General features: G+C 28.2%; 4 protein-coding genes, 1 long non-coding RNA gene and 2 pseudogenes across 10 annotated transcripts; 3 read left to right on the forward strand and 4 right to left on the reverse strand.

The window, feature by feature from the left end:
* The first annotated feature begins 10,136 nt into the window (after positions 1–10,136).
* Positions 10,137–13,213, forward strand: LOC114196168 (mechanosensitive ion channel protein 10-like). The gene is made up of 5 exons (XM_028086720.2): positions 10,137–11,603; positions 11,698–11,821; positions 12,034–12,327; positions 12,405–12,607; positions 12,728–13,213. The coding sequence occupies exons 1-5, from the start codon at positions 10,294–10,296 to the stop codon at positions 12,993–12,995; spliced, it is 2,199 nt and encodes a 732-aa protein (XP_027942521.2). The 5' UTR covers positions 10,137–10,293; the 3' UTR covers positions 12,996–13,213.
* Positions 13,214–19,469: 6,256 nt separating this feature from the next.
* LOC114196167 (mechanosensitive ion channel protein 10-like) lies at positions 19,470–22,836 on the forward strand. The gene is made up of 5 exons (XM_028086719.2): positions 19,470–20,958; positions 21,057–21,180; positions 21,429–21,722; positions 21,800–22,002; positions 22,251–22,836. Exons 1-5 carry the CDS (start codon positions 19,619–19,621, stop codon positions 22,516–22,518), a joined length of 2,229 nt encoding a protein of 742 aa, XP_027942520.2. The 5' UTR covers positions 19,470–19,618; the 3' UTR covers positions 22,519–22,836.
* Positions 22,837–27,261: 4,425 nt separating this feature from the next.
* PSBX (photosystem II subunit X) lies at positions 27,262–27,847 on the forward strand. Its single transcript, XM_028047518.2, has one exon. The coding sequence runs from the start codon at positions 27,373–27,375 to the stop codon at positions 27,730–27,732; it is 360 nt and encodes a 119-aa protein (XP_027903319.1). The 5' UTR covers positions 27,262–27,372; the 3' UTR covers positions 27,733–27,847.
* On the reverse strand, positions 27,753–30,792 carry RPA1A (replication protein A 1A). 2 transcript variants are annotated; one of them, XM_028047516.2, is made up of 2 exons: positions 30,444–30,792; positions 27,753–29,986 (listed from the first exon to the last, which is right to left on the reverse strand). In XM_028047516.2, the coding sequence occupies exons 1-2, from the start codon at positions 30,713–30,715 to the stop codon at positions 28,354–28,356; spliced, it is 1,905 nt and encodes a 634-aa protein (XP_027903317.2). In that variant the 5' UTR covers positions 30,716–30,792; the 3' UTR covers positions 27,753–28,353. The 2 variants fall into 2 exon arrangements, with proteins under 2 accessions (XP_027903317.2, XP_027903318.2); XM_028047517.2 differs by having other exon boundaries at positions 30,448–30,764.
* Positions 30,793–38,911: 8,119 nt separating this feature from the next.
* LOC114162412 (protein ELF4-LIKE 3 pseudogene) lies at positions 38,912–40,835 on the reverse strand (annotated as a pseudogene). Of its 4 annotated transcripts, none has more exons than XR_014984474.1 (2): positions 40,598–40,835; positions 38,912–39,584 (listed from the first exon to the last, which is right to left on the reverse strand). The product of XR_014984474.1 is annotated as a protein ELF4-LIKE 3 pseudogene, transcript variant X1 (transcript). The 4 variants fall into 4 exon arrangements; XR_014984475.1 differs by lacking the exon at positions 40,598–40,835 and adding an exon at positions 40,401–40,554; XR_014984476.1 differs by lacking the exon at positions 40,598–40,835 and adding an exon at positions 40,291–40,440.
* A 10,103-nt stretch (positions 40,836–50,938) lies between these two features.
* LOC114162413 (uncharacterized) lies at positions 50,939–52,673 on the reverse strand. Its single transcript, XR_003599195.2, has 3 exons — positions 52,568–52,673; positions 52,391–52,458; positions 50,939–51,142 (listed from the first exon to the last, which is right to left on the reverse strand). It is a non-coding gene; the product is annotated as an uncharacterized LOC114162413 (long non-coding RNA).
* A 7,732-nt stretch (positions 52,674–60,405) lies between these two features.
* LOC114162200 (stress-response A/B barrel domain-containing protein UP3 pseudogene) lies at positions 60,406–61,406 on the reverse strand (annotated as a pseudogene).
* Between the last annotated feature and the right edge of the window lie 10,683 nt (positions 61,407–72,089).

The following is a 72,089-nucleotide window of genomic DNA, read 5'->3' on the forward strand; positions in this document are numbered from 1 at the left end:
AGCTCAATTCATATGAATTGCTTGTATAGGTTGATATTGGATTAGAAAATTGTACATATTGGATTTAATAGGTTCATTTTTATTTCAAACTCAACATTCATAGTAAAGTTTTACATTATCTAAAAAAAATGTACATTTTTCCCTTCTTCTTCACAAACTTGTTCTCTTCCCTCAATCTATAAAAAAGATATGTTGTTATTTTTTTGTGTTAACCAAAACATTACGAGAAATTCTTTAATTATCAACAAAATTTTACAGATGAAAATAAATTAGTTAGTAAGAAAGAATTTTTTGAAAAATTTTACCAATGAATTTTATTGATAGAAATAAATATGATGGTAATATCTGTCATTAAATTAGAATTTGATTTACCGGTAGAAAATATCTATAGATAAATATTCATCGGTAAATCCTGTCTATAAATTTCATAAGTAATTTAGAATTGTTATTACAAAAATTTTGATTACCGATGAAAAAATTTATCATTAATTTAGGTGTTAAGGAGGAAGAGGAGGTGGTAAAAAGTGAACTTTAAGCCTAACTCAACTCCACAAAATCGGCTTGTAAGGTGAAGTTTGCATCCACTTATATACTACGAAATTGTCTTATCTCTAGTTGATGTGGAACTTCCAACACACCCCTTTCACACTGAGGTATATACATCTCATGCGTGAGACTAGACATTGATGGGTGGTCCGATAACAGTTCGATGACGGGTGAAACTATATGCCCAACAAACATAAATCTTGCTTGGATAGGTTTTAAACAATGGTTCTGATACCATGTTAAGAAGTAGACTTTAAGCCTAACTCAACTCTACAAAACCAACTTGTAAGATGAGGTTTGCACTCTCTTATATACTATGAAATTGTCTTATTTATAATCAATATGGAACTTCCAACAGAGGAGGAGGAGGAGCATTGGCGGTGCAACAACAACAAAGTGTGATGGTGGTAGTAAAATGATAATATTTATGTATTTTATTGTTTAATATTATAAATTAAAGACCTAAAAAATAGTTTAAGAATACTTGATGATATTGATATTTAATTATTTAATTGATAACAATTTCAACTATAAATAAATTTCACGTTAATCAATTTTCATTTTATAAAAATCAGTATCTCTCTATAATTCTTTTTTAGAACACCGAGCGCTACTCTAGGATTGTTGGGCGCCATATGATTTCCGCTAGGCACCATCTTCCCTTACTGGGTGCCAATTGGAAGTTTATTTTAGGGGTTTTAGGTGCTCCGAGTCAATAAGCTCCAATGGTCTAGAACACCAGACGCTACTTTGGGGTCGTTGAGCGCCATAGGCTTTCCGTTAGGCACCATGTTCCCTCACTGAGCGCTAACTGGAAGTTTATTCCAAGGTTTTAGGGGTCATGACCAGTGAGCTTCCGCTGTGGTCACTTTATGTTTTATGCTTATTTCATGTTTGAAGGGTTGATTTATGGACAATGATGAATGATTTAATATGCAATGTGTGGTATTTGGTTGTTGTATGAGGATACTATGATATATCCAAGGAGAAAAATTACATTGATATTGAATTAGGGTGTATTGAGTGTTGATTCTATAAAGGGATTATCCTAATTCTGTAAAGGTGTACCTCTAAATTATATTTTGCAAGGTCTAATTGTCATCAATATTGTGAGCTTTGATAGACATATACCTTTTCTTTTGATTGTTTGTAGTCAACTATTTGTTGTAATTGTTACTCTTCCTTTGTTTGTATCTATCAACTTCATAACAACTTATTTTTCATGTTCATAGATACCGATGATCTCTTTCTTTATTGTATTTTGTGAGGGAAGTTGAAATAGTAGTTGAATTGTTGTCACAAATATAATAAAACTAATATGGTCCACTATTGCTAATGAATATTCATGCAATATAATCATTATAGCAAGTTCACTCTTGGCATTTTCTTCCTTATAAGCTCCACAAGCCAACATCTTTTTCCCACTTATAATCTTAGAATAGAAAAAAAATGTTGTTTGTCTTCCTCTTCCCTTTGTTAAAGAAACCTTTTGAATACATATGTCTAGATGGTGGTGCAAATGCTTTGTTTCATTCCTTATTTCTCCTTCAAGCAATTTTTTTGTAATAATTACATTTAGCTTTGTATATCCTATCTAGTTTATTTGTCATCCATATTTAAATCCAAAAATATAGTTTGAAAACAAATGAATTAAATCATATAAATAGATTTTTGTATGAACAAAATCAAAAATAAAAAAGATAAAAGAATTGAGTTTTTGAAATCCATTTTTAATTATATAATTATAATTTTCTTCTCAATATTGTATAGTAGAGAAAACAAGACATATATCCTTCTTAATATTAAATACTTGACTGTATTATATTTTCTTCATTACAATTTTATTATTTTTTATTGTACATACATCCAAAATATTATAATATTTTTAAAATATTTACCATTAATATCTTATTATAATCAAATTTGTTATATATCCTTAAGATATTATGAATTATTTTCAAGATATGTATAATTAATATCTTATGATGTAATAACTTATTGCACTGTGTTATATATCTAAGATATTATAATAAAAATTTATTATCTAATATCTTCAAGATATTATGATATCATACTTGGTTATATAATACCTTTAAGATATATAATACTTTATTATCTTTAAGTAATAGAATATGTTCAACATATCTATTTAGTTATAGTCTTGAAATCTATAAATACATGTTTTCATTACAAAAAGTACAGTGATCTCGTGATTACTTTAGTTTCATATACTCTCCTATCTCTCTTACTGACTTGCGTAAATGTAATCCATTACTATGGAAATCATCTTATTATAGTGTTATCATTAAGGGTGACAATGGGTCAGTCATACATAGATAATGTCTACGCACAACTCAACTTGCAACAAAAAAAAATCCAATTGTTACTCATCTGTTTACTCATCGGGTATCCGTTTAAAAAATATCCGTGGGTTTTTTAAAACTTGTGGGTACTCGTGAATGTCAACGAATATATAAAGAAAGATATTTTATAATTTTTTTAAATAAAATTTAAATGAAATTATAAAAAAAAATATAAATTTAATTTAATTTTAAATAAATTTAATCCAATAAAATATAAATTAAATTTTAATTTTAATTAAATTTAACTTAATAAAACATAATTTTAATTTTTTGTAACTAACAAATATTTACGTATACAAATAGTGTGATACTTACACCCGATCCGTTTGTAATTGAGTATTAAAATATCCACTACACAGGGATAATAAATATCTATAGGTACTAACTATTCGTTATAGAATTTATCTGCAGATATTCGCGTACACCAATTTTTTTATCCCTAACTACTATGAACATCTATGATATCAATTTCGCATTACTTTTATGGAGTGCTACTTAGACACTCCATTTATTTACTACAATATACTTTATTATAATATAATATTTTATTGAATATTTATAAAAAGTAATGTTAAAACAATTTTCCACGCTTTGATAACACATGTTTCAATCCGTGCTATAGATTCCAATGGTTATCATGATATGAATTCACTCTCTTAGTGCGTGTTTGGTTATGCATCAAATTGATGTAGAATTGATTATAATTGATTTTCTAATGCAAAATTAGTACGTGTTTGGTTTCAAAAATCAATTAAAGAGTAAAATATTCATGTTGAATGATAAACGACTAATTCTTACTACTGCGTTGGAGAATTGATTCAATCAATTCTCTGACACTAAACCAAACATACTCTTAATCCATCTTATTCCGCTCCACATTTTAAATGTTATTTTATTAATATTTAAAATAAATCAGTTCCTAATGGAATGGAATGGGATAAGAGAAAAATAAATTATATTCCTATTACTTTAAAGATGTAATAAGATAATAAAATTTGCATCGAACCGTCGAAATATCTTCTCTAATTCAATTTATTTGAGTTAAAGATGAATTGGTTAATTATGTCCCCATTAAAAGTATTTACTTATTTATTACAATTATTATTTGAATAATTATAAAAAAAAGCGTAGTCGTACGATTCCTTTTTTGAGTGACGTACAGCGGTGAACCCTCCCCCAATTATACAAAAGTTGAATAATTTGGCTATCCATTTTTGATATTTTGCTCTCTTAATATCATTACAAAATCTAGTGCTACTCAAAACTATGACTATTTTCTTCAAAATTATTTCATATTCTTGTCTCTCCATTATGCTATATCAATAAAATTTTATTCTATTCTCTCTTTTTTTTTTCTACCAAGTTAATCGTAATTTCCTTTTTATCATACAAAAGTTTATGTCTATAAATGCATTATATAAATATATAACTTCATGTGAACATAGTTTGTAGAATTATTATTATTATATATTTGGGTGAAGCATTCCTTAGTTGAGTCTTATTCAAAACAAATCCATCAAATAAACACGGAAAATGACTTTGCATTATGAATTTTTGAAGCACTTTGCATTTTGTAAATGGACCAAGATTTGGTTTTTGGTGGACATGGACCCTTGATTTTGAAAGCGCATGAAAACCCAAACTCCTTCCTAGTACCCTTTAAATTTCTCTTCTTCATCATCATCATCATTACTAATGGCCTTTCACTATTACTTAAAACTATTTTCAAACGCCAACATGGTTACTTTTTCATACATTAATCATTTAAAATCACTATTTTGTATTCTTAGACATCATGTTTATCATTAAATCTTATTTTTAAGAATTTGTTGACTACAAATTTTCTACTGATTTTTTTTTTACCGTTTTCTGTTGAACATTAAAAATATACTGTGTTGACATTTTAAATATCTTTTTAATATATTTTAAAATGTCAAAATTAGTGATAATCAGTGTATTATGAAGATACAGTAGAAAAACAATACCAAAACACCTGATAAAGAATTCAAATTCGACTTTGTTTCTACTTATAATAATTCCATTATCATGATTTAAGTGTCATAAATTAGTTGATGAAGAAATTGTCATAAACAATATCAATGATCTCATAACAAAAAGTGAAATAAATTAAATTACGATCAAATTATGATATTTTACTACTAGTGTTAAGTCAAAAAATGATGAAATACCCTATAGAACTTAATAAAAATACAATATTATTATCCATTATGGATTATTATACAGTTAAAAGTTTTTAGAATAATCACTTTAAAAGTGATAGACTAATCTTTAATAAATTAGTAGTTTATTGTACTTGCAATATATTAAAATTAATCTCTTACAGAATAATATGTAATAAATAAATATTACAATTTTTTTCAATATAATTATTGTGGTGTTTTATGTTTTATAATTTTTAGTGATTTTTTTATATATATTCTTTTTACTTCATTAATAACTTTATATAAAGTATAATTTTAAAGTTTTTGGTTATTTCTCAAACGTTTACCTTATATTATATTTAGATTGTCATAAGAAATCTTTACTGACATTAGAATTGAATGTTTTAATTGAGATCTTTTCATTTGTATCGTCAAGTAACAATTTAAATAGAGGCAAATCAACTACTCTAACAATATAATAGTGGACAAGTGGTGTGATTGTGTTTTGATAATATATGTCTTTTTATTTGTGAAATGGTACAACTTGATGAATTGATATGGACATAAAAGTAGACAAAATAATTACGTTTAATTTATAAATAGAGTTAATTTGTATGTTTTTCGTTAAATTAACATTAATATCCATCAAAATTATCACATGTTAAAATATGAATCATTTTTTATTTTTGAACCTCTCTTATTTTGTTTTTTGTTTGTGTTTTTTTTTCTACCTATGAATCATTCATCTCCCACCACCTTCATCCACTGAGTGCAGTTAAAGAAACAAAAATAAGAATTTAGGTTATCACTTGGTGTAGTTAAAGAAACAAAAATGAAATTTTAAAGTTGTCATATTGTTTTTTTCTATGAGAATTTTACTTTTAGAATTACATAAATAGGAGACGGAGGAAAAAAAAAAAACAGAATTTCAATATAAAAGATGAACTAAATTTTAACATGTCATATTTCAAATCGACCTTAACGCTTAATGAAAGAAACCAAATTAACCGTTTTTAACAAATATAAAAATTTAATTTAGTAAAAACAAAAATATGAAGACCAAAATAAATCATAAATCAAAATATAAAAACTAAATTACTAATAATTAAGTCTAAAAGATTAATTCATACACACAAATATTGTTGGTGGTATGTCTCAATGGTTTAACTCATGTGATATTTAACAGGTTCACTCAAATTTTTTTAAAAATTTTCTGAAAAAATGATTCAGTTATAATTGTCATCAAATTTTAGTTAAATATAGTTATTTATTTTATGTGTGCAACTGTTATTTAATACCTGATTGAAATATGGAAATAAAGATACAAATAAAGTAAGAATAAATATAAAATTTAAGAACGAATATAGGAAAATCCACTCTGGTGTGTAATAAAGTAGTTCCCAGGTTATGAACTAATTTTTTTCTTTTTATCCATGTAAATTGAACAATTAAGTTTAAAATAATTCGTATATTCCGACAACCCCTTGAAAATTACCAATTAATGTTATTATTTGATTGTAGGAAATACAAAGTGTTATTGGAGAAAATTTATACTATTTTTTTTATCTGATAAAATATAACATATTTGATAAATTTACGTAATTATTTATTTATGGTAATAGATATTTATATTAAATAATTTTTTTTAGATTTTCTAAATTCATTATTCCAGAATATATTTTCGAATTGAAAAATATTTTTCAATATATTCAATCCAAAAAATATTAAAAAAGATGGTTATAGAAATTTATATTATAATTTTAATGAGGGGTAATTTGGGAATTCATGTTTATTGTGTGTAGGAAGAAAAAAGTGAAGTGCAGGAAGAACATCCTTGAGAAAATAATCTTAGTGGACCCTATAATTGTTAAAAAACATTTAACAAACAGCCTTTTTTTATATTAAAATTCCTAGAGATAAATGAACAATTTTGACAGAATCTGTTTTAATTAGCTATTTGAAAAAAATTAACCAAACGTGTAGGTATAAATAATTATAAGAAAAAGAGTTATAAGATAGACAGATTAGAAAGAAAACTGCAAGATAAATGCATACATAATATAACATTTTTAAATATTATTATTTAACTATAAACTATTTAATAAAATATTGTTTTATAAAACTATTTCAAATTTCACTTCTAACGTAAATTTATAATTGATTAAAAAGTGTAAGATTCTCTTTTACTAACAAGACGAAAAAAAAAATGTATTCTAGATAAAATCCAATATCCATTCTCATGGCAAATAATCCTTTAGACACTATTAAATTTGCTTATAAATATGAATCAATATTCATACAAAATAGGTTTTATTAGAATAAGTGCAAATATGTTCATTTATAACTTAAACGTTTTATATGAATTTTTATAAAAAAATATATTTCTAAACATTAAAAATGATAATAAGTATCGATAAAAAAATATTTGACTGGAATACAACTTTTTTTTTTCAATTTCTTTTAAAATATTTTATAGAATTTTAGTTTTAGCAATACTCTATTTTTTGAAACATATTAATGCAACTTTAGATTTTCTAAAACAATTTTGTTTTAAGAAGATGAATATATAAATGATAATAGTTTATTAAGTTAAATATGTTTTTAGTTGCTTAACCTTAATATAAAGTTGAAATTTGTCTTGTTTGTTTGAAACTTTGATACATTTTAGTTCTTAAACTTAAAAAATGAATGGATATAATCATTTTAATTTAATTACGTTAATTTTGTTTTTACATGTCAAATGTATTTCTCGGCTGACATTGACACAAGAAAATGTAAAACGGCATAAATAACTTAAATGTTAATATGAAATGCATTTGACATATAGAAGAATATTTAACGTAATTGAGTTAAAATTAGTATATTCATTCATTTTTAAAGTTTAAGGACAAAAATATATCAGTTTCAAACATTGACGAATTCCAATTTTATATCAAAGTTTCCGGACTTAAAACATATTTAACCCTAATTTATTTTAGGCTTGAGCATGACAAATCGATTTTCTCTCCATTAAACTTAGTACTGTTAAAGCACGCAAAATCACTTAGGTGGTGAAATTGGAATGTATTGGGCCATGCAATTATGTATCAATACTTAAGTAATAGGGTGATTGCTTAGACATTCACAAATGACACAAGTACTTTGTTGAAAGCATTAAAATTATGTTTAAGAAATGGTTGCTCAAGTATTGAATAAGCTTTTGAACAAGAGAGAAGCAAATTCATATTCTTCTTTGTGGAGTCATATAGCATGTGAAGAAGTCCTTCTTAATTTAAGAAAACAATTTACTTAGACAAAATATGCATGATAATAATGATGATATTGATGAGATGTATGTGATATTGTATAGTTATATACCTGTTACCAAGTATATTATATACAATATTTGTATGAAATATTATCCTTTATAAATATAATATTTTAGTGTGTTACCCACTATTGCATACAAGACTTATGAAAACAGTTATCAAACCATCGTTAAGAGAGACATTGTTGTATTAAAATTAGTAAAGCATGACTTTTACCTGTTAAAAAAGCAAATTAATGACAAGTATGACTTGAATTGTCATTGTAATTTAACATAGATCATAAAAAAAATCATCGTCATTATAAACTTAAATATCAATTAACAAAAACTAACCTGAAATAGAAAATAGGGAAGGAAGGGGGAAGTGTGACTCAAGAACATACACTACGAGATTAGTCCTATGTTAAATTAACTATAATATTTATATTTAACCTTTTGAACTTTTAAAATGTCAACTTTTTCAGGTATATATTCAAATTTGTGGTTGTAATTAACACTTCCGCATGTAATTTTTATTTTTTCATACAAAAATTAATTTATTTAAAAGATAATAGTCATGTTTTAGTACACTTTTTTTAACTTAAAATTCCGTGAATTAAAGTATGACAGAACAAAATTAAATTAAAAAAATAATAAATATTATATGGACTTTTTAAACACAAATTTATTTTATATAAAAGCATAATAGTAAAACATAATTTAAACTTTTTTTTGTATTTGTGAAATTTCTAATGAAAATTATTCTGAACAGTAATAATTACCCGTTATATTAGCTTTAGCATTATTTCTTTCCACCTCCGCCATGCAAATCACAACCATGTTTCGCACTTTTCTAACTCTTTATTCTTTATTATTTCTGCGTTTCCTTTTCTACAGTCATTTTCAGAAAGTTTTAAACTTTTGATGGAAAATTTCCAACTTTAGGAAAATATTAAAAGAAGGCTTTATAAACTAAACAACAAATCTAAAGAGAAAAAATGAAATCTCGAATAACTTTCTTCAACCATCCTAACACCACATAGTAATAAAATATTAAAATAACAAATAAAACAAAATTCAACATTATTTCCGGACATAAAACACAAATATTATTTTAATGTAATAAACTTTTTAAAATTGTGCACTATTATTCTTTGGATAAAAATCATTCGTGAAAGCATATTGTTCTCATTAAAGAAAGCATTGGTACAAAGATCTGGAAAATAATTTTTATACTTTTTCTAAAATATATTTAGTTCTTGAACTTAAATGATTGATTTTATTCCTTAAAATTGGAATATATATGATTTTAGCTATTTTATGTATAAATTTAGTATTTAAAATTTATTTTACTATTATAAAGCTAATAGATACCCTAAATTAACATAAGTTTTTACAGGTAAATGTAATATTTAGTAACAGTTTTAAAACATAAGAACCAACATGAAGTTTGCCGACAAATACAAGCAACAAACACAAATTTAATCTAAGAATTTGTTATGCAGTTAATGTAATATTATATATATATATATATATATATATATATATATATATATAATTACTTAAATTTGTTTGTATTTGTGAAATTTTGAATATAAATTATTCTCTAACAGTGAAAATTCTTATATAGCTTTAGCATTATTACTTTTCACCTCCGCCATGCAAATCACAACCATGTTTCTAACTTTACATATCACTGTCTGATTCCAATTTGCGTTTTCTAACTCTATTCTTTCGACAAAAAATGTAAGAACAGAATATATTCCCAACAACAGCAACTCAACAGTTCCATTTCCAATTTTCAGAAAGTTTCAAACTTTGGCGGAAATTTTCCAACTTCACTAACCCCAGTTGAACCCGCTACTGGTTGTTGTGTTGATTGAATTCTAACAGCTGCTTTTGAAGAAGGTAGAAAGGAGAAAGTTGTCACCTTGACATGGAAGAAGAAAGAAGCGTGGCAGACAAGAAAGTGACAAAGAACGAGGTTGTTCTACGAATTTCAGACTCTGAAGGAGCCACGAATGCAATGACCGAAATAAAAGATTCTGAAAGTTTTTCAGTAGCTGAAAGCAGTTCCCTTTCTCCTCATCACAACACCCAGATGAGAAACAACGATGAAGTTTCCACAGAGTTGATGACAACTACAAAGAGGTTGATCGGTCAGTCGGAATTTTCGAAGCCAAAGTCCAGAATGATGGATCCACCGTGTCCAAGATATGCAAAAACTGTTGAAGAAAAGGCTCGAATGACAAGTTCATTTACCAGGATTTCTCGTAACAGGAACGTTCCCGAAGCAACTATAGTGACCCCAAGAACCCCCTTGCTTGGGACTCCTCCCCCTGAAGAAGATGATGACGATGAAGAGATGTACAAGATTGCAAATATTGAAGTGACCAAGAGATCTGGTAGGAAGTGGAGAGTTGTTGAGTTGTTTGCTTTTGCTTTCATCATGGGGTTTTTTATTGCAAGTTTAACTGTTGCTGAGCTGCAAAAAAGAGAGATTTGGGGTTTGAAGCTGTGGAAATGGTGTGTATTTATATTGGTTATCCTCTGTGGTAGATTGGTCACTGAGTGGTTTATCAATGTTTTGGTTTTCTTGATTGAGAGGAACTTTTTGTTTAAGAAGAAGGTTTTGTATTTTGTGTATGGTGTGAAGAAGAGTGTTCAGGGCTTTATATGGCTGAGTTTGGTTCTTGTGACATGGGATATGCTTTTCAGCCCTGGAGTGAAGATAACCAGTAAGGTTGGTAGGATTCTTAATTTCATTGCTCTGACCCTTGCTTCTTGTCTTATTGGAGCAGCTTTGTGGTTGGCCAAAACATTGTTGATAAAGCTTTTAGCTTCAAGTTTTCAATCTACTAGATTCTTTGACAGGGTGCAAGAATCAATCTTTCATCAATACATTCTCAAGACTCTTTCAGGCCCTCCCTTGATGGAGATGGCTGAAAAGGTAGGTACAACTTCAAATACTGACCAACTCAGTTATAAGACCATGGTTAACAAGAAGGAAGGGGAGAAAGGACAAGTAATTGATGTGGACAAGCTCAAGAAAATGAAACAAGAAAAGGTTTCTCCTTTGACTATGAAAGGGTTGATTAATGTGATAAGGAGTTCTGGGTTATCTACCATCTCCTATGCACAGGATGAAGATGAGAATGAACAGAAAGATAATGAAATTAATAGCGAGTGGGAAGCAAAAGCAGCTGCTTATAGAATTTTTAGGAACGTAGCCAAGCCAGGACACAAGTATTGTTACCCTCTCAAAACTCTGCATTTTTTTTTTTTTTCTGATTCAGTTTCTCTGGAATGCCTCTTCTCATTTCACCATCAAATATTTTAGGTATATTGAGATAGATGACCTCTTGCGATTCATGAAAATTGAAGAAGTGGAAAACTTGCTTCCACTATTTGAAGGTGCAGTTGAGACTAGAAGAATTAAGAGGAAGTCTCTCAAGAACTGGCTGGTAAATTACTTAGTCCATATTGCATTATATTTTATCATTAGCCCAACACATGTTTATAGGGATTCATTAGAGAAAGATTATATACATGTAACATGAGTTCATTCGAGAAGGAATCGATACCATTCTTGTTGGACTTTGTCAGTTTTTCTTCAATGTGGAAGATTCACACTTGAATTATTCTTGACATGTTTATATATCATTCTTGTTTTCAGGTGAAAGTCTACCTTGGACGGAGATCACTCATACATTCACTAAATGATACCAACACAGCTGTTGATGACTTGAACATACTTGCTTCTGCAGTTGTGGTTATTGTGACCATTGTTGTGTGGCTTCTTTTAACTGGTGTCTTAACAACTAAAGTTCTTGTCTTTATATCATCTCAGCTTTTACTTGTGGGTTTCATGTTTGGCAACACTGCTAAGACTGTGTTTGAAGCTATTATATTTGTTTTTGTGGTGCACCCTTTTGATGTTGGTGATCGTTGCGCCGTTGATGGTGTTCAGGTAGTTTTCAACTCTGAACTCTCTCAACATCCATTCATGAAAACATACCTGACTCACACATTTGTTATGGTTCCCAGATGGTCGTGGAAGAGATGAACATACTAACCACCGTCTTTCTGAGATATGACAATGAAAAGATTTTCTATCCAAATTCAGTTCTCTCAACCAAGCCAATCAGTAACTTCAACAGGAGTCCAGAAATGAGTGATTCTGTTGAATTTGCTGTTGATGTTTCTACTTCTATTGAAAGTATTGGAGCTTTAAAGGCAAAGTTAAAAGTGTACGTGTTTTACTATGCTCCAGCTATAGATTTTAATCTTAGATACTAGTTAAACATGTTCCTTAAACGTGTCATACTTTGTGTTTGAAGTTAGTTGATATTTTTGGACAAAATTTGCAGATATTTGGAGAGTAGGCCTCAGCACTGGCATACCAAACACAACGTATTGGTTAAGGATATTGAGAATGTGAATAAGATGAAAATGGCTGTGTATGTTACTCACACCATCAATTTTCAGAACTATGGGGATAAGAGCTGCAGAAGATCCGAATTAGTGCTGGAGTTAAAGAAAATTCTTGAAGATCTTAATATTAAATATCATCTGCTGCCACAAGAAGTTCATGTCAGTTATGGAAGGTCACAAGACTCAACATCTCAAGCACTGTGAATTTATCTTATCCTTTTCACAGGTGGAAGTGTTTAGCAGAGTTTTTGTGCTGTTATTATTTTGGTTCTATAGACTAATTGTTTCCACATGGTCTTTTTTTCTAATTAGAGATAAAAAAAATGGTGTGATATATGATGTATGATTTAGTTGGTTCTTGGAAACAGGTGAATTTGGTTTCTGCACTTATTTTATACAGTTTTTTTTTTTTTGAGTTAAAAATCTAAGATTTTTTTATTTTCAGTTTAAATGTTTTAAACATTAAAAAAAGTTAAATCCTTGAATTTACAAAGAATATTATTATGGTCATTTTTAAAGATAGTATTTGGTCTTTAAAGCATAAAATAAAATGTATAGCTGATATTCAAAATAAAGATGGAGCAACAAAAGTAATAAGTTGCTTTAGAATTCTAAAAAGAATAAAAATATTAAAGTTCTTTCAAGTTTTTTAAAGAGAAGAAAATCCAACAAAAATAAAAGAAGAATTAAAGTCACTAAATAATGAAGACATAAATAAAATGCCATATTTGAAAATTAAAACTAGGAGTTATTCATGAATTTTAAATGGACAAGTGAAAAAAGTCAAAGAAATTGGTGTATAAGACTATAAATATTAATTTTGGAAGATCTAAATAAAGAAGAGTTTCACCTTCTCGTTTCATGTTTTGAAGTATCTTGTATTTTCAGTCCCTCAAAAAAGTTCTAATCTATGATGCACCGATATTTGTATTATGTATACTTATTCTACACATATCCGTATCTGATATTTTATGATACTTAACCGATACTTCTCAAAGAAGTATCTAATATATCAACTAATAATGTTCTTATGATGATAATAATTTATAAATTTTATGTTAAAAATATTTAATATATTTGATTTTAATTTGAATTTATACAAGAATAATCATATATTTATCATGTTCTTTAAAAAAATTGTATATTTTTCAATATGCATATATCGCGTATCGTGTCCTATTATTTTTAAAAGTAACATATCAATGTATCAGGTATGTGTCGTATCTGATAAACGAATCGTATTTGCACATCATAGGTTCTAATAGTTGAATGTTTGTCCAACTTTTGTCGATACTTGTATGCATGCAAAAATATATAACAATAATAATAATGTATCTTTATGAACATTGAGAAATCTTTGACCTCCCAATTTTCTTTTACAAATATAAAATATATAAATAAAAATGTATTTGATTAATAATAACATATTTAACTTTCTTATATTTGTATACATTTATAAATGAAAGATTTTTTTTAAATTGTCATTGAATAACATGTATAGGTACCTATCATCGCAAGCAATTGTAAGAAAGAGTTGGTGCAGTATAACATAATAATTTATTTAATGTAGCTGTAACTCAAATTTACCACCGATACAACTCAATATAAATCAAACATATAAATGATTAAATTGCTTTGTCGCAATTTTAGGGTCCTCAACTTTTAAATAAATCTGTTAGAGAGACCGAGCTTGCAATTCGAAGATTGTTTAGTCGAGCAAAAACATGTGCACCATGTATAATTTTCTTTGACGAGGTTTTTTAGTGATTCTCTTTTTTAGTAGTGTTGATTAACTTGAATATTTTATCATGACATGTTAAAATTTTGATAACAAACTAAATAAAAAAATTATTTTTGTGCCATGTTTGACGGGGTGTTTTTGTGATTGGTGCTACAAATAGGTACACTTTGTTCACCATATTTGTTCTGGAAGTAGTTATTTCATTACACATCACAGCCATATTCAAAGTTCAGTTTCTCATTTTTGCAGGCCTGAGTTGATGGATCGTGTTCTCTTACGCCTCGATAGATTTGGTAAACTACTCTATGATCCATTTCCCAGCTTTGATGAGCGAGCTTTGATATTGAAAACTCTTGTGAGGACTAAGGCGATCGATGCCACTGTAGATTTGAGTGCAATTGCAAGAATGTAAGTTTGTGAAAACCTAAGTGGCGCTGATCTTGCAAGAATGGTTTATCTATGTTCTTTATTGATGTCACATTCTTATTATGTATACTTCAATCTAGGTTAAAGAATGCTACAATATTTTAAGATACTTTATCGATATTTATTAATGAAAAATGTAATGTATGGAGGAACAATACTTTTATGATGATAATAATTTATAATTTTTATATTAACAACTTTAAGACATTTGATTTTAATTTGGATTCACACAATAACAATCATATATTTATATCACATTGTAAATTTTTAATTATATCTTATCTTATTATTTTCAAAATAAATGTATTGATGTATCAGATACATATCGTATATGATACACAAAGGCGGAGCCTCTTAGGAGCAGGGAGGGGCCTAGGCCCCCCAAATATTTTTTAATTTTTTCAAAATTATATATCCATTTTTTTTAATTTTTAAAAATTTTGAAAATTTTAAAATTATAAATAATATATTTTAGAAATTGATGATAATTAAATTGTGTTTCTTTATTTATTTTATAAAATATAATATTTAATGTTAATAAATAATAAAAAATAAAAAAAATATTTAGGTTTAATTAGTCTTCTAGTATCTGTTTTCGTCTAAAAATATCAAAATGCCACTAAATTGAAACTAAAAGAACTGGAAGATCAACTTACATTTTTGGAAACAATAACCAAAAGAGTAATTAAATCAAACATTTATTAAAATATTTTTTATTTTCTTCTGTCATTGCCTTTTAAAATTTTGACAAAATTGTACTCATCTCTCACTATCATATGTTTTTTTTTTTGAAGAAAAATGAAGTTAGACACATACTCATTATGTTTGCTCTCATTTCTCATCTATTTCCTTCATTTCTCGAAGAAAAAAAAATGTAACTCTTTCTTGTCTTACTTGATGATGAAATATTACTTTAATAGTTATTAAAATTATTTTTTATCTCATGAGCTTTTTGTATATTTAGTTTTTATTATTATAGAAGAAAAAAATAATGTATTATGTGTTTTTTTATAACCGATTTTTAATTGTGACTTGATTATAATATATTTTTCTTCTAATACTTATGTCTCTCAATATTTTATTAGATTATGATAAATTATTTTTTAGTATATTTAAAAAAAACATATCGATGGAGAATAAAATAATGAATTTATGTTGTAGAAGTAGTAAAAGGGAAGCTACACTTAAAGATGAAAACAAGTTAAATTATATTTCTTTACATCTTTTAAAGTTTTTAAAGCATTATACTAATAATTCAATCTAACGATCCAATTGTTTTATAGAAGAGTCCTTTTTTAAAGTGTTATACTAATGGTCCAATCAAATGATCAAAAAATTATATTATTATGGCCCCTCCAAAACTCTTGGTGAAGATCCGCCACTGATGATACATGTGAATTCTCATATCATTGTTGTATATTATGTATGTATATATGCTTATTTGATTATTGTGGGGACAAATTCTGTAGGTAGGATTATAGGAAAAGAGAGATAGTTCGAGAGATACTGATTGGATTGACTATACAAGTGAAGATAGCGCCAATGGCCATCGTGAAAGACAAAGATAAAACTATCAATAGTACTCATTTTGAGGTGGCAGTAAGTAAAGTCTCGTCATCAGTGTCTGATAGGGTATGTCTTATTCCTCTATTTATATGCATGAAATGTGATGTATGATGCCTTGTGTAACATCCCGCCAGGATATTACTGATTTATAAATAAATAAATGAAATAAATAAAACCACGTGCTTTTAATAATACTTCATTTCCCCAAAACGGCGGGAAAATTTAGAAACTTTATTAAACCATCAAATAAGTCTATGAATACCAAAACAACACGTCATAAAATTACCCATCAGGGTTTATAACTGTTTTCAAAGGCAATAAAGAAACTTAAGCATTTTCCCCACATCTAACCCCTCTCTGCGGCTAAGCGTCACCTGAGCCACCTGCATCAACAGAATCTGCTCCCGTGTACCGCGTACACGATCATCGCCACACACATGCAGATAGGGTGAGCTTAACAATTAAATCACATGAATAAAGTTGCAGAAACATAAGCATATCAACATAAGATACCGTATATAACATAAACATATCACATTACCCAGTTCTTTAATTCCTACCATCTGACCTCCAATCAGATTATTCGTGTTCTACAACGTCTAAGGATTACTTCAAGGTGACTTGCTGTCATACCTATCGGCCACAACCGATAGAGCACGTACGGGAAAACATGCTACGAATCATACACCGCAACGCCAGGTAGAGTTCCCATATACGAACATAGTCTGTATCGTCCCAAGACTACCAAACTCGTCAGCTAACAACTGAGGAGGGCAATCTATCCGGACCCATCCGTACTGGCCACAACCAGCACACTCACACGGCAACACTCGCTAACCCGAGCCACAACTCAAGGGTTCCTCGTGTTCATCCGTCATCCCGAGCCACAACTCTAGAGATGCTATTCCGAGCCACAACTCAAGGAATACCACGTGCTTAACCCCTATCCCGAGCCATAACTCAAGGGATACGTTCCGAGCCACAACTCCAGGAACACCAACAATCTCACCTTTAAAGCACCATTAAACGCACTGTAGATCACGAATTCATAATCAAAACTCAAAGCTGCAGCAGTATAAATCGCCTGGCGGGGGACACGTACCGCCAGGCACTGTCAGCTTCCAGACCGCCTGGCGGGGGACACGTGCCGCCAGGCGCCAAGCGCCTCCAAAAGAATTACAAAGTCTGCAACAACCGCCTGGCGGAAACGTTCCCACCGCCAGGCGGACGCAACCCATATCGCCTCTGTTCGTTCTCTATCGCCTGGCGGGACCTCCCTCACCGCCAGGCGCCTCTTGTTATTTAGACCCACTGTACCGCTACTACCGCCTGGCGAGTTGAACCCCGTCGCCAGGCGCCATCTCAGAACCTCGTCACGTGCTGGTTTATCTACACTCCATTCCTCTGTTATTCTCCATACACTAATTAAGGTTATTTAGAAAATCCCCCATCAACTACCAATCATCCATATACACATTATCCCCTAGTCTGACCATAGCATGATTAGTCCTTCCATTAAGCTCACAGGACGTCCCCCTCTATTTTTTTTTTTGGTACCCAATCTGACCAAAAAGCATTCACCTCACTGCAGGTATTTTTCAGCCCTAAGACCTATCTGTCAACATTCTCTTTTCCCTGTCCACCCCATAATTGACCCCATCTTATTAGTCATACTTAAGTCTACACTCCCCTAATTTTCCAATTCATCTCGTAGTCAAATTTGTTCCCACCCAATATTATTACCCCCACTGCACGAATTTCCACTCCTCCAGCCCGAACCAGTCCAACCAGACCTCCAGTTTGCCACTGCTGTAACGTTGCCGCCTGGCGGTAACTGATCTCCCGCCAGGCATACCAGACCTGAGAGCCATCCTGCTCTCTTTCGCCACTGCTAACCTTCCCAACCACCACCTATCATCTATCTTAATGCAATTCCTCCCATTTTGGCATAACAACTCCAATAATTTCAGTCCCCCCACCTCACTACCACCGTACCCCGCAAGGATCACGACAATTTCATCCCAAGAGTACTCCGCTTTCATCTCCGTCACATTAAATCACTGTTTCATTCATTTCTACCTACTAATGCGTAAACTGGACATCATGTAATATCGAATTCATCTATTGTCAATCACCAACAACTTTCCCACCGATCAGATTTAACCCAGAATTCTAAAAAACCCCAAAATAGGAAAATGGCCCCGCATTGCCTGGCGGTTCAACCAGCACCGCCAGACGCTTCATCCGTAACCTAGAAATTTAGTGTAACTCCAAGAGTCGCCTGGCGGCCGGAAATGTGCCGCCAGGCGGTTCCCCTCCCAGAACCCCATATATATGACTAAATCAGGACCATATATTGCACTTTATGATGTTTAGCAAACCAAACTTAAAATTTCCATTTTTACAGCTTTTGTTTCAAATAATGAGAAGTGGCGCCGCAAAGAAAAAATGCGTAAAGATGCGCATCATTATAGTTATTTGTTTTTTCCTGTTACATTTTTATTAATGTTCCGTCTTCTTCGCCTTAAAAGCATGTTTGTTTCGATGTGTGGAAATTTCTTGGATGAATAAATAATAAACACCAAAAACAAGAAAGTTTACATGTATAATAAACTTTCCGTGCTAACATCAAAATTTTATGGAAGTTTAGGAAATTGTTTATGTCTTTAACATTTTATTATTTTATGTTTTAAATTTTATTATATCAATGTTTTTTATTATATAATAAATAAATATATTTTACTTTTCATATATTTTCACTTTATTTCTTCTCGCATAAACAATTTTACTTACTATTAATAATACATAAACTTCTTTCACATCTTGTTTATTTTTGTATTTTTTTTTTATTTTAACTTAAATAATCTCACTTTCAATGGTTTTCATTTTTTTTTAATTCTCTAATCCTCAATCTCCATCTTTATTCCCAAAATAAGAGTTTTCAAACATTACCTGAAAATTTCTAACTTCACTAACCCCAGTTGAACCTTCTACAAGTTTCAGCTTCAATGTAGCAGAAAACGGTTGTTGCACTCCTAGAAATCTAAGACCTGCTTTTGGGAGAATCTAGAAACTAAAAAGTTGTGACCTTGACATGGAAGAAGAAGGAGACGTGGCAGACAAGAAAAAGACAAAGAACGAGGTGGTTCTACGAATTTCAGACACTGAAGAAGCCATTAAAGCAAAGGAGCAAAGGGTTTCCAGAAGCTTCCCAGTAGCTGAAAAATGTTCCCTTTCTCCTCACCATAATATCCAGATAGGTAAAGGGTTTAGAGATTCTCATGGTGAAATCACAGAGCACAATGGTCAAGTATCCTCAGAGTTGGTGACAACTACAAAGAGGTTGATGGGTCGGTCGGAGTTTTCAAAGCCAAAGTCCAGAATGGTGGAACCGGCGTGTCCAAAAGATGCAAACTTTGTCGAAGAAAAGGCTAAAAAGACAAGTTCACCTGCAAGGAATTCTCTTAACAAGAATGTTCCTGACGCAACTGTTGTCACCCCAAGAAGCCCTTTCCTTGGGATACCAGGGGAAGAAGAAGATGATGACGAAGAAGTGTACAAGACTGCAAATGTTGAAGTGAGCAAGAGATCTGGTAAGAAGTGCAGAGTTGTAGAGTTGTTTGCTTTTTCTTGCATCGTGGGGTTTTTAATTGCATGCTTGACTGTGAATAAGTTGCAAAAAAGGTTTATTTGGGGATTGGAACTGTGGAAATGGTGTGTATTGGTTTTGGTTGTCCTCTGTGGTAGACTGGTCACAGAGTGGCTTATCAATGTTTTGGTTTTCTTGATTGAGAGGAACTTTTTGTTTAAGAAGAAGGTTTTGTATTTTGTTTATGGTGTCAAGAAGAGTGTTCAGGGCTTTATATGGCTAAGTTTGGTTCTTCTGACATGGGGACTGCTTTTCAACCATGGAGTGAAGAGAACCAGAAAGGTTACTAAGATTCTTGGTTACATTACTAGGGCCCTTGCTTCTTGTCTTCTTGGAGCAGCTATATGGTTGGTCAAAACATTGTTGATAAAGCTTTTAGCTTCGAAATTTCAATCTACTAGATTTTTTGACAGGGTGCAAGAATCAATCTTTCATCAATACATTCTCAAGACTCTTTCAGGTCCTCCCTTGAGGGAGGTGGCTGAAAATGTAGGTTGGACTTCAAATCTTGGTCAACTCAGTTTTAAGACCATGAATAGTGAGAAAGAAGGGGAGAAAGAACAAGTCATTGATGTAGACAAGCTCAAGAAAATGAAACCAGAGAAAGTTTCTGCTTGGACAATGAAAGGTTTGATTAATGTGATAAAGAGTTCTGGGTTGTCTACCATCTCCTATGCACCGGATGAAGATGAGAATGACCAGAAAGATAATGAAATTAATAGCGAGTGGGAAGCAAAGGCAGCTGCATACAGAATTTTTCGGAACGTAGCCAAGCCAGGACACAAGTAACATTGTTACCCTTTGAAAATTCTGCAACTTTTTTTTTCTGATTCAGTTTCTCTGGAATTGCCTCTTGTTCTCATTTCACCCTCAAATATTTCAGTTATATTGAGAAGGATGACCTCTTGCGATTCATGAAAAATGAAGAAGTGGAAAATGTGCTTCCACTATTTGAAGGGGCAGTTGAGACTAGAAGAATTAAGAGGAAGTCTCTCAAGAACTGGCTGGTGAAGTCTCTTCATATAGTATATAATGTTTACTGAGAGCATTTACATAGTTCCAATTTCCAAAATATTTCCTCGTGTCAGAGAATTTTCTTTAACATTGTTGTCTTATCCTAAGAATTGGTTAAACAATATACGAGGTCCAATATCTTTCAATTTTGCTTCACTGGAATGTATATATGTTAAGTTATCAAGTTAAAATTCATTCCAATGCCACAAGCATGATGCTCAGATATTATTCTTATTTGCAGGTAAAAGTCTACTTTGAACGCCGATCGCTCGTACATTCACTAAATGATACCAACACAGCTGTTGATGACTTGAATATGCTTGTTTCTTTCGTCCTGCTTATTGTGATCCTTATTGCGTGGCTTCTTATAATGGGATTCTTAACTACTGAAGTTCTTGTCTTTATTTCATCCCAGCTTTTACTTGTGGTTTTCATGTTTGGCAACACAGCTAAGACTGTGTTTGAAGCCATTATATTTGTTTTTGTGATGCACCCTTTTGATGTTGGTGATCGCTGTGTTATTGATGGAGTTCAGGTAGTTTTCAACTCTGAACTCTCTCCACATTCATTCATGAAAACATACCTGACTCACACATTTACTATGGTTCCCAGATGGTTGTGGAAGAGATGAACATACTAACCACCGTCTTTCTGAGATATGACAATGAAAAGATTTCCTATCCAAATTCAGTTCTGGCAACCAAGCCAATCAGTAACTTCTACAGGAGTCCAGAAATGAGTGATTCTGTTGAATTTGCTGTTGATTTTTCTACCTCTGTTGAAAGTATTGGAGCTTTGAAGGCAAAGTTAAAAGTGTACGTTTTTACTATGTTTTTCATCTATAACTTTTAATGTTAGATTTTTGTTCAACTGTTCTTTTCCTTCCATTGGTGTGATAAGCAAAGGGTTTAGCTTCGACTTTTACTTCTCTAATATAGTATAGTACTTCTGAAGTTCTCCATAGTGATTGTTTAAGCTAGAGATTACTTATTTCTTTACACATTGTCTCAGTTATCTGTTTGTTTGAATGAAGTCACTTTTTATGTTTGGACAAAATTTGCAGATATTTGGAGAGTAGACCTCGGCATTGGCGTCCCAACCACAATGTAGTGGTTAAGGATATTGAGAATGTGAATAAGATGAAAATGGCTGTGTATGTTACTCACACCATCAATTTTCAGAACTATGGGGAGAAGAACAGCAGAAGATCCGAATTAGTGCTGGAGTTAAAGAAAATTCTTGAAGATCTTAATATTAAATATCATCTGCTCCCACAAGAAGTTCATCTCAGTTATGTAAGGTCACAAGACTCAACAGCACAGACATTTTGAAGATATCTTGTACTTTCATAGGGTGCAAGTGTGTAACACATTTTTTTTCTTTTTGCTGTCATATTGGTTCTAATCTAATGCTTCTCTCCACGGTCTATCTAGTTTGAGATCAAAGATGAGTGGCAAATTTGATGATAAGTAGTGAAATTGGTTTGTACACTGTATTTCCTAATGAATTAGCTTAAGCCTCTTGGCTAAACTTAATGTTAGTAGTTGTTTTTAATAGTGTTGGTAGAAGTGTCTTAGAAAAATGCAAAGGTCAAGATTGTAGCATGTACTAAAGTTATTAATTATGGTTTAGATAGTGATTATATCGAATGCATGTAGCTGAAGGGTCGTGTTTAAAGGCTAATAAATTGATGATCTGAGTTAATATTGTATGATGATCTTTTGGTGTTAATATTGTACTATTTTGTACTATGTGATATCTGAGTTATGTTTTGTGTCTTTTTTGTGATCTGTGTTGTGTTCATAATAGCATCCATTGTTATGACAGATCTTTCAGCCATATATGGTCAAGAAATTTGTGCTTGTACTTTGAACTTTTTCTATGTTTAATTTGGTTAGTAACTTAATGTTACATTCATACTTGAATTTGAGTTTGCTTAATTTGCAGGGCTTTGAACACTACATATGTGAGTGTAGAAATCAATGTTTTGGAAGCAAAAATGTGATTGAAATGGTGAAAAGAAAAATGATTGCTTTGATTGTAATTAAATTTTTAATTTTAATAATATGAATTATTTTAAGTAATAAAATAATATAAAATTATGAGAGGTGGTAAAATTACTTTAAATAGTTAATTTATATGTTTTATAAGATAAATAATAATAATTGATACTTTAAGTTAATTATTTAAAATGTATATTTCTGCAAACTTAATTACACACTTTATCATTTAACATAATTGTTAATATAATTGATAATGGATTTAAATTTTACTATCTAGGTTTTCTTTTCAGCGTATTTTATGATCAACTTTTGTAAATCTTATCAATCTATTATATGTATGGCAAAATATTATTAACATATTTTTAAAAACAATGTTATTTTATCATCACATTTTGCAAAAGAACATTTTATCACTAACACATAATAGTAAAATAAGTAAAAATTTAAAAGAACAGTTAAAAATATATTTTTTTCAGCAGGCATTGAATTTTGAGTGGTTTAGAATTTTGACTTTGAGATATTCGTTCATAATTTTGATTGATCTGGCACATTGATTCTGACATTTAAAATAATCGTTTTAATATTATCAAAATAACAAAATCAGCACGTGCAAGAATAAATTGCTACTTTTACTTCTCTTTTCAAAGGTTTTGAAAAAAGAAAAAGGTTACTCAAAGTCAATATAGAAAGGGACAAATAAATCTTTATTTACGAAAAATGTCTGAATCATCTAAAATAAGTTATGGTTGGATTGGATTCTTAATCATATTCACAACATTTTATTCATACTCCAAATATTTTATATATAAATAATTATATGTTAAAGATATGAAAGATACTTAACATTAAATTAGGTGCAATTAAACAAGATATTTAATTATTTTTAATATACAATCTTTTAGGTAATTCTTTGTAATATGTAAATCTTTATAATGAATAAATATAAATATAAGATAATTTTTTCCTCACAGTCCAACTATCAGGAGACAGAAATATTAGTAGACGTACATATTATTTAAAAGACTAACCCTTTTTGTTCTCTTATCATCGTAAATTAACTATGAAATGATAATTTTTATCAAAAACATAAGTTTTTATCTACATTTTATAGTTTTCATATGAAAATTTATGTAGTTTTATTCTTGAGTTATAGATTCATGTATTGATCAATTTTGATAGTAATTGGTAGAAGTATTAAAAGTTGAATCAATCCAAAAAGAATTCAAAAGATCTAAAATTAAATAAAATCAATTTATTTTTTTAATATTTTAGGTTCACTTTTTATTCATCGAATTACTGAAAATAAAATTAAACTGATTTTATTTAATATAATACTACATTCTTTTACGATTTTTTTATATTGTAATTATAATATATTTAATTTTATTATGACAAAATAATAAGTTTACGATGTATTTTTAACTATATAATTATATTGTTTTGTTTGGTTTAATTTGTCGGATGGTACTCACTTTCGTTCGAATATGTCAGTTTGGTATCCGCTATTCAAAATGTATTAATTGAGTCCTAACTTTTGAAGAAATGTCTCAATTAGGTCCCTTTTAAACAAAAATTATTGATGATATTTATATTAAAATTTAGTGATAAAAGTCATGAATAAAGTTAACGGCGTTAATATTTTTTTTTTTTCTGAAAGAACCTAATTGAGACATTTTTTTTCAAAAGTTTGGACTCGATTGACACCTTTTTAAAAGCGGGTACCAAACTGACACATTTAAACAAAAGTGGGTACCGTCCGACTAATTAAACATTTTTTTTCTATGTGATAAAATTTGAATTATACATACGAGAATAATTATAATAAATAGTGGATTTTTATTTGACAACTTTTATCTACAATGATTAATAGTTTTTTTATAAAAAAAAATTAATAATTTTATGATAATAAAAGCTGTTGAAGTCAATCCAATGCATAATATTATAGTTCAAGTTGGTTAAATTTTTATATTAAATTACAATTGAATCAAATTAATTCTGACTTTTTATATTTAGTTCAAACGATATCTTAAATGAAAAATCAAACAGCGACATTCTAATAATATTTACAAGAGTCCATGAAATATCATCAATTAATAAATGTCCACCACAAACACCGTATAAAATTAGAAGCAGAGAAGAGAGTAACAAGAAGAGAGTTTAACATAAAAAAATAATCTTGGTATTTCTATCTAAATGACCTAATATGAAGTTTAAGTGCAAAAGAATGATTATGATGATAATCTTGCATGCTTTGGTATCGAATGAGATGTAATCAATGATAAAATAGGATGGACGGAGAACTATACGAGAGATATAATAATAATAATAATAATAATAATAATATATAAGTTTAATCTATATAACGAATTAACGTCAAACTTTAAGATAATGAATTTGAATATTCTTTTTAAAAGGTACTTTCATATCACCAATAAATTTCTTTAAAACAATTTATTGAAAAGATATAATATCAGTGAAATTCGAGTTTAACGTACGTAAGAGATTAAAACTATTTTAATCCAATAAATTTATGGATTTCTAATCTTATTATGTTGTTCAATTTTCTAATACTTAAGGTGAGAATTCAGAATGATATTCAAACTTCTGTGAGAATTTCCAATAAAATGTTATTCAAAATTATCTTCAATATGTTTTTTTTAGGAATATAGATATTCTTAACCTTATTATAGATTTGTTTTCTTGAATAGGTTTTAGTATCTTTATCCTTTTGTATTTATTTTCTTTGTTTTTATGCTATTTAAAAGTAGGGTTAAATATATTTTTGGTCTTTTAACTTTGAGTGAAAATTAAAATTAATCTCTCCTGAAAGCCTTGAACCAAATTAGTCCCTCAATCCTGTAAATGCATGGATTTAATACTTTTAACTAAATTTTATTAAGTTTATTTGACGTTTGAAACACATTTCAACATTTCATTATAGTATTTTAATTTGTTTACACCGTTTGACATATTTTCTTTTCGATGTTAACTAAGAAACACTTTTGAAACATCAAATTAACTTAAAAGAAACTTGGTTTAAAAGACTAAATCTACACATTTCTAAATATGAAAGACTAAATTAGTTTAAGATTTTCAAAAGGGACTGATTCCAATTTTTTCTAAAAATTGAAGACAAACATATTTAAAAGAATGATATAAGTAATTTATATGACTAGAGTGTGCACATTGTTGAGATCATATTTTATTTGTTGATGTTTTTTCATACTCTATATGGGATAAATGAAAAATTGTATAACACTATTAGTTAAAAATAATTTATTAATACTAAAAAAAATGTGTTTTCATACTCTATATAATACGTATAATAGTAAAAAAATTTAAATAAAATCACAAAATCGATTCAAACTAATTTGCAAAAAAATAAGTTTGATTTAGTTTAAATTTTAATATTCTAACTAAATAAAAAAACCGCACCAAATTAGTTTGATTTAGTTTAAATTTTTAATATTCAAACTAAATCACGTATAATTACAAAACCGCACCATGAACACAAATATCCATCATAAATTTTAAAGATAGTAGGGTGTAAAGACCACTGAGAGGTTTTCCTAGAAAGGAAATAATATGTTCTGATGCATAAATATTTACAAAATTGTTTTTTAATAAAAATAATTTATGTTCTGATGTTTTTACTGTGAAAAGTTAAAACAAGAGCATATAAAAACAACATAATTTTTTTTTAAAATTCAAAATCCTTTTTTGATTTAGAACCAATTCTTCTGAATCACCCAGTAATCATCTACTTTAAAATCATATTAATTGATATTTCACTATAAATTTGGATAATTCAAAGTAAATCCAGCATATGAATTAAGCTACGCCAATCAAAATGATGGTGTGTTTATTAGGCTGAAATAGTAGGGTATAAATAACTAGAAGCATAAATACAGAATTGAAAACCTCACTAAAATTTGAACCCAAAGGGTAATGATAGGACAGATAAGATAACCTTATCCATCAGTTTCCAATAGGAAAGCTGCCACGTCAGATAGAGGCAAATATGCCCAAAATTTCGACCTCTCATTCCACTTCTGCCTCCACCACCATTTCTCTCAAAGCAAGTTAAAATATAATCAACCCATTTCCTCACTCTTCGCACCAACTTCTACCCAGTAAACAAAGAATAAGCAGGGGAAGAAAGAAAGAAAGTACAGAGAAGAAATGGCTTCCACTTCTGCACTTTCAATGGCTATGCCAGTAACTTGTGCCACCCACAAGAAGGTGCTTCCTACCTCTGATGCCTTCTTCAAGCCACTGCCTCTACGGTCTTCAAAAGCAGTTGCAGCATCAAATCCCAATGGAAGGTTTCAAGTGAGAGCCTCCATGAAGGAGAAAGTTGTCACAGGGCTCACAGCAGCTGCATTGACGGCTTCAATGATGGCTCCTGATGTGGCCGAGGCTGCTGTCTCACCTTCTCTCAAGAACTTTTTGCTCAGCATCGCCGCCGGTGGAGTTGTTGTTGTGGCCATTATTGGTGTTGTAATTGGTGTTGCCAATTTCGATCCCGTCAAACGAAGCTGATGAACTTCTGAGGCACTGTGTTCTATTTTTTTTTTTTTTTTAACTCCTATAATGGTATGCAGCATCTGTAATGTATTTTTCTTCAGCAATGAAGTGAACCCTCTGTTGTGTAATATGTGACCTTTCTTCTCTACTTGGGCAGAAGCCCTTCAATTCTTAAAACGTATTTTTTGTTGATTGCGTCATTTTGCTGCATAAGAATGGAATAACTAGCAGACCGATGATAGATTACATTTTGAAAATATCTAACTCTACGGAACGATTATATAACATTAACTACAGATATAACTGAGATTAAATCAGAATGAATCAGATAGTAGGAAAATTGATGATTGATATTTCGAGAATAGTGGGATTGCTCGGTCATATGAGGTAATACAAGGAGCAACGAATATATCCTGTGTGATATAAAGGCACATCCACACACAAAAAAGAAGAAACAGGAAATTCAAACATGAATTGATACTATCTAAATATATGTGTCTGCAATGGGCATACAAATGACGTACGTAGTAACTCATAGTCAGTAATGACAAATGATTAATTCTATGTAATGCTTGAATTCTAACACTATATGTATGGTTCTCAATAATACTAAAAGAAGCTGAACCCAAGCTACAATCACTTCCTACAAAACTTGGAAATCGAATCAAGCATGTATTGACTCTCTGAAGAATAGTTCACCTTATCTACCTTAACTACAGTAATCTTGACCTTTTGTTCATCGCCATATAATTCCTCTTTGATTTTCAGCCTAAACATAAACTGTTTGAAGAGTCGGCTCTTGATTATTTCTCCAAACCTCTCATCATCCTGTTGTTCATGTTTCAACATGTACAGATCTTTCGCTGAATACTCCATAATCTCTTCACCTGCTTCCTGGAAAGCAGTTACCCAAGTTAATCCTGTGCCATCCAGAATTTGAGCTTGCAGAAGGTATCGATAATCACACTCCTCAAATTCCTGATTGCATCTATCACATTGCCATCTTGTGTTTCCTGACCTAGTCACTTTCTTATTGCATTGTCGATCTCCAATCACCAGAGGGCAAGCTGTGTAACAAAATGTATCAGTCTTGATGAACGATATAGTTGCCCTTATTGTTATCCAGTCTGGCTTGTCTGATCGTCCTAGACCTTCATCCATGATTTGAGATACAGTTTTGCGTACCTCATTCTTCGATCCTCCAGGAATAACGTCCCTAGAAATTGAATGGGAAGCAGAATCTTTTCCAACTAGATCAAACCATTGTCTTAAGCTATTGGCCTCGGGGAACTCAGGATTTATGAAAAGCTGTGTGGTAGAAATAGAGCCTATCGACTTTCCACTAAAATCATTCACCTTCCCCGCTTTGACTGCTAAAATAGGGAAAAACCCAGAATCTACCATCTCTTGCAATTGTTGCCCTTCCCTGTTGCAAAATTCTCCCCACAGTGTAAATTCAACACTCCTGCCAGAACTGTCTTTTAGACTCAAAATTCTTCTCAGGGTTTCCATTCCATTCTTCCTCAAGATGGGAACAGAAGGGTTCACAGATGTCACAACCCCAATAACATCAAGGATGGAGTTATTGTCAACATTCTCAATGTCACTGATAGGTCGAAATGAGAACTGCTGTCTAGGTATAGAATCATCCTCATCCGGGCACAACTCCACTGTTGAAGTTGATTCCAAAAAAATTTCCCATTCATTCTTCAAGTGGTTGAAATTCTTCTGTGCAGGTTTTAAGCTACCTTTCGATATCATGTAAACTTTACCAACCTCAATTACATTATAGAAGCGATCAACAACAGCATTAAAGCATGTTACTCGTATTTCACCTCCATCAGAATCCAGGAGATCAAACGAGAAGACTTTCCCATCACCGCGTGCATTATTATAGCGGCGCAGATCCCCTTTAGCAGTTACCCTTGCCTTGATAGCCCACCGACCTTGATAAGGATTTAAAGCAGCTATAGGAATGATGCGTGCTGGCGCCTCATTTTTCACAACTGCACCACGGCCTTTGTAAACTGGAGGCGGTTGGTATGGAGGTTGAATTGTTGGCCTGAAATTCTGGGCTTTATCATGACTTGCATTTTGAGCAGCAGAGTTACTAATAGTATTACTAGTATTGTTACTCCTGGCCAAATTCTCCACAGTGTTATCTGCTATAGCTCTCACACTTGGTAAATCTGAATCCAAGGATGGCTTCGGATTCCCAATGATCTCAAAATCAGCTATTATAGTTTCCATGTTTAGAACCATAATAATCCTGTGCAAGGAAAAACAAATAAGTATATAAACTAATTTTACAGGATAAACCTAAAGTTGAAGATGCAAGATTCAATCAGCAACATGTTCTTTATTCCTTAGAATCCATCTATACACAGACACATTAAGCATAACAACTAAATGCAAAGGTTTTGCATATCTCTAATTAAGTTGCAATTGCATTTCTTTATACACACTCTAACCAATCAAATATAAAATTCATTCAACCAAAATTCGACCGCCTCTCCTTTTAATTCGAATTATCAGGGTTTGCAAATGCTAACACGACAAATAAGGTTATGTTACATTTTGCTTTAAGAAGTGAAATTCGAACCATATAACATAAAAAAGTGAAATCACATGGACTTTATTATATTCGCAACGGAAACAAAACTAATTTGAGCATAATTAGAGAAATGACATAAATCCAAAATTAGATTTGCAGAGAAGAGAGAGACTTGCGGTTCTTGAAGGGAGTGCATATATAATCGAGAAGCTGAACAACCGAACCCTTCCGAACCCGACCGGTTCGGACTCGGTCGTTGAGCTGAGTGGCGAGCATCGCGTGGTGAGACAAAACGGCGTCGGAAATCAGAAGACGGTATCTCTGCTGCTGCGAGTTGTTGGTGTTGGAGACTAACGCCACGTCCAGAACCTGAACAAGCGGTTTGGCGTTAACGTCGCCACTAATTATCGCCGGAATCGCGTTTTCAGTGAGATTCACCGACATTTTCCCTCCAATTGTGGATTTCCCGAACAAACTCAACCCCAAAACGGAAAGAGTAAATAGAGAACTCGAATCGATATGAAAGAAGGTTTCATTTTTTTTAGTTTTATTTGAATTTTATTTATAATTAAATTATTTGTACTATTTAATTATTTTAAACAGAATTAAATGTTTTGTATTAAGAGTGTTTTTTTTTTGTACTTAAAAAAATATATTAATATATATTGTGCAATTTTTTTTCTAAATTTAGTTATGATTCTTCTAGTTTGAAAAAATGTTAGATTAATTTGGTTTCAATATCATATTAAAAATAATTTATTTTAGTGTTTTAAGTTTAAAATATATGATTTTATTCTCAAAATATTAAATTTGAAGGATTCAAAATAGTTTTTAAAAAATATTTTATTTTTTTAAACTTAATATTCATAAATTAAAATCATATTTAATATTTTGGAAAATTAAATTATTTCTTTAAAATTTTAGAGATGAGATTTAGTTTATCTTAAATTTTAGGAATTAAAAACATTATTAAGCTAATTATAAATTATAAATTATAAATTTCTACTCACATAATGAATGATTGTCTTTGAAAAGAAGTATGAAAAAAAAAACTTGGACATCAAGAAATTGAAGTACTTTAATAGAACTTGGCAACTTAAGGTGATAAGAATCTTCAAGTCCAATAATCTTACTTTAATGAGTATGCCAACTTCTTTTTTTGGAAAAATGAGAGAACATAAGCTTGAATACGGGAGATTAAAAGAAGATGATAAAGAAAGGAAAAGAAAAAAAATTGTATAACACTCAAAGTTGTAATATCTAAGAGATGTTAGAGATGAAGAAGAAAAATCAAATAATGAATATTCAAATCTTATGGTAATGAAGATTTCAAGATTTCTAAGAAAACAATACCAGGAACTATTTTTTATATACATGCAAATGTTTCAAAAGCCTCCACATATAAAACTTTATTATTTTTTAATTAACTTGAAATGACATATTGAAGAAAAGAGATACAAGAAACCTATGAAGAAGAAGAAACACTATGTTGTTTGGCAACACAATGCACGAACCACATCAATAAACACTAATGAAAGTGATGAAGAGGTAATTTTGCACTTATTGACCGATGTATAATCATTTCATAACAATTTAAACCAAATGTAAAAGTTTGATTCATTCAAATTTTAAAAAAAAAAAAATATATATATATATATATAATATATATATATATATATATATATATATATATATATATATATATATATATAATATTCCATTGGTTCCATTTTCATAGAGAAATCTGAAGTAGGTATCTTTCTTTTTATCTCAATTAGGTTTTTATTTTAAAAATTTTATTCCAATTAAGTTCTTTCAGTTAATAGTAAATTGACCGCGTTAATTATGTATCACGTGTTAGTCAACACGTGTTTTTATTTTTATTTTTTTATAATTAAAAAATAAATACAAATTATCACGTGTCAAGATGACGTTGTCCCATGTGACAGTGGAAGTGTGATGTGTTAGTGGTAATGCCACTTATCCCTATTGAATGTGAAAATTCTCAATTTAGTCCATGTATTTGTTATTTTGTCTTAATTTTGTCTAATTTTTTTAAATATGGAGCAATCTCATCCATATTCAAATCGAGACAAAATTTAACCTTTATATAAATGTCACAATGATATTTTTAACAAGATTAAGTTCTTATTTTATATTGAACTTTATTTAAATATTATTTCAAATACTTATATATCAATAATTTATAAGCAAATGTTAGAGTTGGTTTAAAAATAATAACTTTATAAATTGAATTGTAAAATTTTAAATAAATATATTTATTTTAAATTGTTTTAAAATTTCATATTTGAATTTATAAAGGTGTTATTTTTAAAATAACTCTAACATTTATCTATAAATTATAGATATATAAATATTTAAAATAAAATTTAAATAAAGTACAATGCAAAATATACATTTAAATAAACTTAATTTTGTTAAAAATATCAATTATAATAAAAATACCATTGTAAAATTTATATAAAAAATTGATATAGGAATAAAATTGATTCAGTCTTAAAAAAAATATGATTAAATTGAGACAAAATAACAAATAAAGGGACTACAAGGAGACTTTTCACATCAAATAGTGACACATGACACTGTTATTGCCATATCGCACCGTCTCTGTCACGTGACACAACAGCAGCTTGACATGTGACAATTTTTATTTTCAAAAAAATACAAAAAATTAAAACAATCACATGCTGACACATGGCAAATAGTTAACAATGTTAGTCTACTACTAACAGGAAGAACTTAATTGCAATAAACTTTACAAAATAAATACCTAATTGAGACAAAAAAAAGAAGTTAATCTACTTGAGATTTCTTTACAAAAATAGGACTAGGGAAATGATTTAACCATATATATATTATAAAATTTTTATGCAGTGTAATTTCATAAATATGCATATTTTATCTTGTGTAATATATGATTACGAATTTTGATACTAATTAGTAATTTGAATCAATTAATTTTTTTAATTGAAAATCTAAGTTAAATCGATTAACATATATAAACTATTAGCCCATTCATATTATTTATACCACGACATGAAGTACTAACATCAATAAATATTAAAAAAATATAGTCCGGAAATTGATTTAATTTTGAAAAGTGCTAATGCATATTTCTTTTATGATTATATCTAGTAAATAATTACTATTTTAATACATTTTTAGTTTTATAAATTAAGTATGAACTCAAAAAAAAAATTATATAGAAGAAAATTTCTGAACAATTATGTTGAGTTTTTTCAGGAATTACTGAAAACTTGGTTACAATTTATAAAATGAACGAGGGTTGATTAATTTACTTGTTGCTTGTAGATAATTAACCAAACCACACTAATTATTTTCTTAAAACTTCATAAATGACATAACTTTATTGTTATACATGTTTTATTTCATATCAATACTCTTCCATGAAAATATTTGACATAAAAGACATTATTGTGTATCACAGAATTATCAGAATGTTCCAATTTATAAAACTATTGTACCAATACAATCTATGATTATGTAAGCAACAAGTACGCATCGCTCTTGTAAACCATTAGAACTTGCTTATAATTATCATTATTAGAGGTCTCAATTTAATTCATGGTCATGTTCTGTCTTAGTCTATATTTGAATAAGTTTTTCTTTTTATAGGATGAACATATGAGGGTGTCAAAAGACAAACACAACCCCAAAGTTCTCTTATAAAGTGGGTTACAATCATGGTCATGGTCATGGTTAAAGTGAGTTTGACCCTATTTAACTTTAATTAACTTTTTAAAATAATACATTTAACCTGCATCAAAGGTTGAACAAAGTCATATTGGTTTGAAGCTTGATTCAAGTCTACCTAAGCCGAAATTTAAGTCGAGTTAACTCGAACTGAAAGTTGAATCAAGTCGGGCCAAGAAAAAATTATAGGTCGAAGGTTAAGACAGGCTGACAAAAGTAGAAGGTCAAGACATGCTAGCTAAGGCCGAAGGTCAAGACGAGTCACTCTAAGCTGAAGGTCAAGACGAGTCACCCCAAGCTGAAGATCAAGATAGGTTTGCTCGAGTTGAAAATCAAGATTGTCTAATACAAGTTAAGATCGAGACGGGTCACCCTGGACTAAAGATCGAGATTGGTCAGTTCGGGCTGAAAGTCGAGACAGGTTAGCACAGACGAAGATCGACATTAGTTGGTCTAGCCCAAAGGTTGAAACAGATCGGTCCAGACCGAAGATCGAGATTGGTCGATCCTAACCATAGGCCAAGACAGGTTGGTCTGGACCAAAGGTCAAGATGGATCGATCCAAACGAAAGGTCAATACACTTCAACCTGAGCTGAATGTTCAATAATATATTTTTAAAAAATAACATTTTTTCATATTAAAAAAAATACCCAAAGGACTTTTATGGGCATTTTCACTTTTTATAAACTTTTTCAATAGGAGACTTTTTTTACCTTAAGAACTTTTTTGGCTTGTGAGCCTTTTGGGCCTCAGGACACATGAATGAGGATCAAATGTTGAAAGTTGTGCCAAATTCTAGTTTCACATAAAACATATCACCAATCTTATTTATGTTGAAACTGATGATCATTTAGCTAAATTACTTAATATAGTTATCTCACTTAATGCCACAACTCCATCATTACACGTATACATGTTTGATTTTATATCATTACTTTGTTCTAATATATGTAAACTAATTAAATATTAAATAAAGGATAAAAATATAAACAACAAAAAAAGTAATATTATCTTTAAATTTAAAAATAACAATTAAATACATATGCTTGAAGAAGTAACATATTATGTGCTCCAAAATACCAAAAGTCAAAAGTAACAATAACTTGCTGCAATGGACCTATTAATGGAATTAGGCCCGCCCACATTGAAGTTACAAGATAAAACTTTTATAAAAATAAAAAGAGTAAGCGAATCCAATATAAGATTTGACGTTTAATTAAGCATTCACATGCAATTATTGTCACACAAGAAAGTGGTGGTAGTATCTTTCCCTAATTTAATTTAAAAAAAATTACTCTCTCTGGTTATTATTAGACACACTTTACAAAAGTATTGGTCATTTTATAAAGTATTTTATTTTATTTTTTTGTAATTTTACATTTCTTTCATTAAATATTATGATTTATGTGTTTTATATTAATAAGCAGTAAGAATTTTTAGAGGTGATTAATAATAAAGATTAATTTAGTATGTTGATAATATTTTTTAAGAAACTTTAACTAAATTGTTTTTGTATTCTTATTTAAAAATATCATATAATAAAGACACGAGAGAATATATTTTTATTATATATTTTATTTCGATCATATTTTTAATTAATATAAATATTCAATAACTTATAATAAATATTATATTAATTTTGTATTTCTAAACGTGATGTTTTAATGAGATTGCTTAAAATAAAGAAGTGATGGAAAAAAAAATTAAGAGGGTGAGCAACTTTTTCCCTTTGGTTGAAGGGAGAGAAAAAAAACAAAACTATAAAGGAGCATGTACGAAGCATATCATGCCAAAGAGTGAATTCTTTTTCGAAATGATTTGTTTAGTTACAAGTAAAATTAAGAGAAATAAACTATGAATAATAAGAATACAAGAAAAATAAAATAAAAATAACATATACTGTTTGGATGAATAAAAATAAATGAAAATTTGAGATGTGTCTTCCTGTTTAATTTGACAAGTCAAAAAGGGAGTAAAATACATAAATAGTCCTATAATAATAATAAAAAATTAACATATTTTTTTTTAAATAAATCATGCTTTCAGTTTTTAAGAAATAAAGAAAACAAAACACGAATAGGTGTAAACATATTATTTATTTATTTTAACTACACAAACATTTTCAGTTTATATATATAAAATTCTTTATGTTGTGACATGATTGCACGAGACGGTCCAATATAAAACCCTAAAAACATAATTTGGGAACCTTTGAGGATCAGCAAGGGAGGTCAACGTTATAAAGTTTATTAATATTCTTAAAAGTATACACATTTGATAAGTCTCCATAAACTAAATGCAGTTCAGTTTTGATTTAAAAAGAGGATATCAAAGTTACTAAAACTATGAAATTATTGTTAGTGTCATTTAGTCATATAATCAAACACCTTTGCGGCATGGGGCATGGATTATTATAGTAGAATTAGTGTGATGGTCCAACCAATGATGTAGATATCAATGGGTTGCATTATTATTATTATTAGTATTATTATGAAATGACTTTATTAGGGCAAACTAGAGATGACCTCCTTTCCAACCTATTTGCTGGAAATGCAAGGAACAAAGGGAAAGAAAGGCAAAAGTAGATTCCCACTGCACATGTTATGTACTAGACAATGTTTAATTTGTCTTGGCCTGTGTAGGGACCAAACCATTTTTTATATATCTCATTTTTCCACACCCCTTCATCACTACCTCAAACTTAGCATGCTTATGCATTTTTTTGGCACACTTCCCAAAACCTCCCCCAACCCTTTTTAATTTCCTCTGTTTAATATATATAGCTTAATCATTAACACATCTGCATAGAGTTATGTCACCCAAGATGTGTTTGTTACTCATACAATCATTCTCCCTCCTTTTTACTACTAAATTTTGCAGTGTAATAATCAATCTATATGTTAACATAAGCTGAAAATTTTGATTTGATCCTCATACCATGAAAAAACTTGTCAGACAAACCAGTGTGTAACAGGAAAAAGACACTTTCACATGTGAGGCTTGAGAGAAAGTGAAGTGATCATACTTGCAGAAGTTTTTCTAACAAAAATAAGTCGTAAATAATTCTATGTAAGAGATCGTAGTATTATTTTCAATAAATTTACGGGTCTTTCTATTTATATATGTTAACATTGGATTTCTTGAATGTAAGGCCAAGGAATGCTCTCAGGGTATGGACACACACATAATGATGATGGTGGAACAATTATAGTTTGATGTCCAAGTAAATTGATTGTGAATATGGGGTACGGACAGAGGGATCAATTTTGTAGATAAGGAAAAAGGTACTATTTTTTGTATGTGCAAAATCTAAACCAGAAACAGGCCATTTTCAGCAATCACTCATGTGGGCCAATTTACTGAGATCAGGAAATTAGGCTGCCACTCACAGGGTCCTCCAACAAAGACATCTGCTCAATCAGGGAGAGAGAGAAATCCAAGCCAGAGAATTACCAACTATGAGCTTTGTCCCTCAGCACATTTTTTGCATCACTGCTATAAAAACAGCAAATACTAACAATCTTTGGTACAGTAGGTAAATGTTATGCTCGTATTCTACACAACTTAAGCTTCAATTTCAGTTAGATACAAGAATTTTGCTGATGAGAATGATGAGTCTCTACGTTAAGAAAAAATATATGGACACCTTTTAAATCACAAACTTCCATTTAACTTTCATTAAAAAAAGAGTTTTCTTTGCTCAGTTTTTGTCAGGTAATAAAATTATGTATCTGAAGTATAACTCACCTAAACATTTTACACAGAAATTACACAGTTTTAGTGATAAAAGTTTTGTATTTTTCTTTCTTTTGTCATGCGTCTTATCAGTTATGATGCATATGCATTGTATAAAAACAATTGCCGAATAGAAAGGAAGAAGGGAAATAAATAATTGAATAGTAAAAGAGTATGAACCTCAGAAGAAAGAGATAAGCATGGAGAAGTTCAGTTTCATCTCAAAAAAGAGAACCTTTGGGTCCCTTGTCTTGTTGTTGGGGCCACTATTTGTATTTCCGTATCAAACTCTGTCTTTTTTTACATTCCAATTTTAACTTTCATTATTCACCCCTTTTCATTTTCATTTTCTTTCTCATCACATCGTATGATATTTTCTCTGGTACCACTTGGGGTATATCCAAGGGTTGTGTTGTGATCATTATTCTTTACATATATCTGATTCAAGGTACTGTAGAGCTTAGTTTGAATAATAATTTTCAGATAATTCAACAGTAGACACCTTAATTTATATTTCTTGATCATATCATGTAGATACTTATTTCTCCTAATTCTTTGTGTCTATGAGTATTTATTAACAAATGGGTGTTGATACATCACTGTCCATATATAATACTTTAAGTTTCCAGCCAATACCATTGATTTGGTATAAAGATTAAAAATTTATGTCAAAAGCACATCGTTTCTTATCTGAGATTCTGTTCCTGTGGTGGTGTGTGATTGGGAACCAAAAAGATAGACTAAAGCTGCTTTTTTCACACTGTTTCAGGGCATCTTCACGCACATGTATTCCTGTATGTATATATGTATCTATATGTATCTGTGTACTCTTCCCTGTCTTACACCCGCAAGGACACAAAGGAATATTAAAATCAGGAACAGTATTTTTCAGTAAAGAAGCTCTGGTTACATGGGAGTGAACCTAAAACAGTATCAACCACCAATTCTCAATTTCAGCTATTAGCCAAAGTGAGAACTAGATCAACATTTTGGGTTGAACTTGCAAAGGAAATAAAGTTATGATGACAGGTTCCCATCAAAAGGAATCATGAACAAAGATTTAAGAAGACCCTCTTGCTCCATTTGACAGAGAAAAAGTTAGAAGCAGAAAGATATACCTCATAGGCTCATAAAATCAAGCTCATGACAGGATCAAAGAAAAAAATGAGTTAAAAAAAATATGAAAGACTCTCTTATTTCCACTTCAAACAACAGTAGCATGATTGAATTAGTTGCACAACCATGCTAGACTTCTATTAGATCCCAAATTACATGGTTACAAATTACAATGAGAGAATTGTAGATAAAAATCAATATATAATTTTTTATTTGGAATATAAGCAATAAGTGATGTAGATGTAGAGCTTCTTCAACTACTGAATCTTCTAACCTTGTGTTCTAGCCTTCAACACTTGTTGTAGTTCTCCATCAAGCAAAAGAATGACAGGGAAAACAAGTGTCTACACAGGCCTGTGTCTCTTGTGGCCTAACTTCCCATCTGATTTCACACCACCACTGGAATCCCCCTCTGAAGTAACTTCAATGGATTTGGTAAAGGAACTTGAAAGATCAGCATATAGGTCATACACTCTTCTGATATTGTTGTTGAGCTCCCTAATGAGACCTACATTTCTGGTGAGGTTATCAGGGGCCTTAGACTCATGGTTCTGGTTTATCTCATTGATGAGTAGCCTGTTCTGATCAAAAATGCTCTGGACTTGAACAAAGCTCTTTTGAAATGTCTGCATGATGTTGGCATCAATCTGAGCACCACCATTGGCAAGGCCAGAGAATGTGTCACCCTCCATTCCTCTCTTTGAATCTCAGGAAGCAAATTCAGGCCTGCATCATGTGGAAACTGAGATGAGAAGATATAACAAAGGGTGAGAAAGTCCTATTAGTATACATAAAAATAATACACCATAGTCATTTTTTAATGAATTTATCCATACTAATAATCATAGCCCCTATCTGCAACGGCCTGCACTAACCACAACAGAGAGACAAAACATGACCAATTTTGGAATTGTTTATGGCATTTGGGCAGATGAGACAACAAGCAGTGTAGGAGAAATCATGACCTCCATGAGTTCCTTTTCCAGAGGAATCAGACTGTTAGCATATTGTTACTATTATTATAGCTTCTAATAATCAGTTTTATTCTTATTTTTTTTATGAGTTGGGAAAAAGCAGATCCCATTTCCATAAAAGGGAACTTTTTTATATTGTACTCAGGAAACAGCTACCCAAAGCTCAAAGACCCAAAAACAAAAACTAAAAAAAATCAGTCAATGATGCATTGTAGATGATAATATGAGGCTATGAAGGTACTGCTTCACAGACAACATCATTAACCTTTTCTAAACAAAATTACGAAAAACAAAAACAAAAGAAGCAACCGTCCAAGATGCCAAAGATAATTGACCAAATTCGGCCAACTCGCACATACATTGAATAAAACCAAACCAAACCAAATCAAACCAAACAAAAACCCCGTTTAACAATCTTCAATTCACGTCAAAACTTAAATTTAAATGTCCAACCGTACTTGGATAACCTGCAGCAGCATAACATCTGGTCACAGAAATCGAAGGACAACAAATTAAAAAAAAAAAAACCGAGTTTAATAATGATTCCAAGTTCTAACGCATCTCCAACCTTCGACGAGAAAGAAGAAAAACAACAGCGAAACTTGAAAAGCACGAAGCTTGTAAAATCAATGCGCGACCCAAAAGCGAGTGGAGAGCAAAATTCACCTTTTTTTCTTGCAATATATTAAAAATTCTAGCAGTCAAATTATTGCGTAGTTTATTAAGAGTAATGTTAACGACAACATTATCATTCTAAAATCTTACCTTGGTAAACCGAAACATTTTTTTTTTCTTTTGGGTGAGATTGAAAGAAGAAAACGAGGTAGACCCAGAGAGAGAGAGTGTGATAAAGATCGAAGCTTGAATGGAATCTCTGGAGCGAAGGCTGTCGTATGAATTCTTCTCTCTGAGAACTGAAGAGAGAGAGAGAGAGAGAGAGAGGAGAGAGAGAATACGTAAGATTTGACAGTGACGCTCACGCTTGGACCCTGCTGTGTCTTAACATTTAGCAGTATTCTGTACAATCTATAATATTGGTGATGATATGATGCATATTCAATATTCAATATCCACATGTTATTCCCATTTTATTTATTCTTCTTTATTTGGATACACTTACGTCATCTAGATAATTATTTTTCCTTTCTCAATTCCAAAACTACTCATATAAATATCTTAATCCAAGCTAAATACTACACATGCTTTTGTATTTATTAATTTAGATTAAATATAAAATGATACACAATTCTGGTAGAATTATTTGTCTATCTAGATTCAATACTATCGTTGAAAAAAACACAACACATGTCCAAGAGACTTATTACATGTATCGCACAAAGTTAATAATTACTTAAAATGCGCGATAAACATTAATAATAGATAATGAAATATTAAAAATGGAAAATGAAGGAAAAGAGAAGAGCATAATAAAGAGGAAAAAGAAGTGTAGACTAGTTGAACTAACACCTAATTAGATAAATGATAATGTTGAATGAATAACAACAATAAACAATGATAGAATAATCACAAATGATAAGAAATAATTAATGTTTGCTATCAAAGATGCTGGTTTAAGGTTATGGATACAATATATATATATATATATATATATATATTTATATTTATAATTATTTATATTTGTACCTCGAGATAGGTTAAACTAATTAATTTTTATAGTGATGAATACGATTCTAAACATGACTATAATGTGTAATTGAAATAAATACAAACTAAACTCATAATTAATTAAAATATAGTTAAGTTGACTTGGATTGGTCAGTGTAATTAAATTTGGTCGGATTGGTAGAATTTATAGTCTGGCCAATATTGTAATTCATAGGGTATAGAAGTTTATTTTATATATGTGATGATATATTGTGATATTAAATAAGGAACATTAAAATTATTAATATCAAATATTTAACAAAATTGATAATATCAAGTAAAAGTAACATTTAATTAGAATGTAATAATAATATAATATGATAACATACTGTCACATATCTGGTGTAAACACAGCAAAAAGTTAAATTATGTTTCAAACTTTTCTTTTAATTTTTTACGGTACTACCTTCACATGTTCAAAAAATAATATAAGAAAAGTCTAAAAAAGAATATATATATATATATATATATATATATAATATAATCTATAACTATATATAAAGGGGATTCCCTCTTTTGTGTCCACATTTCATAATTCCAATTTTACCCTTTACAATTTAATTATTTATTAAATTTTTAAAAATTAACGGTTAATTTTACAAGTTTTTATAAAACTATTTATTTATCTCCTTTTTCTTTTTTCTCATACTATTCATCAACAATTATTTTTTTCATATTTTCTCCATACATTTCACTTTAATTTTTATAAATATACTTTTATTTTGTTCATTAACTTAATAACATTACAATATCATCAATTATAAATATAATTCGAAAAATGTGTACACGCAGGCGCGATAGCGCCTGTGTTTACACTAGTAATATATAAAGATGATTCCTCTTTTGTGTCCACATTTCAAAATATCAATTTTACCCTTTAAAATATAATTATTTATTAAATTTTTGAAAATTGACCGTTATTTTTATAACTTTTTTTTTTATTTATCAATAATTATTTTCTCATATTTTCTTATATATTTCACTTTATTTTATATATTAACTTAATAACATTATATTATCATCACCTATTAATATAATATCACGCATATTTAAAAAATGCATACACACATGCGCGATAATGCTTGTATGTCCGTAGTATATATATATATATATATATATATATATATATATATATATATACTTACAAAATATTTTTACACCACTTTACGGTATAAATTTTGGTAGACAATCAATTTTAATTATAACTTAAGAGAAGACATACATGCACATATGTCCACTTTATTTTTATTCTACCAAAATTTTACTAAACTAAAAATAATTTGTATAATTTTTATTATTAAACATTTTATTATAAATAATTATTTGATTTTGAAAAAGTAATTATTAAAAGAATAAAATGATAAAATAATTAAATTTAAATTAATGGTCGTTTAAAGGATACAAATAGAAATATATTTATTTTAATTTTATGTTAAATTTGTTTTTAATTCTTAAACTTAGACTTAAAATTGAATATCTCAAATTTTGATATATTTTAATTTTTAAAATTCAAAATTAAATAGATATAATACTTTTAATCTAACATTGTCAAATATTTTTACATATTAAATTAATATTTTATACTGACATTTAAATTATAATATATCAAATAATATAAATAATTTAAAAATCAACTCAAATCATTATTTAACACCTTAAAAAAGTCTTGCCTTAAAAATTAAAAACAATTTTTATATATAAATGTAGATTACAAGATATAAGTATATTTTCTAAGTCACTCTTGACTTGTTCCTCCTTGTATTTGACTTTTAGCAGGGAGCATAATAAAGACTTTTCATGTTTCGACTAAAATTACTTCGGTATTGGTTTACATCTTATCAAACAAATGAATATATTTACAAAAAAAGAGTATTATTCTTTTAAATTAAGAGAGAAAATGGTTGTCGAAGAATTAATTGTATCATTAAATATTCTTCATCAATTAGTCACTCCAAAAAAAAAAAAAAAAAAACTATTTCTTTTTTGGTTTATAAGCATCTCTTGAAGGAGTCAACAAGTAGGTCTTTGTGTTGACCTTCTTTTAGGGCTTTTACGGATAATTCCAATAATTTCACACGTTATGACTTCATAAATATCCTTGCATGGAAGATTGACTATCCAATAAAAATATTTGACATTTCAAATAATTAACTGTCTTTATAATAACAAACAAGAATATTATATATAATTTACATCAACATTTAAATAATGACAATCTAAAACAAATGATTTTGATAATAACTATAATGTATATAATAGTACCTCTATATTGAGTGTTTAATAGGAAAAAAAAACAATACAAGAACATATAACTCTTTTATACAAGAACATCTCTATATTGTTCATTTTTTGTAATTATTGAATGTGTGTGTGCTTGATGGGAAGATCAAATTATTCTTGTGATAAGGTTTTGCAAAGTGTGGTTCTATAAGATCTTGTTTTATTAAGAGGTTTTGCAACATGGATTATTATTCTAACGAAATTTTAATTAAGAGATATTTTAATCAAGAGCAGCATAACTATTTTTTTATAAATAGTTAAATAAAAATCATTTTAAAATGATCATATGAATTTAGCCTTCTTATTTGGACTAAATATCATCAAGGCCATTATAATGGACTAACTACTTTATCATTTAACTTAGGGTTAAAATGAAACCTTTAATAATTCTTAAGATCACCTATTACTTAACTCCTATATTCCAAAGTTCATGTATATTTAAAGTATTTTTTTACTTTCTAAAACTTGTGTATATAAGATATTCTCTTGTACCTTACTTAATAGAAAACAATACATATATTTTGTTAACAGAAAAATTAAATGATATGAACCCAATTGAAAAATATCAAAATTTTTAATATTCATTAAATAAAAAATAATAATACAGACTTAATTGAAAATAGTTAAATTTATCATGAATTTAAAATTTAATTAAGTCACTATTTAATTAGAAAAGAATTTCAAGAAATATAATCAAGTATTGAAGATTGTTATTAAATAAGGTTATAGGAGTGTGATAGATTGAGTTTGCATGCTAAAATAGCATTCATGCAAATAATATGTATTTCTTAACCAAATAATTAACATTGTTTAAAGAAATTAAGAAGATGATTTTATATTTTGTTTGTATTTAACAAAAGAGCAGAAAAATAAAGAAAGTGCAACTCAAAGTTGAAAGTTCATTAAGGTTTCTCATTAGAGATGGCAAATAAATCTGTGCCCGTGGGTATCACCCGAACCCGTCCCCGTTTTGACGGGGAATCCCCGCTTTGACTGGGTATGGGTATGGGTATGGGTAATACCCGAAATTTTCAACTGGGGATGGGGATGGGGATGGGGATATATATATATACCCGCCCAAATACCCGTCCCCGCTTAAATTACTAAACTATTTATAATTTATTAAATAATCTAAAAAATATATATAAATAAATAATATATTTACACATAAAATATAATATAATATAATATAGTATATATACATATAAATAAAATATACTTTTATATATATATTTACACATATATATATATGTAATATAATATAATATAATATAATATACATATACATATAATATATATACATAATAATATAATATAATATATATAATATATACGTATAAAACAAATTAATCATTTAACTAGTGAGATCTTTTATAAACAAATTTATAACATGACAAATTTATAAAAATTTAAAAGAAATATATATATATATATATATATATATATATATATATATATATATATATATATATATATATATATATATATATATATATATATATATATATATATAAAAGCATAAAATATCTACGCATATACATATAATATATATACATAATAATATAATATATATTATTATATTTATATTATTATATAATATAATATAATATATACTTAAAATAAATATATATCTATAAAAAAAAAAAAAATATATATATATATATATATATATATATATATAAACATAAGATATCCACACATATAATATATATACATAGTAATAATAATATAACATATAATATAATATAATATATATAAATAATTATATATATATATATATATAAACATAAGATATCCACACATATAATATATATATACATAGTAATATAATATATAATATAATATAATATAATATTATATATATATATATATATATATATATATATATATATATAACATATTTCTCATTCTCTTTGTTTTTTATTATACACTTTGTTTACTCTCTTAATTGTCTGGTTTGTTTTTCAAGATTTAATTTTGAAGGTAATTTTTCTTCTTCTTATTACATAATTTTTACTCTCTGTACATGGTTATGTTCAAATAGGTGTTCCTCAATTTCATTCTATGAAATAATTTTTAGGTTACACATTTGATTATCTTTATTTATTTATTTATTTTCATGAAAATGTTTGACTCTTATTTTGTAGCTCTTCTTTTTGTTACTTTGGTTATACACTTTTTTACTCTCTTTTAATTGTTTGGCTTGTTCTTTAAGGTTTAAGCAGATCTTCAAGGTACTTTTCCTTTTATCATAATCTTAATTATACATTTTTTTTTCCGTTATGTTATGTTCAAATGGATATTCTCAAATTTGGGTCACACATTTAATTATCTTTACTCCTTTATGATAATTTTATTTATTATTTATTTTTTGTTACATGATAATGTTTAATTCTCAATTTTAAGTGCTCAATTGCATAAATCCTTAATTTAATTCAAGATCAAAAGATGAAGAATCTATGTTTAAATTTGAATTATTATTAATTTAATTTTGTTATTTGTGCTATTTCGTTTAAGTGGTATAATATAAATTTTTAATAGTATAAAAAATATTTGAAATATTTTTAAACTTGATTATTGGTTTTCCTTTTATATTTTGTTAAAAAAGAAATTAACCTTTTTACTTTGTTTGATTTTTTTTTGTTACGTATGTTAGTTTCTAGAGAAAATGAGCACAGGAGATAAAGATTTGCAGGTACCAAGTCCACCACAGTGTTCACAACAACCAACTCCCTTTCAAAGTTCCAATAATGACAGTCAATCTCCATTGAATCCATCTACGCAAACACCTTCAGAAGTTCATGATGAAATACATTCAACAACACAAGTAGAGCCTGAGAAAGGGAAATTGAAAAGTGTTGTGTGGGAACACTTTGAAAAGATAAAAGTTGATGGAAAATACAAAGCTAAATGTAACTATTGCAAGAAACTGCTTGGTGGAGAAACAAAGAATGGAACAAAGCACTGCACCATCATACAAACATATGTATTCAAAAGAAGGCTTTAGCAAAAGGAAAAGGGGGACAAAAAACACTTTTTTCTAAGATTTCAAGTGGCAAAAAGGAATTGGCTTGTGGAGCTTATAATGAAGAAAATGCCAAGAGGGAACTTGCAACAATGATTATATTGCATGAATATCCATTGTCAATAGTGGACCATATTGGTTTTATTAGATTCGTGACAACAATTCAACCATTATTTCAACTTCCTTCACGAAATACGATAAAGAAAGAGATACTCGGCATCTATGAACATGAAAAACAAGTTGTTATGAAGTTGATAGATACAAATAAAGGAAGAATAGCAATTACATCGGATATGTGGACTGCAAGCAATCAAAAGAAAGGGTATATGTCTATCACAGCTCACTATATTGATGACAATTGGACATTACAAAATATAATTTTGAGGTACACCTTTTTTAATTTATAAATTTTCTAGTAATTTTTTTTATGCACCTCTAGAAAGATTATATGTCTTACAAAATATTGCTTAATTTATAGGTTCATTTATGTTCCCGCACCTCACACAGCTGATCGACTTTGCAATGTATTAGTTGATTGTTTGTTCGATTGGAATATTGATACAAAATTGTCTACTATCACTTTAGACAACTGCAGCACAAATGATAGCATGATTGAAAAAATTAAGGATAAGTTGAAGTTGGACACACTCATTAAGAAAGGGTCTTTGCTTCATATGCGTTGTTCAGCACATATCCTTAATTTGATTGTGAAAGAAGGGTTAGCCGTCCTAAAAGAAGGGGTGGAAAAAATTCGAGAAAGTGTAGCATATTGGACAGCAACTCCTAAAAGAATGGAAAAATTTGAGGAAACAGCTAGACAATTGCGAATTTCTTTCACTAAAAAGTTAAGTTTGGATTGCCCAACTAGATGGAATTCTACTTACAAGATGCTTGATATTGCCATATGTTATAAGGATGTGTTTTTTAGGTTAAAGCAACGTGAAGCTCAATACACTTCTTTGCCAACTGATATGCAGTGGGAATTTGCAAAGGATGTTTGTCGAAGGCTAAAATTATTTAATGACATCACAGAAATCATTTCTGGCTCCAAATACCCAACTGCCAACATCTTTTTCCCAAAGATTTGTGAGATCAAGATTGCAATAAATGATTGGGTTAAATCTCCTGAGATAACCATTCAAAATATGGCAATACAAATGTTAAAGAAATTTGAAAGTTACTGGAGTGTTATTCATGATATATTGGCAATTGCTTCAGTTTTAGATCCAAGGTACAAGATGGACATGTTAGAATATTATTTTTATAAATTGTATGGTAATGATTTTGATCTGAAACTTAGTAGGATTCGTCAAATGTGCTATGATTTGGTTTTGGAATATCAATCAAAAAAGAATGAAACTTCTTCTTATAGAGCTACATCATTGGAGTTGGGAAAGGATGTTGATAATGATGCGAATGAATTTTTAGAGTTTATGGCAAAAAAGAAAAAATCTAGAACTACAGTTATGAAAACAGAGTTGGATTATTACTTGGAAGAAGATAATTTGCCGGTTACACAAGAATTTGATATCCTATCATGGTGGAAAACAAATGGGTTAAAGTTTCCAACCCTTCAAGCAATTGCAAGGGATGTTTTAGCTATTCCAATAACAACTGTAGCTTCTGAATCTGCTTTTAGTACTGGTGGTCAGATATTAACTTCTCACCGTAGTCGACTTCATCATATTACTATAAAGGCTTTGATGTGTACAAGAAGTTGGATATGGAACTCAAACCATCTAGGTAAGTTACTCAAATTTATTAATATTTTTTGTTAGTATTTTTTGTGAATTCTCATCTAATATTCTACATTTGGTGTTTGTAGGTGTTAAAAAATTAAAAGGAAAAGATGTTCTCATGAGTGAAAATGAATCTGATGAAGAAGGTACATTATATTCTAGTAATTAAAATTTTCAATTTCAATTATTATATCATATCTAATTTTTCATTTTTTTTCTATGTGTAGGTGGATCGAATGCAAATGAAACCACTGATCATTTGTAAAATTAATAAATATTTTGGTTATTATAAAATTTTAGTAATGTGTAATTTTTTAGCTTTTATATAATTATTTGAATTTTATTTAGTTGTTATTTGATACTTTAATTTGAGATTTATACTATTATAATATTTTTCTTAATATTTGACATCATGAAAATCAAAAAGAGTATGTTATTTTAATATTGAATATTTTGATAGTATCATGATTCCGTTGGTGTGATTTTTAAATTTTTTTTATAAAAAATATTTAATTGATATATGGAACAATAAAAAAATGGGTATGGGTATGGGTATAAGAAAATACCCGTTACCCGGTGGGGATGGGGATGGGTCAAAAGTTGTATATCCGTTGGGTTTGGGGATGGGGATGAATTTTTATTATGGGGATGGGGATGAGATCATGATACCCGTACCCGCCCCGCCCCGTTGCCATCCCTATTTCTCATTCATTCAATACCCTGAGATAGCATATATTTATCCAATTTTATTTTAGGGTTTTGTAACATTTTCGATGGAGTTTGGTATTTGTTGAATTTGTTTTTTTTTTTTGGGGAATTAGGATTTTTGTCCTTTCTTTTTTTAATATTTTCTGTGAGAATGAGAAGATTGAGAAGAAGCAACATAGATTCCACCAATAATTTCTATGATAGATTTGTTCCCATTTGCTAACATAACCATTGAGAATATATTCAACAAATATGATTTTTGCCGTTTTAATCTCACTATTTTCCTCACAAATTATTGAACTTATATAGGTGAAATCAATTAATGCAGAAAAGTATGCTGCAAGAAGGTTTGCTATTAGACTTATTAATTTCCACTCCTAACCTTATTAACTAATAACAATCTTCAACATTTAATTATATGTTTTGAAAATTTTTCCTAATTAAACAGTGACTTAATTAAGTTATAAGTTCTTGATAAATTTAATAATTTTCGATTAAGTTTATGTTAATGTTCTGTTTTTGTCTATTGAATATTTAAATTTTTGAAAATTTTCAATTTGATCTATGTCATTTATTCTTTTCATTGACTAAGTGATATGGTCATTATTTTTTTTCATGTGTTAAGAAATTTAAGATTATGTGATTAATATAAAATTAATATATTGGTTAATATAATACGATAAATAACTTTTATTATCATTCATGAAAATTTAAAACTTAATTAAACTTTACTTAATGCATAATCAAATAAAAACTTAAAATCTTCCCTATTAATTTTCTAGGTTGTTTTTGACCATGAATCAATTAACTATAGATGTGAATTTGATGGAAAGGGTAAAATATGATGTTTAATTTAATGCATTTGATTCCTAAATAATTTGAGTTCATATATATGTCTTTCAATTCGCTAACTTAATTTGAAAATTGAAGACTTACTTTATTTTGATTTTGTCGGCGCCCAACCTCGAAAAACAAGCTTATGCTTAATTAAATTAAAGTTTTGTAATGTGAACAACAATAATTAGCCAAACTACCATATAGATAGAAATGTATAAATCAATCACAAAAGTCAATTTAATCTCCCAGGTTTCAGATTTTTTAATTCAGTAAATGCCTAATTAAATCTATTGGGAGTTGTGAATTAAAATCCTTTATTTATTATCTATTATAATATATATACTATAATATATGAAAAAAATACTTTAAGAAATCTATTTATTATAATTTATTATAATTTATGACAATATAGGAAATTTAATTTATTATCCATTTTATCTATTATAATAGCTTACAAAAAAAAATACTTGAAAATTTATTTTATCATACATTTTATTTTTTTACAAGTGTTTTAAAAATTATTTTTTTAATCATTTGACATTTTTTATTTTTTCCATTTATATTTATTTTGTTGCTATATGTACAAAGTTATTTTACTTTTTTATTCACTTAATTTATTTTTTAATTTCTTTTCCTGTCACATGTAAATAGAATTTATTTTACTTTTTCATCCATTTATTTTATTTGTAAACTAATTTGTGTATGCTATTTTTTATTCTTAATGTTATCCGTTGTAACATCCCATTTTAATAGATAAAATTTACTAAATAAAACATCACACAGTTATAATAAAGAGCAGTCAGATTTGAAACAACATACATAAGAAACCCAACTGTTACAGTCATTCAAGAATGTACGTGCAAGGGTTTCTAGGCATATAATCATGCCATAGCCCAAACAGAAACAACAAGGTTCACAGATAAACAAAAGAAGAACTCCTAGAGCGAGAGATTTCAATAGGCACTAGGGCCATAGAATACTCCTGAAAGGCACACAAACAGGTCCCCTAAGCTGCACCACTGCTACCACCAGGCTTACTCCCAGAATTTCCTCCATCTGCTCCCACCAAGGATGATCATCGCGAAAGGGAAAATGTAATAGTAACATAACAAGCTAATGCAATGTAAATTTTTATCAGGGTATAAAATACAATTATTTACACAGTTCAATCATGCAGCACAGTAGGCACAGAGAATCTAATTATAGCCAACACACTGGACACTATGACTCAATTATCCGGATACATATACTAAGATCGGATTCACTGGACGCTTGCACTCGTGGTGGCCTCTACTGCTCTGCAGAGCCATTGCCAATGGGTTTCACCCTACCACGCACAAGGTTAACCTTCAAGCATCTAAGGCCATTATCCTGCCAAAGACTAAGGCCTCCCGCCACTCTCACCACTTGGGTCAGATTGCTCTACCTGAGACTCACTGACCCTTTAGAGTTTCGGGATGCGATCCTTACTTGAATCCATATCTTAATATATACACTACACGTCACCATGAAGTCTCCCCACGAGACTCATGGAATTACGCCTATCACATACAGTTTTCATGTCTCTCATGCCACAACCACCACTTATCATCTCAACATTTAATTCTCATGCATGTTCTCAACTAACCAAACAGAATTCCATATATTACTCATGCTAACATACAACTTTCAGTGTACACAACTCATACAAACACACCGTAATCATGCACGTTTGAGATAAATAACCATACTCAAGGGAAATAGAAATATAACATATAAATCTGCGTTATTCTCGCCTAGGCTAGAAGTCTTCGCCTAAGCCACCACAACTCTCTCGCTTAGGCTAGGCCTTCTCGCCTAGGCGAGACCTGTATTAGTGGCACCCAACGAGCATCTCGCTTGGGCGAGACTAGCTCGCCTGGGCGAGATCGCCCTTCGCCCAAAAATCAAATCCTTCGCCTGGACGAGGACGCGAGCAGAGCACACCAGGTTCTTCTTCGAGAACTCGCTTGGGCGAGTCACCCTCGCTTGAGCGAGACAGCGTGTCGCTCAAAACAAGAGCCCTCCGCCTAGACGAGCTGCTCGAACAGAACCTGGGCGAGTCTCAACTATTCTCGCCTAGGCGAGACGAGCTCGCTTGGGCGAGAATAACAGTACTCGCCTACTGTTACGCGCATGCAGCAGAGATACAACTCAAACACGACATACCAAAACGCAAACAAGCTAGTTCATACCATCCAAAACATCAATCACGCATAAATTCATGCTACAAACCAAAAGCATGCAGAAATGGTTCTTAAAGACTCAAAACATAGCTTCCCTTACCTTTTTAGACACTAGCACAAGGAACGGTAACCCACTAAGACAATAGGGCACTGAAGCAAGCTACGGAGCTGAAAACCAAGATACACGGAGTTGAGAAAAAGGGAATCAGAGGAACCCAAAACAGAACTATAACTCTTATACTGGAAAAAGGGGAAACGAAGTTGAGGTTCAACTTACCCGAGAGTACGAAGCAGATTGGAGCTAGCTGGTAAGGAGGGGGACTTATGCCCTAATAGAGCCCTTTTGCTTTCGTTGAGAGAGAGATGAGAGCAAACTGTTTTTCTGAAACAGAGGTAAGTGAGAATGTGAGGGGCTGACAGGGTATTGGGGTCCTTCAGAAGGGCTGGTCCTGGGCCTACGAAGAGGCCAGACCCAAACACACATAAGACTAAAAAATGGGGCTTACATCCGTTTTATAACTTTTCATTAATTGGTCATTTTATATTATTTTTATACTTTCATTTTTATCTTCTCATTAATTTTATCTTTTAATTTCATTTCAGTTTCTTTAAAACGTTATTTTATTATTTTATCCATTTGATTTGTTTTTAAGCTGATTTACTGTAAAAATAACAATAAATTTAAACTCTACCATTATATATATATATATATATATATATATATATAATAATTACTTTCTCAAATTTAAAACTTTTATATCAATTTCCAAAATGTCAATTATGTATATAGTTGAAATTATTTTGTTAATCAATTTAATCTATGTTATGTATTCGTCAAAATTATTTTAATTTTTTTTTGGTTTTTAAAATAAATAAATAATCATGTTTTTAGTGTGTGTCTAGACATATTTTAATCATCATTAACAAAAAATATAGTTCCTTTTCAATATATTTACTATTAAAGAATAACTTATAATTAAAATATAAATTACGTTATTCTATACTATTTATTTTTTCATTCTTAATTTATATTTTTATAATTTATAGTTACTTGCTCATTTAATAATTTATAATAATTTATTAAGGAATAGCCTATATTATTAATTGTTTTCTATACTATTTTTTCACTTTTAATTTTATCTTTTTATGACTTCTAATTACTTAATCATTTAATAAAATTAAATATTTTAAAATAATATATTTATTTCTTAAAATAATATTATTTAAAATATAATATTTATTAACGATACAAATTCTTAACACCCTTATAGAAAAAATTCTCTCTCATGAATTTTTTTTTTGGTCTTAATCAATTTAAACCACGATAAACATCCCTAAAAATAATTTTAAAAATTAGTTTATTTTTAAAATAAAAAAGTAATTAGTTCGCATAATTTGTGTTCTTGATACATTTTAGCCATAAATAAATAGTTTTTTTTAACGTTTTTCCTTACACACATTTTAACCTTTTAACGATTATTAAAAATAATTATAATATATTTCCAATTTATTTATTATTTTAAAGAACGACTTATATTTAAATTATTAATTTTTTATATATTATTTTTTCCTTTTTTTTGATATCTAATTACTTAGTTATTTATAAAATTAAATTAAGAAAAATATATTTTATTTTTATTTCTTATGATAATAATATTTAAACAATAATACATAGGGATGGCAACGGGGCGGGGCGGGTACGGGTATCATGATCTCATCTCCATCCCCATAATAAAAATTCATCCCCATCCCCATCCCCAAACCCAACGGGTATACAACTTTTGACCCATCCTCATCCCCACCGGGTAACGGGTATTTTCTTATACCCATACCCATACCCATTTTTTTATTGTTCCATATATCAATTAAATATTTTTTATAAAAAAAATTTAAAAATCACACCAACGAAATCATGATACTATCAAAATATTCAATATTAAAATAACATACTCTTTTTGATTTTCATGATGTCAAATATTAAGAAAAATATTATAATAGTATAAATCTCAAATTAAAGTATCAAATAACAACTAAATAAAATTCAAATAATTATATAAAAGCTAAAAAATTACACATTACTAAAATTTTATAATAACCAAAATATTTATTAATTTTACAAATGATCAGTGGTTTCATTTGCATTCGATCCACCTACACATAGAAAAAAAATGAAAAATTAGATATGATATAATAATTGAAATTGAAAATTTTAATTACTAGAATATAATGTACCTTCTTCATCAGATTCATTATCATAAAGGAGTAAAGATAATTAAATGTGTGACCCAAATTTGAGAATATCCATTTGAACATAACATAACGAAAAAAAAAATGTATAATTAAGATTATGATAAAAGGAAAAGTACCTTGAAGATCTGCTTAAACCTTAAAGAACAAGCCAAACAATTAAAAGAGAGTAAAAAAGTGTATAACCAAAGTAACAAAAAGAAGAGCTACAAAATAAGAGTCAAACATTTTCATGAAAATAAATAAATAAATAAAGATAATCAAATGTGTAACCTAAAAATTATTTCATAGAATGAAATTGAGGAACACCTATTTGTACAGAGAGTAAAAATTATGTAATAAGAAGAAGAAAAATTACCTTCAAAATTAAATCTTGAAAAACAAACCAGACAATTGAGAGAGTAAACAAAGTGTATAACAAAAAACAAAGAGAATGAGAAATATGTTATATATATATATATATATATATATATATATTATATTATATTATATTATATTATATTATATATTACTATGTATATATATTATATGTGTGGATATCTTATGTTTATAAATATATATATATATATATATATATATATATATATAATTATTTATATATATTATATTATATTATATATTATATTATTATTACTATGTATATATATTATATGTGTGGATATCTTATGTTTATATATATATATATATATATATATATATATATATATTTTTATAGATATATATTTATTTTAAGTATATATTATATTATATTATATAATAATATAAATATAATAATATATATTATATTATTATGTATATATATTATATGTATATGCGTAGATATTTTATGCTTTTATATATATATATATATATATATATATATATATATATATATATATATATATATATATATATATATATATATATATATATTTCTTTTAAATTTTTATTAATTTGTAATGTTATAAATTTGTTTATAAAAGATCTCACTAGTTAAATGATTAATTTGTTTTATACGTATATATTATATATATTATATTATATTATTATATATATTATATTATATTATTATGTATATATATTATATGTATATTATATTATATTATATTATATTATATTATATTATATTATATTATATTACATGTATATGTGTAAATATATATATATATATATATATATATATATATATATATAAAAGTATATTTTATTTATATGTATATATACTATATTATATTATATTATATTATATTATATTATATTATATTTTATGTGTAAATATATTATTTATTTATATATATTTTTTAGATTATTTAATAAATAATAAATAGTTTAGTAATTTAAGCGGGGACGGGTATTTGGGCGGGTATATATATATCCCCATCCCCATCCCCAGTTGAAAATTTCGGGTATTACCCATACCCATACCCATACCCAGTCAAAGCGGGGATTCCCCGTCAAAACGGGGACGCGTTCGGGTGATACCCACGGGCACGGGTTTATTTGCCATCTCTAATAATACATGCTTATTGATAATAAAGTATAAAAATAACTATGATGAAATAACTTTGTCTTAAAAAAATTATCAATAAAAAATATATTTATCGTTTTTACATTAAATAATAACATAAATATTTTTAATTATTAAATATTCTTCTTTTTAGTATGTAAAAATTAAATTAATTTTATTTAATAAAAATAACATTAATGATAATGATATGTACATAAAACTTGGTATAAGGTTTTAAATAATTATATTTATAACAAAATAAATTAAAATATTGCATTTAATAATTCATCTTCGAAGGTTTAAAATAAATTTTTGTAACGAAAATAGTTACAATATTATGAATTTTTGTTTTACTTAATAGTTCATTTCAAAAGGTTTAAAAATTATATTGGTAAACAAAAAACATATTTCTTAATATTGTAATATTAATGTGTGAACGCGTCAAAAGGTATAAATAATTAAAATGTTAACATGAAACATGTTTAATTTAACACGCAAAAAATAGTTGACATAATTAGGTTAAAATGACCATATCCATTCATGTGTAAAGTTTAAGGACAAATTGTATAAGTTTCGGAAAGGACAAATTCCAAATTCACATAAAAATTCAAGCATTAAAAACATACCTAATCCTAATTTTAGTAAGACCGAAACAAAAGATAAAAGCTAAAAAAATGATTGTCTTAAAATATACCATTAATGTATTTATATTGTCATTAAATGAGTCTAAAAACATACGTGAAACATACAATGATTAAATGAGTTTGGAAAGTATAGAAAAAAAATGAGTTTAACAATACACATTGGATAATTCTCTCCATACACTTATTATATGAGTATAGACAAAAATTAAATTTGACAAGTGTAACAATATACATTAGATGAGTTTATTTATATATTAATTAGACGAGTATAGCAAAAAATATTAGACGACGCATTTCGTTCATTAATTAAACTAATATAACAAAAATTCTTAAATGGGTCTTACAATTCACATTAGACCAATCTGTCTATACATTGATTAGATTGGTACAATGAAAAACATTAGACAAGTATAAGAATATGTATTATACAAGTCTTTCCATATACTAATTATATGAATATAGCAAAAGATGTTAGACGCGTCATTATGTTCATTAATTAAGCAAATATAACAAAAAAAATTAAACAAGTTTATCAATGCATTGATTAAACAAGTCTAACAATACACATTAAACGAGTTGGTCCATAGAATCAATAGGCAAGTATATAGAAAAAACATTAAAAGAGACATTTCACATTTCATTAATTGATTACACGAGTCTAGGAATACTCATTAGAGGAATCTATCTAAACACCTTAGATGAGTTTACCAACAATATACACTGATAAGATGACCTGATCAATATACATTAGATAATTCTGTTTATACACAAATTAGATAAGTAAATTAATATAATATGAGTCTATTCATTCACTAATTGAATGAGTCTTACAATACACTTTAGACAAGTTAGACAAGTATTATGTGCATAAAAGATAAAACAAGTCATTTCATGCATTAATTAGACAAGTCTAAGAATACGCATTAGGTGAGTTTGTTCATACACTGATTAAATGAATCTTGCAACACACATTAACACACATTAGATGAGTTTGTCCATACATTAATTAAATAAATCTAGTAATATACATCAGGTTGGTTTATTCAGACACATATTATAAGAGTCTATTAATACATATTAGATAACTCTATTCATTCTCTGATTAGATGTTTCTTGCGATACACATTAAATGAGTTTGTCGATACACATTATATGAGCATAGCAATACACATTAGATGAGTGTATACATACACTGTTTAGACGAGTCTAACATTAAATATTAGAAGAAATTGTCGATGCACTAGTTATATGAATCAAACAATACACATTATACCAATATATTCATGCATTGATTTATATTTATAACGGATATATTTTAGATATTTTTTCATAGTATACCTTTTGTATTTTTAGGTAGTTTACTCTCTATTTATTAACGTGTTATGTCCTTTATATTTTTTACAAAATCTACTTTTGATATTTTTACATATATGTTAACTTTCTGGTTAGTTTATGAATAGTTTTCGTATAAATTCTATTTAGAATTTAATTACACTTCAAAATATTATTATTTTTTTCTAAATATTTTTTAATATAATATATATTCACTAACTTATAAAATATGTATACACGGATTTAAAACTAGTTTTGAAATAACAAAATGTTGAAGATTATAATTTAATAACAATAATTTATAATATTTTATCAAATCGGCCTTTAAAATTACAAACAGTTCCGAAAAATTCAGTGACAAGATAAAATTGTTGTACTTTATATATATATATATATATATATATATATATATATATATATATATATATATATATATTAAATAATTAAATTAATTTTTTAAGCATAAATTATTAATACGGTGTTACTCATTTATTAAACTAGTTGATTATTTATCCATTCACTTATATTAAAATTTGTCGGTTTAGTTTATTTTGCAGTCTAGAGAATGGTTAAGTGACTAATAACTAATATCCCAATACATCTTGCATTGAACAAGTAAATATATTAAGTAAAAGTCCACACAAACACAAAACCTAAAATATAATTCTTTTATTAAATTTTACCAAACTAAATATATAAATTTTCATTCAGTTAAAATATATTAAGATTCTGTAATATAAAAATTCACTGATTCACAGTCTAAAAAAAGTATTTTTTGTCAATAATAAATTTTTATATAAAGGTAAATGTTTTAAAATAAATTTTAAATTGTATTTTTCTCGATATAAAAATACTGAAAATTAAAAACTGAATGAAATGTAGAAAAGTTAATGATTATATATTTTGAGAATGTACACCATTTTTTATCGATATATATTATCTTTAAACATTAGCTCAGTCTAATTTAAGTCTAGCAATTCTTTTAGCATCTTCTGAATATTATTTTTTCTTTTGTTTTTTTGTATCTTTGTAAGGTTGGAAAAGGACAAATTACTAATAGGTTGAAAATATTTTGAACTATATAATTTAAAAATTTATATTAATTTTATAAATTTCAATTGTTTAATTTAAAATTTAAAAAATATTTTCAGATTAAATTATTATATATTACATAATCTGAAATATATTTAAAAAGTTAAAAAAAATATTTAAAACTATCCGATTTAAAAATATATTTAGATTATATAATTCATAATATATTTTTGAATTGCATAATTTAAAAATATATTTTAAATTATATAATTTAAAAATATATTTTAGATCGTATAATTTCAAATACATTTTTGAAATGAAAACACATTTATTGAGACTACTTTTTCATATTAAGTCGTTGACCTGGGCCACAAGTTGTACAAGCCCATATGTTCAATATGCCCTAACGGCCCTTTACACATTTGAAGTAGTTATCAATGCTTTTGTCTGTGAAAATTGAAAAACATTGTTACTCTAATATTGAAAAAACACTGTTAGTAATTTATTGATGACTGAATATTTTTCTATTATGGAAAATCTTTAGTATCTCTAAATTAAGTATCTAACTATGAGAATGTTTCGACACAGGTTACAAACATTGAGAGTTTTCCTACCAAAATTATAAATCAAATTTCTCAAAAACTCTTTTAGCGGCAAGATTTTTTTAATTTTAATATAAGTTTTTGGCAGACCATTTTTATACGATAAAAATTATGAGAAAATTAAGATTTATTTTGTTGATATAATCATTTTTTGAATTTTTGAACTGTTTGGTTTGTAGTTCCACAACTTTATGCTTATTCAATCTGCTTGAACGAAAGCCAATTTGGATTACATACTAAGAATTTCATCATGACGCCTTGAGAATAACATTGAGAAATAGATGTCTAAACATTATTGTATTTTGCATTTTGGACCATATTCATTATTCATATTATTATTTCAGGTATAAATATCATAAAATTTCAATGTTTTAGGATTTTAAGTTAATTATGTAAGGACCACGAGATATATGTAATGTATAAGGATTCTTTGAACCCTAATCCATATAGAAACACAAGAAATAAAAGAGAAGAAACTCAAATATACACATAAAGTGGACTCTTTGAGATGTTTAGCTTGATGCTTATTTAAATTAGTAAGTTGATAGTAGGTGTTTATGATATTGGATTATGTTCCGGTACAAAATTGATATTTCTTACTTTTTTTTTATTTAACGAAAAATAAAGAGAACACCGAGACCGTCAATTTTTTATTTATAGACAAAATAGTTATGACTCTAATCAAGATTTTGTGTTAATAGTTATCTTCATACATAGTTGATTTCTTCAATTTTCATACAACATGGATTATTATTAGTAGTAGCAGGTAGAGTTAGTGCATAAGAAATACATTTATGTCAAAACATCTTTTCCTTTACACAATTCATATAACATCACTTGCTATAAAAAAGCAATTTTGAAACTTTTTCTTGCAAGTCTCCACTATAGCCGAATCAATTATTCAATCGAAACTTTGAAGTGTAAAACGTAATAAAAGTGGAAACAAAAACAGTGACAAAGCTTAAGGTACGACATAGTCAACAACCATGGCGTCCTCCACATGTTCCACCACCTTCACCAACCCTTCCTCCAACTTCACACTCTCCAGTTCCTTCCGTCCAGGGAAAATAGCCAGCGAAGCGATCGAGAACCCCTTCGCTCTCTCCGGCGAGAAGTTCTCGCCGCAAGACAATTCTCCGACACCCTCCTTCACCCCTCGTACCACACTCAAAACCTCGTCGCGGTCGTCCCCAACGTCCTCCTTCAGCTTCAAAAACCTCACGCGGAGGCCCGAACCCGTCGCCGACGGGTTAAGCGTCGTTTTTGCACCGACCCAGTCGACGACCATGACGTCGTCGCTGATCGGAAAAATGAGGCCGGTGGCGACGGCGATGTGGCTCGGATGCACGTTGTAGGCTTGGAGGTGGTCCTTGGAGGGGTAGCGGCTGTGGAGCATGTGGGTGAAAGCGGTGGTGGGTCCGTTACGGAGAACTGGGCCCGCCGTGAGATGCAGGACCCCGTCGATGGAGGCTAACGAGTTCATGGCGTTGACCATGGCGCTGACCTTGCTCGGCTCCGTTCCGTCCTTGACCTTGACGAGGACAATGTGCTCCACCACACTTTGGCTTGAGGACATCCTGATCGTTGAGAAACGGGGTTGGGATTTGAAGGGTGGAAAATAGGGTTTGAACGGAGAGAAAATGAGAGAAAACGACGGTGAACGTGTTTGCAGACTCAGCATCATCGTGCATTAAAGTGGGAGAAAACAAACATGGAACTATTTTTTTCATTTTTTCTTTTTCACTCAGATCAGAACCCACGAAGAATGATAACCATGTCTTTTCATTTATACTCTGGATCTTAGTATTATACCTACTTTCATTTCTTTTCACGTTTTACACGACGAGTTGAATTATTCATAATCATCCATAAAATAATATTATTTATAATAGTTTTTTTCTCATCCACCCAATAGATTTATATTATCGTTTAGAATTCGAAGTGCATAATGGTTTGAATTTTTTTTTTCATTTTGTAAAGTCGTTTTCAGAGATAAATTGTGATGAAATATAATGAGACATGATTGATTCTAATGATATTTTGAAATCGAAACAATTTTATTTGGTTCATTTACAGTATATATAAGTTTGCACCGACAAAGTATAGCTAGTCTTTTGTTAAGTGATCTTCTTTATATATTGAAACCAAAATTTTCTATATATGTTGGATATTAAAATAATTTGTAATATCTTTTATGTTGATCAGAGTATTTTCATTTACATTTTTTTTTTACTTTACGATAAATGGTTAACAATAAGCATTTAATATTAGAAAAGGAAAATGTTGATCAGAGTATTTTTCATTTACATTTTTTCACTTTACAATAAATTTTTAACGATAAATATTTAATATTAGAAAAGGAAAGATAATTAGTCTTTCTTAGGGAGAAAATTCTTTTGGAATCATGTTTTTCGTGATTTAGGGTTTAACAGATGTATGTCTAAGTTTGGTGTTTGTGTTAGATGGAGGTAATGTAAATGTAAATTCGTATCTTTTTTGGACGGAATTGTAATTATGTTTTTAAAGGCTTGTTTATTGTAACACGGCACAACACTACAGGGCATAGGGGTGACGTGGCCCGCTCTAAATGTTTTACATTTTAATGCATAATGATAATGTTAAATAATAAGGTTTTTAATAATTGACTTTATCACGTAAGTTATTACTAGAAATATTAATTTTATCGTTAGAGTATCACCAAGAGACATCAAATCGGTAATACATAATCATAGAGGGATATTAACGATGAGTTTTTTCCTTTTTTTATATCTGATTTATCGAAGAATTTTTTTATTACTAAAGGAATTGGATAATTGTGATCAAGTATCTGTCGTTATTAAAATTATTTATTGATGGTTTATTATCATGTAAATTATTTAATTATAATTATAATTTATTTTATCATGTGAGTTATTTAATTTTAATAAATATTAAAATATAAAATTAATTAGGATTTTTTCTTGTAGGTTCCTAGAGAATGTATTTAGTCTTTGGTTAATAAGATTCAAAATAAAGTTATTTTTTAGAAAGAAAATTTATTTAAGATGATGGGGGAGAATTCACCACTAAATTTCTTGATTGTTGTTTTGTTGTCTCATAGTTTCCAAGTTTATAAATGTTTTATATTAAGTTTTTTCTTGAAGTAGAACTGTCACTACAAAAAAATGTCTCAATAACAATCAATTTTAGTGATTAAATGTTGTTAGTCACTATAGTAATCAATTTCGATATCAATTTACAAGATAAAAAACTATTGGGTACTAAAATAGTCATTATTATGAATAAAAATTTATAATTAGTCTCTAAATTATATTTGGTTGTTTGGTTTATAAAGTTTCCTAATAGTTATTTGTTTAAAGTGATTGTACTTATGGTGTTTACATGGATGATTTGGATTATGAGAAACTGTAGTAGTTCAAGATCATATTTCTTTTACTCCTATATTTTTTTTCTTCAATTAAGAAGTTTGTGTGTATGATTGGAAATAAATTTAACAAGCATATAAGTAATATTGTCTATGTTTTTTTTATGCTAAAATTTTGTAATATTCAAACTAGGGCGCTGCCATTTACAGACGTAATATTACAAGTTTCATCCATTTATCACTTAAGATGAATATCGATATTGCACGTAGGGGTTGTCTTGATTTAGCTATATGTGTTGATATTCTTAAAAGAAAGTAGGTTGAATATGTGGGCAAATTTTTTACCTTTTTAGTGGTACGAATTTCTATTTATGTCAAGTTTATGAGGTCATTTATGCTTTAGAACATACTTAAAGGGTAAACTTTCAAAGATCTTGGTTGAAGAGTGATTTTATTTGAGTTTGTCATGATTTCTTAAGTTAACGAGTTATTATTTTTTGAAGTCTTAAAGGAAAATGGTGTTGATATTTGTATTTTTTAAAGTATATAAAGTAAAAAGTTTCGTATATTTTTCGAAAGAAAAATTATTGTAATGATAAATTAATATCCATATAAATTATTTGATGTTTAACCTCTATGAAATGTAATTTTTATAGGTTTGATATGGTTTGTGGATAAGTTGAACTCGTTTACTTTTCTTTTAATAAATTTTGATGTGTTTTAATAAATTTATGCGACTAATTTGTGTCTTTAATTTGGTTTTATATTATTCATTGACTAATTTTGTTCTTTTTATTATAGAACAGATCCTCTATTCTTTATCTAGGAAATCAAAGATTAGATGGTCGCCTTGAAAAAGATCTTTGTATATACTGAAATATCCCTTTAGTGCCTTTGAATTTTTTTTTTTTAAAACTGGATTCTCTAAAGTGAGTTTCTGATTTTTCTTTCATTATTTTATTGACTAGTAATACTCATTATTATAAGCAAATATTTAAATGTAATTATAAAAATGTAAAAACTGATTCAAAAAAAATTGGAAGAGGAAGTAAAAATCAATAAATGAATAAACTTTGATTTTTTTTCAATCATTTTGTATATTTAACATTTCTTTTGAAAAAAAAGAAGTTAATAAAAAAGTTATTAAAGCATAAAAGTCTATAGGGCTAATTAGGTAAATTTAAGTTAATATTACATAATTTAAATTTAAATGAATCCCTTGTTTGTGACACTCTAGGAAACTAACGCAGTGTTCGTTTCTGTGAATTGCACTGTTCAATCAGATTTGAGAGAGTGGATTTTACTGATATAGCGCGTTCATTTTCGATCATTTTCGCAAATATGGGAGAGCATATTTTAGGATGGATGGATTACTTTATCCCCTCAAAACTGCGAAGATAGTGCATAATGTTTAGGCAAATGACGAAACTGCCCTTTTGTTCTCGTTTCCATGCAAGTAAAGCAGCTGCCATGGAGGGGGATTGTTGAGTTCATCCATGGAAGGGTAAGAAGATGAGGTGGTTGGGTGTGGTGGGCGAGGAAGAGGATGAAGGGGTGCACATGCAGGAGGTGGTGGCGTGGTGGTGATGAAGATATGCACCAAATAGCTAGCCGATGCGGTGCAAGTGTGTGTTTGTGGATGGTACCAGTAACGTAATCGGTGTCTTGGCAATGAAGGGATGACACCAGTTACGACATCGGTATCGTGTGTGTGTGTTGTGTGTTTTTTTTTTTTACCTTTTTTTAACTTTATATAACTTTTGTTTAAAATTTAATTGTTTAACTTTTTTTTAAAATTTAATTGTATAATTGTTTTTACATTCATAAAAATTAATTTTTTTTATTTTTAAATTTTATATAATTTTAATATTTTTCAATTCGTATTAATTAATTATAATTATTTTTATAACATCAAATTATAAAATCATTCTCTTTTTTCATCAAGGGTATTTTGGTAACTTTCTAATTCTATCTATTTTTACAATTTATTTTATCTATCACATCAATCAAATCTTTCACTAACTTTCATAAAACTTATCTTCAAATCCACTCACTTTACCCTCTAAATCCACTAAAAAAACACAAAATTTTATCAACCCAAATCTACACAAATTCATCTTCACACTCTTCCTCATATCCATTCCTCCAAAGGAACACACCCTAAGGTTGTGTTCGTTTATAAAGATGGATTTATGAGAGAGTGTGAAGATGAATTTGTGTAAATTTGAGTGGATGAATATGTGTATTTTTTTAAGTGGATGTAGAGAGTAAAGTGAGTGGATTTGGAGATAAATTTTGTGAAAGTTAGTGGATGATTTGAGTGATGTGATAAATTAAAAAAAAATTAATAAATAAAATTTGAAGATTACTAAAATACCCTTGATGATAAAAATAAAATAAAATAATTAATAAATCAGTTAAAAATATTAAAATTTATTAATATTTTAATTATTATATACATATATTATTAATTTATATATTAATATATTAATCATTATATTTATAACAATATTTTAATTATTATATAAAAATATTAATAATAAGTATTATTATATATAAATATTATTATTAATTATTGTTACTATATATATATATATATATATATATAGTTGAAAATACTATTATCATACAAATAGAGGAAAGAATTATCAGTGGGAGAGCACACTTTACAATGGTAATTGAATATTAATAAGGTCATAAAATTAAATTTAGTGAAAATCTTTGCAAATCTTTACATTTGTGAAGGGATGAGATTTGGTTATTTAATCGCAAATCCATCTGTTCAAATCTTTCCATGTGAACATGTAAAAAGTAAAAATTTCATCGTCACAAATCTGCATATTTACAAAATTTGCACATACGAACACCGACTAAGACTTATTTCAATGCAACAACTAAATCTAAAAAACAAATACATTTTTTATTTATTAAATGAAAGGTTATTTGTATAAAAAAATTATTATATCATAGTTTCTCTTTGTAAGAATTAGTATTCATGTCATTGTATTTTTTTTAGAATATAAAAATGTAATTTGCTTACTTTGTTTTGTTATGCTAATTGCTTGTTAAAAAAAAATCTACTTAGCACGAGTAAAATAATTAATGTTGTTTAAAAAATAAATAGGAAAAAAGAAAAAAGTAAATCCAAAATTATTTTTGAAAAGACCAATTTTAGTAAACTAAACGAAAAAAAAATACAAAAAGTAAGTTAAACTACGAAAGAATTTAAAGATTTGTTTGAGTGAAGTTAAACCTCGACCCATGTAATAAACTCAAATTGGACCTGTTAAATCTAAAATTTTGGAATTATATAAATTCATATACCATATAAGGATATCGAAAAAAATTAAAGATTAAAACATTCTCCGCTTATGGTATTTGTAAGTTATGTTATTAAACATATTTTCCTTTCTTTTTATTTGATGAGAAGAGAACACGTTTTTTTAGGCAACACATTTGTTTTAGTGTTGGTTTTTTTTTTTCAAAGACAAAATTAAAAGAAAAGTGACTTAAACATAAACCGTGGTTTATAGTGATTTATAAGTCATATACTTATAAAAACGTTATAAGTCATAAGTGTTCTTGTCTTTTACATATTTAGATAACACTTATATATATTTTTGAACAAATTTAATATCGTTTTAAAGTAAAAAATGTTATAGCATTCCTCAAAACCTGTACATGATTCGTTAATTTTTTTTTTGTTAAATATGTTTTTAATTTTTAAATTTTAATGTGAAATTAAAATTTGTTTATGTCTGAAACTTTCATACATTTTGGTCATCAATCTTTCAAAATTAATGGAAATAGTTTTTTTTTATCCCAATTACGTTAGTTTGATTTTATGTGTCAAACACGTTTCATTTTAACATTTAAGTTGCTTACATAGTTTGACACGTTCTCGTTTTAATATCTACTAGAAAACGCGTTTGACATGTTAACAAGATTTAACGTTATTGGATTAAAATAACTATATTCATTCATTTTATAAAGTTTAAGAACTAAAATGTATGAAAATTTTAGACAAAAGACAAATTCTAATTGAACATTAAAATTCGGAGACTAAAAATAACATTTTTTTATTTTATTTCAAATCTCTTTTCATTATGTTAATTTACTATGTTATGGTGTAACGGTATTACCTAATATTGATTAAAAATGACATTTAATTTAATTTTAAAATAAACAATTTACAAATATTTGCTGATATCGGTAAACATTTACACTAATGGCATTTATACAGTATTTCCTCTATTTAAAAAATATTATTAAATGTATTTCTGAGAATTAAGAGAGAAATTATATTATGATAACATTGTTTTTATGGATCACTATATTATGATATTGGGATGGATTTGAGGAAAGTAAATTGATGGATTTGGAGAAATTTAAAGGTAAAGTTTGTGTTTTTTTATTTTAATGGATTTGAAGGTGTTTTTTATTTTAAAGGATTTGAAGCTGAAAATAAAGAGATTTAAAGGTAAAATTTGTGAAAAATTAGATGTACATGATATATAACTGTTTTAATAAATTTTAAAAAAATAATATTACAATTTTGTTATGCGGGATAATCTTGTTTTCGTAATATTTGTGTTAAGAAATGAAGAGCGATGTTTCAAATCATCTATATATTTATATCGTCACATTTTTGTGTACACAAGTGGTAACATTTCTAATATCTTATTTTTTAAATTTATCATTAGTTATCATCAATACAAAATATTAAATGATTTAATAACATTTCAACTGTATATGTTACTCTATTGAAAAACGTATTTACTAGAAAATTTTAGCAATATTTTTAGAAAAATATATTTTATTAAAAGAACTCATTACAAAATTGTAATAACATAGCAAATAATTTTATTAATAATATAAGATTTTATTAACATTTAATAAAATATTATTAATCTGCATTAGTATTTATTTTATTAAGTTTGTTTAATGTTATTGAATGTCATATATCTGTATTTGAGAAGAAGATCAAGTAAGAAAATAAACCAAAATTATTACGACATGTTCATAGTATTATTCATGAAGTATATATGTCTAAGAATAAGCAAATGTCTCCATAAAATGTTAGGATACGTGTTCCTTCACTTAGAAATCTAAAGTCTAAAGTTTTGTATCGGTTAAAAAAAATTAAGAAAATAGAACATTATATAAAAATAAAAAATATATTATTTTAAAGTTTTAAATTAAAAATAGTATTAAATTTTTATATAATTAGATTCAGATTTCGTTAGTTCTGTACCGATAAAAATTATCCGTAAACCTAATACCTAGAGTGAGAAGATGACGGTGGTGGTTTCCTTTTGTCATGTTGGGTGATGTTTGAGAGGAATGAGAGGGAAAAAGTGATTGCATGGTAATGTGTTGTCAGGTTCGTGGGAGAGAGAAAGTGAGTCAATGTGAGAAGAAATAGGTCTTTTGAGATTGGTATCTTCAGCAGATACAAATGCTTTGTCGTTTTCTCAATGGATGAATGTGAAGAGAATAAGACCTTGTTTTTTTCCTTTTTTTGAGAAAATTATGTTTTTCGAAATCTCACATTTATTGAATAATATGTCTCTTAATAGTAATGCGATTATTTGAACAAGTAATCGTGAAAAAGAAAAAAGATAATTGTATAAAGTTGTGTTGCATGTAACATCAATTGTACTGTGACGGAAGTCAAATGGGTGAAGTCATAAATGAATAGTTGTGTTTGGACTCACTACTCAAAAAATTATATTTTCTTTATCAATTTAGTTTTGAAATTTTTTTTGAGGAAATACTTGTAAATTTTGTTGTGAAAAAAAATTGCAAGAAATTGCTACCATTTTTTTGCAAAATATTTTTTATAAAATATTTTTCGCAACAAATTTTGTAAGGAATACTTACAAATTTTATAATTTTGTAGAAAATAATTATCCACGATGGAATTACATACTACCAATTAAGATTCTTAGTTAAAATGATAGAAAAAAATATTTTTTTACAAATTATTTTAACAAATTTATAAAAAAAAATCCAATATAATATAAAAATTGCTAGTAATGACCGTTACATTTTTAAGTAAAAAAAAATTATATTCTAATTATTGACTATAATTTTTGGTCCAATAATAAATGTCGGATCCTAACAATTTGATAGGTATATCAATATATTATGTATTTTATTTTTATCTTTTATTCTTGTTAATATTGGTGGAGAGAGAGAGAAAATTGAAGTAACAGGGAGACTATGTAAACGAGATAGATTATTTATTGCTATTTTTTGCTTTTCTTCTTTAAGTATTATTAATTTTGTATTTTTTCATTCTATATTTTTTTATTTTAGAAGAAATGGAGCATATAGTGAATTTTGTTTTTTGGATGTAGTTCTTGTTTGATTATTATAAAACCTATTTTCTTTCTTCCTCCTCTTCTTCTCGATAGAACATTATAAAGTAAGATATTAAAACACTTAGTATGTTCCAATAATGAACTAAACTTTGACCCACCATTTTTGCAACCATAAAGGATAAGAAATCTGTGGCAAAATGGGTCCTCCATTTTAATGTTGTTATTGGACACATCTGCCATCAAGTATTGTCCCATCAAGACAGACATATGGTTAGTGGTTAACAATCACATACTTTAAATCTTCATAATTTTTAAAAATGAAATAAATTATACTGAAAAATATTTATCTTATATGCATTCAAGATAACTAGTAGTAATAGTTATTATTTATGAAGATGAACATACTTATAACTAGGATGTCAACGGGGTGGGTAAGGTACAGGTAGTAATTTCTTCATACCCTATCTGTTGAATAAATATTCGTCCCGTATTAGTACCCATATCCATCGGATATCCGTTATGCGAGTACCCGTCTATTTTTTTCATATCCGCGAGTATCCACGGGTATCCGTGGGTATTTACAAAAATATTTTAAAAAATAATTATTTAACCATAATTATTGTTTGGATCAACAAGTCTCCTTTCTCCGATTGATTCTTAAAAAACAAACAAATAAAAAATCACTACCAATTTATATTGTAGTTTATTTTTGAATAAAATATTAAAGAAAATACTAACTTCATCAATATCCACCTCTTGCAACATTGTATAAAGTTTCATGTTGTCCAATTTCAATCTAGAAGAGCCTTAAAACATAAGGAGTTCAGTAAAAATTTATAACAATCACTTAATTAAAATATCTAAGTAAAAGTGTTAATTTCATTACCTTTCATGCTGGTCCATAACCAGTCTTAGAGACACATCAATGCCTCCACACATCAATGCCTCCACAATATATGGAAGTAATTTACTCATTTGTGGGATAAAAATCTGACTATCATTATTGAATGAAGACTCATAATGTTTTTACTAATATATATATATATATATATATATATAATTTTTCTAAATTAAAGTTTTTACTAATATAATGAAGACTCATAATGTTTTGACTCATTTGTGGGGTAATAATTTTTCTGAATTAAAGTTTAGCGGGTACGGATATCCACGGGTACGGATACTATAATACCCATACTCGCCCCGTTAACATGCGGGTATCAAAAATACTCATACCCATGGGTAGCGGATATCCATTTTTAATATTCATTTTCTATCTGTTGCGGGTTTTATCCGCAGATACCCGCGGATACGGATTTTTTTGACATCCCTGCCTATAACAATAAGATAGTTACAAATAATAATAATAATAATAATAAATTGATATATTTACAGTCATCTTTCTATAAGACATGTCATCTTAATTTCTTTTGTTGAGATGACACAGATATAAAACCCTTTGTTATAAATTATAATAGTACTGTAATTTCTACAAAAGATTAGTAGTTTAATTAAAAGATAAAATTTGATTGAAATGCGTAAAAGTATGTACTTGTATACTTTTTTTAATGTGATTTTATAATAATAATTTTTTAGAATTCCACAACTGGTGTCTTGAAAACACTAGTTACAAAGATCCTTTAATTATACTTCATCGGTATCGAATATGAGAAAACAAATGAATCACGCTAATTAAGAAGGTTAATTAGTATTATTTAATTGTACTAATTTCATTGAAGATATAAACATTTTTTTTTCTAAACTGCCTGATTTGAATTTGACATAAAATACGAAAAAAACATTAAACATAAAACTTAATTAAATGAAAATGATGTTTTAGAATCGTCTACTTTCTATTCATTTACTTCCCTTTGTTTACTTTTCAGATTTTTTTTAGTCAAATATAATTTATTTTATTTTATAATTTAATTTTTTATGGTTATTCATTTTATGTTCATCCTGTTTTTTTATTCTCAACCATACTGTCTTAATATAAGAGTTGCGATACATTGAGGAATAATGAATTATCATTTGATTTTTATTTTTATTTTTATTTTTTGACTAACTTTCTGGGTTATTATCATGGTTATCCTTCTAAATTTCAAATAAACAATCACGTTGTGTTATTGATTTAATCAAATAACACCCATTCTATGGTAATACTTTTTACGATTCTAAATAATATTCGATTTCCAATTAGAGTTAAATATAAATAAATATATTATTTTAGGCTGAAATTATTTGAAATAAATTTTACTTTTCTTATTTAAAATTTAATATATCTAATATCTCACTCTTTTATAAAATTCATCATGTTATATATAACATCAGTTTTACATTAATTAAATATAACATGATTTATTGTATACCAGAAGTTTTATTATTTAACCCGATTTATCATGAATTTAAGTGAATTGATTACTTAAATATATTTAATTTCTTAATTTATTTCATATTTTAGTTAGAGTACAGTTAAGAAAAATTATAGTATCACTTCTATTTTTTTACTTACATATTTTATTTTCTAATGTGATTCAGTATAAATTATTGATTTTTTTTTTCAAAAAATAATGATATATTAATCAATAATCTATAATCTATAGTAAATCAAAATCACGTCAATAAATAAAAAAAGTCATCATATCACTGCCTTACGGTTAAAATATACTTTCTGGTATTACTATCGTAAAAAGAGGAAGTGAAAAAACTAATTTCTGGCACAAAGATATAAATCGAAAGTCAAGTCAGACTTTATTTCTTCGAAATTCG

The sequence above is a fragment of the Vigna unguiculata genome, chromosome 9 (genome assembly GCF_037176805.1).
Source record: "Vigna unguiculata cultivar grain cowpea cultivar isolate G323 ecotype 2 chromosome 9, ASM3717680v1, whole genome shotgun sequence".
Lineage (NCBI taxonomy): Eukaryota > Viridiplantae > Streptophyta > Magnoliopsida > Fabales > Fabaceae > Vigna > Vigna unguiculata.

Coding starts and splice junctions, on each gene's coding strand:
- LOC114196167 (XM_028086719.2), top strand. CDS start 19,619: ATGGAAGAAGAAGGAGACGTGGCAGACAAGAAAAAGACAAAGAACGAG. Junction 20,959..21,056: donor GTAGCCAAGCCAGGACACAA/GTAACATTGTTA, acceptor CAAATATTTCAG/TTATATTGAGAAGGATGACC. Junction 22,003..22,250: donor TTGAAGGCAAAGTTAAAAGT/GTACGTTTTTAC, acceptor CAAAATTTGCAG/ATATTTGGAGAGTAGACCTC.
- RPA1A (XM_028047516.2), bottom strand. CDS start 30,715: ATGTCGGTGAATCTCACTGAAAACGCGATTCCGGCGATAATTAGTGGC. Junction 29,987..30,443: donor ACTCCCTTCAAGAACCGCAA/GTCTCTCTCTTC, acceptor TTCCTTGCACAG/GATTATTATGGTTCTAAACA.
- LOC114196168 (XM_028086720.2), top strand. CDS start 10,294: ATGGAAGAAGAAAGAAGCGTGGCAGACAAGAAAGTGACAAAGAACGAG. Junction 11,604..11,697: donor GTAGCCAAGCCAGGACACAA/GTATTGTTACCC, acceptor CAAATATTTTAG/GTATATTGAGATAGATGACC. Junction 12,608..12,727: donor TTAAAGGCAAAGTTAAAAGT/GTACGTGTTTTA, acceptor CAAAATTTGCAG/ATATTTGGAGAGTAGGCCTC.
- PSBX (XM_028047518.2), top strand. CDS start 27,373: ATGGCTTCCACTTCTGCACTTTCAATGGCTATGCCAGTAACTTGTGCC.